Below are 72,089 nucleotides of genomic sequence, written 5' to 3'. Positions count from 1 at the left end.
AAAGAACACCCCGATCCCGATCAATATTGCGACGAATTGACGTGGGTGTTGGAATTATATAAGTGGATATTTATTGTTCCTATTACAACAAACCTGAACGATGAAAGTTGTGTTTCTAGGGGGGAAATAAAATTAAATGTTAAATTATAGATAACTTAGGTCTGAAGAAAGAGATGGTTGACAACATTTAACCATTTATGTATCTATAACGTTAGATCTGGTTGTACTAAATGATGCCCTATTCATCATGTGACACAAATAAAACATTCTATTCAGCAAAGCTTCAAATGATGTTGGGGAAAACGTAAAGAAAATGATGCTTATTACTAGATTGGCATTATAAGGCCAATTTATACACTAAATTTGAGGGGGTTTTTTTTGTAATACATATAATAAATATTCCTCTTAGAACCATTTGAACAAGACCTTGGACTTTCGGTAGGACGTGAATATGCATTTCTTGCGTCAAAACAAGCTAAAAATGACGCTGGTTTCAAGCGAAATATGCACGAATTGTGTAGTCTTAGCTCAAAAGCCAGACAAACTGATTATTGTTGATTTCGAAGAGCCATGGTTGAGTGGCGAGCAGTCAAATAGATAGGCCTACGTCACATTGCTGCTCGACACAACTACTCAAAGTCCAAGCTCCTGTTAAAATGGCTCTAAAGGAATGAACGGCGCATACATCAATTATTCGTGTTCCGCTACATAACGATAACCCGTTTGTTGAACGAGAAAGTCTGCATCATTCTTCGTTTGCTCTTAAATGATACGACATTCTAAATGCTTATCAATATTTTAAAACCTTACAAAGAGATAGATAAAGGCTAGACTTTTTACGGGTCATACAAACAATCGCCCAGGGTGTATACCTCAGTAGAATGTCTCGAAGATTGATTATATATCCTCCTAGAATTTTATTTTCCTAATGGCGTGCTTTTAAGTCTATTACGTAACTTACATTATACTTCGGTACCGTATCGAATAGTTGATGGGGACGAAGTGTGAAGAAACCCATCTATATGTCGTAGTTTGACACCCCGGTGCCAAAAACATTACAATTCTTCGTCGTTGTGTAGTTGGTAAATGACTTGTTCATTTTTTTTAAATGCGACTATTTTGAGTCTTAAAAGCATGGATTTTAGGGACAAAAGGGGCGAAAACAAATGTGCATTTCTCTTCCTAACTAGGTTTTAAGCCAAATAAAATAATGTAAGTTTATTATTCACAATTTTTACTTGCATTTTATTTGCTTCATACAATTAAAACATTGTTTGCGGCAAAAAATTGTTTATAGATTAATTTGGGTTTGTTTCAAAAATTTCCACAGAAAGAAAATGTGCTAAATAAATCTCACATTACAGAAAAAAGAAAGGGCATATTGCAGTCAATTATGAAATCATAAAAAATCATTGACCTATTTGATGAATACTCATTAATAAGAAACAGATGATTTATTGGAGTTTCTTGGTTACTGACCCAAGTTTCGATTTACGTTTTTCATTAAGATATCTTTGCTCTCGTGTTCGCGGTAAAAATCAAAACATAAGCTCCGAGGATTCCAAACTTCGCCACATGGAGCTACTGCTTTACGACCGTCATAATCCCTCGTCTTAACTTTGAAAAATTTATTTACAGTCGTCTATCGTATCAAATCAGAAGCTTCAAGAATCGCATTCCACATATATCTAGAATGAACTGTAACAGAAATAAATTGCTTCTGTAGATCATAATTATCACTCTTCTTTGAAATCAAGTGGATAAAATGAAGTTATTTACACAAGGAATTAATTCTAGGAAGAGAAATCCGCCTCCTATATGTAGAAAAATTTATGCTACAACTGGAACTCACTTACGCTTAAATTGTTGGTAACAATTATACAAATTAATATAAGGCCGGTGAAAAAATAAAACTATGACAAGTTATCGGGCAAAATATGATCAGAAAAAAACTGTTTTTGTTATGTTAACAGCAGACTTTCATTCATTCCGCGTTTCCTCGATATTTGAGAGAGCACTGATTGCTGCTTTTGATGATTTACAGATCCTGGTCAGTGTTGGCATCAAACGATCACTATCTCCTCATCTCATCCATTACGTAATGTTTCTTTTATTTTATACGACTTGATCTTCTTCAAGTATCTCTTTTTTAAAATTGTATTGTTAAAAATGTTGTTGGTTTTTTTTTTCTTTTCCATTGAAGCCTCTAAAGAAAGAGTAAGGAAAAGCTACAACTGTCAGTGAATTATGACAATAACCTTAACCGTTATGTTATCAAGAATCCATTTTATTACATCCATTAAGGCATAAACAAGGAACATAAACGCTGTTTTTACAAGGAAACATTTATTATTATTACAGATTATTTACTTCTATCTCCATCATGTATATGTTGAAGACAAATGAATACTAGTTTGTGGCTTCGAACAATCACTCAACATATCCTCTTAGAATATTGGCATTTTCTAGAGTCATGTTTCAACCTTTGAAAGTAAACACGTTTCTAAGTTACATATGATATCGGCTATTCTGCCTTGCATAATACGTAACATTGATGGACGTATAGTGCTTAACTTTATAATCAAATAGATGGTAAATCTTCTAAAAACGCATAGTTGCAAAACTATTCTGATTTCATCACCATTAAGGGACTGGGACCTATTAGTATCAACCAGATACATTTCTCGCAGAATTAGGCCAAAACTGCCTCCCACTCCAAACAGTAAAAAATAATCAGGATGAAGTGACAAAAATGTAAAGAATAAGTGGTTGAATTGGCATAGCTCAGACATACAGGCCTTTCGGTCACCTAAATCGCAGATGTTCATTCTTTCATTAGGATCGCGGGGTAAAGAGACTATCTTATTTTCTCAATACATGTATATCGTTGTTTCCAATCTTTTGCAGACAGACGGACCTTCCTACATCTTAAACACACTACACATGTTTATTGTTTCTTACTGTTGACAAAAGCGCTTTCCACCCAAAGAAGACACTAAGATGAAAACGTTTAAGACTACATAAGGTTTGCTAAAATGAAGGTTATCACTCATTACAAAATAAAAATTTAGAATATTAAGAATCAACATTTGTTCAAGCCCTGTACAAATTTTGATTATCAATAAACTAGTTTTTGTGAAGGACATGACGTCTTGGAACAAGAAACAGACATTATTAATTTATTTTGACCTCGATATGTTACACAACTTTCTATTGGAGTAGATTTGAAGACATTCGAGCACAAATAAAGGCAATCTAGAGGAAATTTACGAATTAATATTCCGAGTTATATCACTGAAACTTACAACATAATACAAATTGTTCGTAGATTTTGTTAGTTTAGTCGATGCTGGAGAAAATTACTGCTAATGGGTAAATATTTACTTTCCACCTTTAAACAGGCTGTAATTTACTAATTAACAATTTTCAATCGTTAATGAGTACATAACTAAATATTATTCGTAAATTCATTGACATTTCCAAATCATTAATTGTCGAGGGGTGAGGCAAAGCTTTGCAATCTAAAGCATATGCGTAAATTTTCCAATACTTGTACTTACTGGTATATGCATCCATTTTGGCAACGCACTTTGAAAAAATTAGGAAATTTTTCAAAGTGCGTGTAACCATCCATACTTGTATCGTATGAACCTACATGTATTATTTTAATTTCGTGTTCGTGATCCCTCCTTCATACAGTTATTTAAGGAGGCTGAGTGGTCCACAGATTAACCCTCAGATCTACCTCACACTTTGACATATTATATAAGCTTTGGCCATAAACTAACATTTTGTATTATTATACTTTCATGTTAAATACTGAAATCTGATTGGTTTTGAGGCAGTTGATAATCAGTTCTATTTGCCTCAGCGTTAGCAACACACTTAGCAACGGGTAACACAAGGAATTGTTACATGTGCGTAAATTATGCGCATACGATTCGCCGTAGAATTCACGTCATGTCTATATAAAAGCAGTAAAAAATTATCTAAAATTAAGACATTCATTCTATAATAAAATATAAAGTGCCTGTTTGGGAGGATAACAGTTGAAATTGACACCCCTCGAAAACCACTGTCAACCTCCGCTTCGCGTCGGTTGACAATGGTTTCCTCGGGGTGTCAATTTCAACTGTTACCCTTCCAAACAGGCACTATTTATATAATAACAATCCAAACAGAATGGCCACAACCATCCAGGACTCTTAAAATAAGAAATGAATTAAAATGTGTAATTAAACAAAATTCCACGTATATCAAATAAAGGGAAAACTGTCATGCTTAGGTTTTCAAATGATTAATATTCCTGCTTTCAACATTCAAAGGTAATTATACTGATTAAAAATTCTGAAATATACAGTAGATTGTGTTTTATCAAATAACACATACAAATGATACATATTTATGTTCTATGTTTATGTGTATGCTCCAAGGATATAAAAAAAACTTCCACCTTCTTAGTAATCCAGTAAGAATTGATCATCGCATGTTATATCAAAATTCCAATTCTACAATCGAATTGGAACTTTTTTTATGCTCTTCTTTTGTTTCTGACATTTTCTAGCAATCATGCCAAAATGTGTCGACAAAACTTAACGCTGTATAACAAATGCTAGAGAAAGAGAAAACCTGCTAATAGCATTTACAAATAGCAGAAAAACAGACGGACACGTTCACCATAATCTGCTTTCTGTTGCTTGCACGACATGCAGCTCTGATCCCGACGCTCATATGTCATCCATGAGAATAGATTCGTCAGTATGTCACGCCACGACTATGGTGGGTAGACCCTTTTTACTGGTATTAGCTGAATCCCTTGCCTCAGAAATATCACGTCTGTTCCCGACACTTGATCATATTTTACTGAAAAGTGTTTATTGATTCTAAAAGTATAAAACGGTATACCCTTTTTTTCTGCCCTGCAATTTTTCTCCCAGACATGCTTGTAAGGACTGCTTTGGTCGGAACCCCAAGGAGAAATTTTTGTCTGGATTTTTTGCATGTCCATGACGTGAGTAGAATACATGTAAACGCAGCCTATATCATCCATTATGATGAGAAATGGAAATTCGTCTTACCAAGGAATATGAATTCGATATATTTGAATAAGGGATGAAAATAAACATGCAACTTTTGAAAGTTATCAGAAAATAATGATGAGTAATCAAACGCATTGTACCCTCTACATTTGTACACTACCCCCCCCCCCCCACACCTCCCCCCTCCCCCACACAGAAAATAAATCAAAACAAACCATAAAACGTATGCAGTGATCAATGTGCCATCGAGTTTAGGTCATTGCTTTATTTCTTGAAGAACCGTTTTGACAATTGTAATTTACAGGTAAATATATTAATTTCTTGCTATGTGTAAAAAAAATGGACAATAAAATTATTTAATGTAATGGTTGCTTCGTCAATTTTCGTGAACGATATAAAAAATAAAAACCTTGCGAAGTCTCGCCGAACGCTGTGTAGCCCAATAACAAATGTCGGTTCACAAGTTAAATGGCATTAATGAGCGGACAACACATGTACCCCCTTATATGTGAAAATAACGCAATGAACACATACTGAAGACTTTTAGGGGTGGTTTATTTATGGGTTTTTTAATGCAAAATAAGTGATAACATATCTATATACCACACTCTTAAAAATTGATAGAAGGTGAAGTTAAAGTTTTAAATTCTTCCCCGAGCAGTGAGGCCCGCAAGGTGCGTATTTCCGTAGTGCTAACCGGATAAGGACCATAGACTCACCCTTTGAAGGGACACAAGTCTATCGCAGGTTAATTCCCCAGCGTAAATCTGTACCAAATCCAGCTTAGTTGCCTGAGACACTGCAGACGAAGTGCCTTGTCTACGGGATTCAGCGCTCAAACTAGCGACCTTTGTGTAACTAACCACTGAGTCATATGCAGGGAGACTTGTAAATTATGGAAAGTAGGTTAACAACTGTGTTGTGGCTATAGTAGATAATGTTCTGTAGCGTGGTTTCGATGAAGTGGACAGGTTCTCGTCAGTTCGAATTGATTTCTTGTCAAATATAAGAGTTGGCCAGACCTTGTATGTACGTAACTAGAACCCCGGCCACCGGCCAGCCCCGAAGCCGTGTTACAAACCCTCCAAGGACCAAGATCACGCGCCTTGTAAACCCAGACCAAGTACTATAGACCGGTCAAAAAGAAAAATCATCAAAGTTTTATAACGTTGCATGGCCTTACTCCATTCATTTAGAAGATGAGCACTATAACTGGTACTGTATGAGTAACTTGTATGTATTTGGAACACCACCTGGGATATGAAGATAAAGCTGTAACGCTAGGCGTATTAAAGTCGGGATACCAATGTTATAGTGACGGATCTCGACTTGCACGCGATGATATATGATTAGATGGGAAAAAGAGGGATGTAAAGTTATAAATAGAGTTTGAGAAAGACAAAACTACTACTTTGGGCAATCATTGATGTTTAAAAGCGTAAAACAAATCTAACCTATGTTCGAAAACATACTGTGTACCGGTATCTCATCAATGTTTAAAAACATAATACATGTATGTCAAATAGAGAATTCTATCATCATGTAACATGAGGCAGGTTATTTGTTTAAGATCCGTAAAAGTTCCAAATTTTGTAATTTCTGCGCCTCTTGGATACATGTCCATTCCAACTCTAAGCTCACTTTTTAAAGGAGGCCGGATCATTAGACACGGTTTTTATTTTTCTTCATCATACTCTAAATAAAAAGCTTGAAACATATGACAATGCAAAAAAAACAACAACAATTGACCAAGGAAAGATTTAGAATTCCAAAAGATCAATCAGCTGCAGACAATAATTGGGGACACACGGCACTGGAGTTAGTCAGGTATGAATCGCGATGAAATTCTAAAACGAGGTCAGAGTGACGTACATGTACGTTTTTTGGTGGCGACACAATAATTTTGGGCTCAAGTAGCTTAAGGTATGATAAAAATGTGTCTTTATTATGTATAGCGATAAATGTAGTATTCCTGTACTCTTGTAATAAGTTAACACATTTTAATTGCATTTTCTCTTTTTTTGCAAAATGACATTTGAAATTTGCCCGAGCGAATATGAACATACGAGTGGAAAATAACACATCTTGTTTTGAATTGTACAGCTGAAGATGGATCTGCTTACATCAACAAAAAAGGCACTGACTAAATATGAATTTTCTTAGCCTTAAGAATCAATATTTGAATAATTTTCTTTCTTTCCGGTATCAAGAAAGGGTAATTTTTCTTAAAGAAAACTCGTATGTAACCCATTTATCTTGGTCCTCCCAAGACGCCCTCTTATTCCCTAAATTGTCCTACAGACACACAATTCTGAATTAGGGAGTCGGATTGAAATGTAATTGAATTTTATTGGTCGCCATGACACTACTTAAGGTTAAGTATCGCCAAATTCCGAACCCAATTTGGTAAATCTCTTGGTCCATTATGGTCATCTTTTTACGTCTCGTGACAAACTCCTTAAAAAGGTCGATGATCCGACACTGTGTAGTCGACAAATCATATGAAATCGAGGCTAGAATTTGAGGAGCCAGAAACCAGACTAATGTCCCCCATTACTGCTCCCAAGAAGAGGTTACACAAGAAATGAATATCTCGGTGAAGCAGTTCTTTGATCTAGATCGCCGTTTTTAACAAGATTTCCAAGGCTGATTTATTTGTTGGTGATTCAACATTGAGGTCTTTGCATTGGAACTAATATTGACGTTTTTCCAAAAATATCTTCGAATATCATCAGAAATAAGAGTTATGATATTTCCATTGTACTTCGATGAAAATGAACCATCGAATTAAGCCAACCCACCCCCATCCGCAATGCCCGCAATGCACTCAACACCCGTGAAGTCTCAGAGTTTTTTAAAATAATGTTTAAATAGTTAGCGTTTAGTTTATGATGTTTATGTAATGAGAGAGGTTATCGTAAAAATCACCAAATGTAGATAAATCAAAAGGAGTTTGCACTGTTGCACTGAGAGATCAGAATTTATCAATATTTACCTATTTATTTCTATTCATGCATTGCTTGCAATGGATGTACCTATTAAACTCGGATCAAGAGCAATCTTAACCAAACTTTATTCAAGATATTCTGACCACCAATGATAATGCAACAGCTATTATGTATGGCAATAAATTAAGGACAAAAAATCTGCACGATTCCTCACAAATAATTCTTATAAACACAGAAGGCCAATATAAAAGAATCCTCATTATCAATTTACAGAATTTACACCGCTAGTTTATAATCAATCTATCGGAGCTTGATGATTGCGGAGATTAAACGGCTACTTCTCTCTGTGTGTACTATGCACCATACAGAACTCTGATAATGAATGCCGCCGATCGCTATCTCGCATTGCAAAAGGCACTTCAAAGACACACTACGATGTGATAAGTAAATCAAACGGTTAACACTATATAATTCCTCTGTACCAAGTCGTGTAGGAATTAAGACGTTTATATCTGACTAAATCCCAAATTTAATGATATACTTTTTTTATGGTAAGACATATCAAATGAACTTGCATCGGATTTGTATTTATATCAGATTGTAAAAATAAAATATACAGACAGTAATTAAAAGCTCGTCTCAGCACGCAGTCTAATTATGACATGTTAAAAATCTTCGAAATTCGGAGTGTTTCCTGTTTAATCGGACAGGGTTTTTTCCGGGGTATAATGATGCAGTTTGTGCACTTTAAAAGTTCCTCGATATTACATCAAATTCCTGGGATGGCTTACAGTGAGTGATTTAAATAAATAACAAGACTAATATTTTTCCTGTTCATCAATGACGGGGGGGGGGGGGGGGCACTCACACCGTGTATGATATACCGCAAGTTGATATAAAATGTCATTAGGGGTCAATAGAAGGATCTCACTCCAGTACAAACCCAATATCGATATCTAGCTATAGATTGCCAGTGGTCAAGAACCTCGGAGATAATGATTGGGGGTGGGAGGGAGGGGTTAAACATCCGCAGTTCTGATTATATATGTAACCATTGTAGATTCGGTAACTGAAATGCGTCCACAAATTTTCTAGTGTCGTTATATATGAAGGAATTCACCAACTGCATGCATATCTAGATCTGGATGAATTTTTTTTTATAAAAATCAAAGATTTAAGCTTGTCAAATCTTTAAGGAATCGGAGCTGTATTAATTGAGTTACTCGTGTTTCTTTAGTAATAGACGTTCATATTTTAGGATTCAATTTTCGAAGAATTGCTTAAAAAATTCAACATTAGATCAACCAAAGAATCAAAAATGCTTGCTTTATAGAGCCCCGTTAATTCAAGTATCTACCAAAATCAACACGTGGTGTCTGACTAAATGATTTTGAAGATGAAACATAAAATCCTTTACGTCATTTTGAAATAGTTGTATCGACATGATATTGATGATAACGGGTTTTTATATGCAAGTTTTAATCTGCTCTGCTGAAGATCGAATGTGGAGAGAGAAAATTTGACAAAATAATCATAACTTAAAAGCATCCCCTGTACTTTTTATCATTTCTTCGCTCTGACGTTCTGTCTACCCCTGATAAAACCTCGGATTCAATATTCCATTCTAAATGAAAATTCCTGGATCAGATTTGTTTTAATTTAGTATCAACCGAAAACAAAAACCCTTAAGGCTAGCTGCAGAAAAATAGACCAAGTTATGACTTTGTTATACACCTTGTACCAACTATTCTAACAACTGCTAGTCCCCCCCCCCCCCCCGCCGAATCAGAAACTATTTCTCAAGCGCAATTATTGGTAATAGAAACTGTCAGATGGAACAATTTTGTAGCTACATATTGTGTTTTATAGTAACAGAACATATTGAACTTGTTAAAGATGTAACTTTGTGAGGTTCCGTTTTTAACGAAATGATCTTAAAACAACTAAAAAGATAATAAATATATTCACTTTATGCAAATACATGTATTACAAAATCAATATACCGCAGAGGTCGTTAAGAAACAAAAATACTATATAGAAAAAAAACAAAGTGGGGTAATTAAAACCCAGTATATGTAAAAATGTTTATTGGTTTTCAAATTACGTTCTTCAAAAAATTGTACATTATATGTTCCTGTATTTTTATCTTATTGATAGTAAAAATGCATGTATATCAATGAACGGTGTTAAAATTTCGATACATTCTTTTCTAACATATTTGATAGATTTTTTAAAGACCAGAGATATTAACAACTCTGCGATTTGTTTGCAAAATAACTTATTTATAACATTTTGTTTAAATTTCCTAATACAACCCAATTACCTGTATTGATCTCAGAAGCCAATCTAGGCGGCCCATACAAGTGTACGGTCAGTTAAAGCAAACCTCCACATCACTTTTATAGATTATCCTATACGCCTCACCACAGAACAGAATCTGATGACCAGGTCAAATTTATTTGCATATAAAATATCAATTTTCGTTCAATTTGGCAAGTATGTTGAGGAATTTTTTAAAAAATCGGTTGTAAAATTTATTCCATTGAGATTGACAAAGGTTTATGTCATCCACTCTGTCGCAATGTTACCGATTTGCTCAATAACTTTTTCATGTATTTTATGTCCATAAAGTCGTCATGCTTAAAATGTCAGATTAAGCAATATCTTCCTTTAATTATCTGAAATAATACTATGCGGGATAGGCTTAATATACCGAGTTGACAATTGGTTAATGTACACATCTAAATGCCCAGTTCTGTTACATATACTTTCTAGATCAAAAACAGTAAAATAGACCCTTGGAGACAAGGAATATTGACTCTGACAGCAAACTAATTGCTTTTGAAATTTGTGGTCAACAAACATCAGAAAACGCGAACTGATATTAGACGCCTCGGCGCTTCACCGAAAAAAAACATTTTCTTTCTCCCCGGGAATCGGGCCCACCGGCCAATGTTTTCTGTATCCTTTTCGGCGGTCATAAAAAAGAACAATAAAGTTTTTGCCCAGTAAGGGGACGAATAACTTCCACATAAAACTTGGTATCGTGTGGGGGATACTACTTTGCCAATTAGGTTATAATTCGCTCTTATCGCCGGTTGATGAAGGTGTTTTTTTATTGGTTAATGATTTTGCCTTTCATGTAAATTCGTAAGAAAGTTACAATTTCTTTTTTGAAAGACTAAAAGAAAATGGTTTCAAAATCATTTGAATAAATGTTACAAGTCTAATCTTTCCCAAATTAATTTTACGTGGCTTAATCAAATTCATATAAAATTTCGGTCAGATTGTGCACATATAATAACGCGATTATCCCGTAATGTTCATAGTTCGGATACCAAACTTCAAGGAAGATATGCAATGAATTATGGTAAGTGAAACCGGGCAGAAAAACTCTCAATGAAATACAGATCCGTCTTTAATCGGGGGTTAAAGAGGAAATGTTCAGGCCCTTGTTACCGCAGACTGGAATGTTGTCGATTACCTGGATATGCGCGTGAGCGTCAGCCGTCGGTAGTTAACTTATATATGTCACTGGTCTACATGTATGTGTCCACCTAACATGGGGTACTTAAGTGCAGGAAACCTTTAAACACTCTAAAGAAACGTTTTTAGCTTATGATAAACGCCCCACCCGCTTCAAGTCAAGATTTACCCCCCTCCCCCTTTTCTTTACCCAACCCCAGTTGACAAAATAGAGCAGACGATATTCAGAAAAAAAAAAACATAGTTACAATGGAAGAAGTTGGCGATGAGTTACATGTGAAATTCCCCAGAAACTTCTCAAAGTTGTAGGAAACCCTTGTTCATCTTTTGTTGTAACAAGCGAGCTTGTTATGAATACTTTGTCTGAGAAGAACAAAATACGTCAAACAGATTTAAATCAAGTGGCATGGTTTTGAGATGCACTGTATTTCTTTTTATTGTGATTCACCAATGCAGAATGTAACCAACAATTTAACAAAAACCGATATGATTATATATAATTACTTAATATAAGTAATTTACGTACAGTTCACATATGAGAATCCAGATGACTTTAAATGCATCTTAATCGAGCAGTTGGCAACATTTCACCTTAATGTCCAGTTGTTGGCCTAACTATAGTGTCAAGAGGCATTACTGATTAAAAAAACCCCAACATCGATTCGTCTTTCTAGTTGTTGCAATTAGCTGCGTTTACTAGAGTTCAAATTTGCCAACACTCTTTATGTACAATGAGTGTAGATCAAACCCTCCAAAAATTCTATGGATTCATATTTTTACTGACCATTATCTTCGGAAAAACAAGAGATGGTAATTGGTTTTTGGTGCCATAACTTTTTGAAGTCGGAGATTCTGGAAACCAAGGTTCAATAAACGATGTAAGGCGAGAGCGTGGGGCTTTCCCCGGGGGGACAGGGCTCTCTGGCCTGACGGTAGGATGCGACAGGCCATTTACATATAAACTCCCCGTGGGAAGAGTTAGTGTAAAATAATACCGTGTCTGTAGCTCGACATCATTCACATCAACCAGTCACGAGTAAACACAGGGGGAGGGGGTCTCAATAATGGAGTTTTATCATGGAATCATGAAATTGTTCGTTTAGCGATTTTTATAGGTTTGATTCAAACACATTGATATTGAATCTGCGTAACTTGTTCAAATATTAGTGGTCACAGAAATATCTATTGTTAGCGTGCAGGGGTAAATATGAAAACTCCAAATAATGGACAACTACATTGAACTATTAACAGGCTGGCGTGAATAAACTTAGGCTTCAGATCTCCTTAATTGGAAATATATGAAACCTAATTATTTGTTTAAGATCTATTATTCAGATTTATTGTCATAAATCTTTTGATTAAAAGAACACCGAATTCATTTTGAAAAAGTGTATGATCACAGAATTTTTAAATACGTAATAATTCAGTTTAAGTCATTGAATCAGGTTTCAGTTATTTGCATATTTTTCATATTTTATTTTCGAAAATTATAGCCTAATAGAGCAATCAATTTCGTATCTAATTTAGGTATGATTTAAAAAAAAATTAGTTTTTTTTTTCGTATCTGATTTCAAGCAAGCAAATTGCAGGACTATCGGCTTCCCACGTGCTACCAATTAAATTGTTTGGGCCCTATTCACAACATACAGCTGTTTGGCACACAGATTAGGCAAAACCGTCTACTGCACAGAAAACGGGAAAATCGGACGACGATTTAAAAGATAAAATTGATTTAACATCTTTAAATTCATTACACTGAAATACAGGGTCATAGATAGGTATCTGTGGTCGTTAGCGATTCAATTTCCTTAAGATTAAGGAGCAAATTAGCTTTTAATTGATTGTAAGTCGCACTAAGGGTGAGAGAAACGAGTTATGAGATATTATGCGAATACCGAAGAAATCAAACTTTGACTCACAAACGAAAGCAAAATAATATGGTCTGGTCTCAATAAAGCTAAAGAGGTTAAGTCAAGGGCCCTTCTTTATTTAAAATGATTTTAGTAACTTATGATTGTTTGGTAATTTTCAATAGAATTTGCTTGCTGCTATCATCTTTTCGAATCCGCAGTCCTGTTCCAATCTGGACAGGTATCAAATCTACATGTACAAGAAATTCGCAAAGATAGAAAAAAAAACCCAACCATTGATGTTTTCTTTTACGATCGAGGTAACAAGTCTATCCGTTGTAAAAAGGTAAGGCTGAGGAGGGGGTTGTACTTGAATACTAGTATTTAAAAGGACATTCGTTTCAGAAAGCGCAATAAAATATCTACTGTTATGATATATAATCAATGCTAATTGTTCGTATTGACTTTGGTTTATATTAAATTCGCAGTGAAACGGTGACATTTGCTAAGATTGGTAAAGTTTTGTTATACGTATTCAATAAATATTTTAAAATCAACATTCAAGAATTTAAAAATTTCTTGGGAAACACAATAAAACGTCGGTGAAGTATTGACTCTGCTGTTATTAGGTTCGATTATTGAATTCATTGAAATTTAAATTTCTTTCAAATACTTCGTTTCACGAGAAGTGATAATGAAACAATTCACAAAAAATCTATTTCATAAACGAAATCTTTCCGTGAGAATTTTGGTTTTAAAAGTATTGTAAAGTAAAAATGGCTACTACACAAATTCAGAGACAATCGTTTAGCAAAAGGGGCGCATAAATTAAAATTTGGGATTAAGATTTCATACAAATAAAAGTAATATTCCCACAGACAATTTTTCATCAGCTCATATAGTTACACACACGATTTATTGTTACGAAGACGACCATATATTTAAGTGAATACACTACCACCTCATGTTATACATATGTTATACTGATAAGCTGCAAAGCTTAAAGAAATAAGGAATTTAATTGAAGTTTCATCCTCTGCAGGAAAGCTCCCCGACAACAACCGAGTACTCCGGAATATGATAACTACTATGTCCTCTTTAGTTTCTCTTCTTGGCTTAATGAAATCTTAATTATTAATCAACCAGTACGATGCTCTATGTCTTTGCACTGAATAAATTTTAAATAATCTCAGATGAAAGAGATGCTTTTCAGTCCCGAAACACCACGTATTCTTACAAGATGAAAAGAGTTTTAAATTTTTTTCCTACATAATAAACATAAGCTGAAGCCGAACCATAAGTCTTAGCTACATGTAACAAGTTCTTAAAATCATAGCGATATATAATAACCACAAGTTCGTTGGACAGTCTGTTAGTTCCATGAACAATACCATAAGAAGTCAAAGTGACATTAAAAAGGGTACTCACCAATCTTAATTTCTCTAGGTAAACAAAACACACAGTGAAGAAATAACAGTCCGGCCAGGTGAAATGAGATGAGTTTTCTGAAGCATTGACAAGTCATCCTGGGGATGTGTCTTCTTTGTGTAGGACTAGCAGAGTCCCTAATAAATCCCCAACACCACACATTAATACAATTTACAATTTATTCAAATCGTTCATTGTGTGAAACCAACGCAGTAAGTTATGAAGCACACGGTGATCACAGACTCCGAGCCTGGCAGATTCATCGTAGGTCCTGTCATATTGATGCTCCCCGCCAACCGCTAGGTGATAATTCCACAGGTATTTATCTTACGGGGAAATGCACAACTGAAGAAAAACACGGGAAAAGTGCAAGATCATCCAAGAAAGTTCATCCAGATTGCTATGTTTATACAACTTCAATTAAAATTGCTGAATTTATTTTCCCAACCTCTTTGACAACTGGATCCCGTTAATTCACTACTGCGCTCTGTGGCCGTACAGCGCATCTCTTCCACATGGTTTCTCTCTATGATAGCAATCGGCCTGCCGTGTATCGATGAAATACGCTCGTTCTCATTTCGTAAGTCTCTAGTAGCTACTATGTTTGTAATGTCAAAGCCGATTAATAACAAAACTCCAAGACACCCTCTAGTCAAAACCTGCAGAGGAACAATAGCAAAGCGATTATAATTGATTTTTCTTGTACAGATGCAGTTCCAATATAGATATTTACTCCCGGGGTACATAAAACATGTTATTCCTAGCCTGGTTCAAGTGCCCTGATAAAACCGGGAAAAAGTCCGCGGATGTTGGAGAACAGTATCTAGACCTGATCCAATATCGTGGCCCAGATGGGAGCCCTACCCTCAAATGTGCAGACCAGTGTACCGGTGTGTGGTTGTGTAATTAAGTCCTGTGCTCGTACGGTGCACTCATGGTTGAGTGGTCCGCATTGAGAAAGTCGTCTCTGATGATCGGGTGCGTCAATTTGTGATCAGATAGGGGTACAATTGCCCCCGAAAATCGCCAAGAAATCAGGCTAGAAAGATACTTCAAAGGGGCCATTAAGACCATTTATGAACGAGCTGTTAAAATGAACGATTTAAGCAAATTATCACAGTGATTGTTATGGTGTGGTGTGTTACTATATAAAACACAGAATGTGATAGCTCTTTAAAAATACTTCTTGAAATACGTTGTAATTACACAGTGCTCGCCCGAGATCTTCAAACGAGCAATTATTTGAGAATTATGCTGTTGTGGGAGCAAATGAACAATGTCTCCACGCATGAGAAAAAGACAGTATAAAGTTAAAGATGATCACAAGCTCAAACTACTGAGTAATAAACAGGATTCTTGATTGAGATCAAATTATCAGTCACAAGACCCATGCGTAAGATATATAGAAGCAAGTGGAAAAGTCGTGACAGATTTGTTCAGTATATGCAAAAACTACTCTATTCAAACATAAAGAAAATAGACATTCACTGCAAATCAAATATGCAGTAACAGCTGTACAGTATGTGTCAGGATGTGATGATTTCTAAGGTACAAAGTACAAAGAGCACCCTGTCATACAACTTTTTAGTAGTACATGTACATTCCGGCATTCTTAGTTTACTACAATGTCTATACACCTATTTTACTATTGCATTTTCATAGAAAATGGTGAAAAAATAGTTCAGCCTTTTATATTAGTGAAACATCATATGAGCCGTTGTTGTCTTTAGTGCAAGCTAACTACCCTCAACCTTAAATGTTACATCATTTAAAACATTGCAGATTCATGCATTTATGATATCGCTTATAGTCTATCTATCAATATCAATCAATGCACCCTACCTTCTAGACTATTCTAGGATCAGTTGTAGTAGCGGTTTTTCTTTACCTTAACTCATTTATATTTTTTTGACCACCCTACAATTTATACCTCCAGTATATTATTCTTTTATTAATTATCAATTTTTCAACTATTTCAAGTCTATCATACATGAGACATTTTAACAAAACTTTGGACTTTCGGTATGATATAACTATCTATTTCTTGCATCTGAACAAGTTGAAAATACACTAGTTAAAAGCGAGTTGTACATAGATTACGTATAGACAAACAACTATTCCAACTAATCATGTCGATTTCAAAGAGCCTTACCAAATGACTAACAATGAAATATACGGACTTCCGTCCCTTTGCAATTTACAACTACCCAAGGTCCAAGGTGTTTAAATGGTTCTATCAAGGATCATTTTTGGTCCGTTCTTTGAATTCTGCTATAGTCGACAATGCCGGTATTATCCTACAGACTCTGTAGCGTTGTTGTAGCCTATCCTTCTGTTGCTGCATGATCAGGTCCTAGTTTCCTGCATGTTGCCAATTACAAAGCGTTCTGTTGCTTACCAATGCTCAAGGTACAGATGAAGCAGGTTCAAAACAACAAACAATTCGTGTCGAACAAGTCCTGTCGCCGGGGGTTGATATTTGATTTTGAGTGAATCTGCCTGCTCCATGTTTTTTAACATATGACGACATATATGTTTGGTTTTTTTTAATAATCTTTTATTTTATTTGTGTTATTTTTACCATTCATATTTTTCTTTGATGAAGCAGACGTTATAGGCGGCAAGCCCAGCGCTTTGAGATATATGTGTTCCCGTTATAGGAAGTTATTCAGTACAAGCTGCCATAGTTCACCCTATACTGATATTATTACGTTTGGACACCCACCAAGTTGGACACTGTAAATAGTTAATAATTCATACTAAGATATTTATATTGTAACACAGCTTCGCCACGGATAGACACCGAGTTATGACAACTCACTTTTGATAGAAAAGAAACAAAGGTTGTTCTAAGGAAGCCTCACACACACCGATCATTTCGATGTCTTTACCACAAAGACATACTCATTTAACAGACGAACCTAGAGGAACTGCGACTCATGTTTCTCCCTGTTTAAGATTGTTTACGATTCGCTACGACCGGTTTCCTCATTTGCTGGTGCTTTGACAAGATGTTCGCTATTGAGAATAGAAGATAGAATGTTGACCTTGAAGAGTATTGTGTCACAACATATGCATTCTTGAACCAGAAAAGACATTTCTTAACGCTTGTAGTTTTACTGATCATTAAAATTTAAAGGTGGCTGACTCTTTGTCAGCAATTTGCGACTTAAACTGGTGGCGCGTTTTCAATATTAAACATAATGGGACACCTGAAAGATGAAATGTTTTTGTAGAAACTAATTCGAAATCATAAAAACGTGAACTGCATAACTTCTTGAAATGAACTAAAGTTTGAGTTTACGTCTACTGTTACGTCTACGAATTTGAGTTAATATGTGCACTGTGGTTTGTTGTTCATCTTATTGTATCGTCTTTACACTTCATTATATTGAATCGTTAAAAATAATAAATGGTTTTGAAAATTTAGAAAGGTAATTTTGTGATTTTTAAAGGTTTTAAATGTGCATCATTGTATTTTAAAAAAAAAGGTAATTTCCCTGTTTTAACAAGACTTGAATTGTTGAATTGGATTTTTTAAAACTTTTGATAAATGATCTTGACCTGAAAACATACAATAAGTGTTTGTTGCCTAAATGTGAATAGATTTATTTGGAAGAGAACCTATTCTACATTGGTAAAAATTTATATTCGATTAAATGAAAACAGTTTTGAAAACGAAGCAAGTTCCATTCACAGACTCCAGCACAGTTTGCTACATGGTTTTTTCCCCGTGCGACAATATGTTAGGCTAGCTAGTTTATTATTGATCGTCCAATAGGATTTCTTTCCAGGCGATGTTAAAACAAAATATACAAAATATGAAAGATTAATAATGCTGAAAGTGAAGTCGGTGTTGCAGTCATCCCAGCAGAGTGGTGACATAACACAATTTACAACAAGTTCACTCCACCAATTCCCGTCCTTGGTTTGTTTCACTCCATTCATCATTTTCTGTCTGGATACCTTTCATGAATAAAGCAATTTTTTTTTATCCCTTGCTCAAAACCCATTTCAAAACCAGGCCAATACATAATTCAAAATTAAAAAGGCAAAACACATTCAAAGGCTAAACACGAAACAAAACTAATAAAGCGTTGTTATCCAAAATCAATACACGTCAAAAAAACTAAGTAACCGCTTTCTTTATATAGTTATTTTCAATAAATTGGTGTTTTCCGTCTAGCTCATTGCAAGTTTTCTTAAATGCCAGCGTCCAATGAGATTCTTTAATCTACTTTGAGGACTGTAACGTGCCAGAAGTTCTCATGTTGACCCCCAGGGAAATACTGCCTGTCCAAGTATAACAGGCCGATCAGGCGGTCCACTCATGGCGCCTCACCGATCATACTTATATCAACTGACTCTGTTCATGGATATATCGAGTTTATGACGTCATGTAGTACTTTTTTAAAAACTTTTCTGCACTGAAATGACATACAATGTAGTTATGTTGTAATTTATCAAATTGAAGTTTTGTAAAATTAAAAACAGTGATAATTTACAGAAACGGAATCAATTTTATTATTTTTTAAATATTTTGCACCTTGTTCTGTTCAGTTGATATTTTGCACCATGTGTACGACCTTTAAGGCTCATACAGGTTTCCGGTTTACAGTGTACGGTTACTTTTAGTTTAATGGCTCTTGAACGTCACTTACACATCCACCATCGACTAAATTCATTCACTCTCTGGCCACCACTGCAATGTTTTGCAATTGGCTACGATCAGTACTAACATTGGTTGCCTGCATGTATTGTATACCGTGTATTTTAATTATGCATCCTAGTCTTATCATAATTTTTTGGCAAAATACCCCTTGGGTTATTCATCCAAAATATCTCTCTATAACCTAAGCTAATGATGTGTCAAATATATCCCTTATTGCTTATTCTCTTCCACTCATTCGTAAACGCAAAGCATATATATAGTAAATACCATATCATTTATATAATTTCATGAAATGCAACATGTTCTATGTAACGAGTTTTATCATATCAAATGTTTTCATTTGATATATTTTTTTGTCATTTTACTATATAAGAGAGATTTGTTCTCCTTTGTGTTTGGTAGGAAATAATTTCATTTCTTCTTCATTATATCTCAAGGGATATAATTAATCGACAATTTTACAGACATTTAATTTTTAAGAAAAAGTGAACATGAACACTACACACATGTATTACACAAAAATTGACATTTTATTGATTTCTTACAACAACCATTAGATTTGTGTCTGTGTTTGTATGATTTATTTACACACATGTTTTTCTCAACATATTTATAAAAAGTAAAAGTTTGGATTGTTGGCAATGTATATTTTGTAGTAAGGCTTATTTTTTAAAAGATTTTGGACAATGAAATATCGAAGGTCATTTCCAAAGCAACAAAGATGTTCCAAATCATACTGTCATGATATATTAATTTATAATTAACCTATTAAACAATAAGATATTTTTCTACTTAATCCAATTGAAAAATATAATAGAAAACAAGTAAGCTTTTTTTGTTTCACACTAATGTACACTGTATTTCAGAGAGAGCAAATGTGATCACTAAAGCAAGTAAATAATTTTTGTACACAATAAATTTAGCAAGTTTAACGAAAAGCACAAAAAAAAAAAAAAAATGAACGAATGGCACAAGTTGTATTATGTAATATCTAATTATAGAAATCCGGTCGGTGTGCATCCGGAATCTCAAAATTCATAGAACGTGTCATTCTAGATTACATTATTACATTGTGGTGAAATGATAAGGCAATAAACATCGCATTAAAAAGGGAGGTAATAAAGTTTCAAACCAAATTACGAGATGAATTCGTGAGAAGAATGAATAAATTGAAGGAAGTAAGCGATGCAATGTTTCAATTCATTGCATGGAATGGAATTAAGATATCTTTATTGAAATATTTCTTGAACAAGAAGAGTTATAATTTTTTGATGAGGAAAGAAAGTAGAAGGAGGCCATAAACTACACGATTATTTAATTCGATCTGACTTCTAAGCTCATCAAATGTTATAACACACATGATTGTTAAAAAATCCTGGGCAAGAATGACGGAGCAGAACATGAATTATCGCACGCCTTGCCGCAAGCCTATAGGAAGCTACCTCCCATGAAAGTTGTTTATTTCTCCAACTTTTTTTTTTTTTTTACCAAGGACAACACGACATATCTGAAGGACTAAACGCTGTCGTAACAAAGCCCCGTATCAGTCTCTCCGCAAGGTCAAATGCATCAGGATCATCGGTTTTGCCATATCGTAAAGAGATAGTTATAATTATGGGTCGTGATAGGGCAATAAAATTAAACCAAAATTGTCATATTGGTTTAAGCAGAGACGGGATGATGTGGGCTTCTAAACATAACAGTATATACATGTACATGTATGGAATATCCGATATACCAAGGGAAAGATACATTTTGAGTGCATTCTCATTTAACGATTGCTTGAGCTTGTATTTATTATAATATTTATATTTTTTCACCGAAATTTTATCTACATTTGATTAAAACTAAATGATGAACATGGGCACAACTTCTCTGTTAACCTGATTGATGTTTCCTAGGAGTCATGGGATGTATAGTTTGGATTTATTTGATCGTTTCATTTAATAATTGACAAACGCAACTTATTGTGAGAATGCGAGGGGGGGGGGGAGAATTCTCCTTCGTCATCTTTTCCCTACATACGTATGTAGCATATGAAAAGTCAAACAATTTTTTTTTCTTCGAAATTTAACGTTTATTGATTTTGTTAAATAAAACAGACTTAAATTAAAGAGCATCAATATTTTGGCGTTGTATCTATTAATATCGCAATTTTTAAGTGTATACTATCTCTTTTTTATAAATAGTCGATGCTTATAAACCATCACCACTTCACTTTCAATTATTCAAAAGCTTGAAGTTATTAATTTTAAACCAATTCACTGCAAAAACTGATAAGTGAAAGTATGATATTCAAAATGTTGGTTTATATTAGAAGCACATATAATTAGCTATTATAATTAGCTATTATGTTTTTGAATTAGTAACGGCAATTGATTTTGGTAGATTATTTAAATAATGGAGAGGTTTTTTTGTTGTTGTTGAAATATTGATTGAAGTAAGAACACGCCTAAGAATCCATACAAACAGGACTGTTTATTGTAAATCTCGCAATCTCTCGCGAACTCTCGCTGTGTTTTGACGTCAAGCGATCAATTTTTCAAATTTTATTTCAAAAAATCTTCGAAAGGATCTTATCTCTGTCTGAACGGTAAACTGAAATAAAGTTTGCGGAAATTATAATTAAGATTTAACCTAATATCTCGATGAATCTTGCAAAATAATTAAGGAGTTAAAGTACACAAACAAGTTATGTATGGAGTCATATACTAAACGTTACTTGATTTAATTTATCAAGAAAATAAAACTGGATAGGATGAAATTACTTTTATATTTGATACTACAATTTACAATTGTAATCAAATAATAACAATATTATATATGCCATAAAAAAGAAGAATTACGTTGCGTAATACCTTTCCGTAATTTACCGTTATATGCTTTTAAGGAACATAGACACGATTTGAGCTCACATTTTCCCATGCATTTATAATGTCTAGAATTGTCAATATGGATGTAATTAATGCTTTGTCAAAATTTAGAATATTTCAATGCTTTGACAAAATTTTAATGATAGTCAAACATAGAGTAACAAGCAAATTGCAAAAATTCGATTTTTTTTGTTTTGTAAACAAAGCTCGAGCCTTGTTATTGTTTACGTATGTGCTGTATTGGTATAACTTTCAATCTAATGTTGCTTTTTAGTTGTTGATAAAACTAGTGATACCCTGCTCTGTCAATATACAAAATAAGCAAAGTCGACACTTAACATGACGTTGTCATCAAATTTTAAAAAATAAATCCACCCATATGCCATGCCTAAACAAAGATTGCACTGCCATTAATAATTGCTAAGAAATCATATAATATTTCCTGAGAAATCTTTGACGTTTGTTCGAAAGTCTCTGCTAAAAATAAACGATGTCGTCATTGAACAGAAAGTTGACGTCTGATTGGTTCAATAATAAATCCCACAATATGGCATACCTAAACAAAGACTGTGTCAAAATTTTAAGCATCTGCAGTTGTTAGTCGTTGAGAAAAATGCGACAAAAATGTTATGGACAGACGGGCAGACAAACAAGGGTAACATTGATACCATCCCCCTCTCTTTCGGAGCGGGGGTATAATTAATTATGAACATATTGAATCAGTTTTCCTTGTTTGCCACAAGTTATTTTGTCAAAGAAATGGTAATTTCCTTATTACCTGACATTATTTGTAAAAAATATACGTGTAAGATTCTAGGTGTGTTGGTTTGTTTACATATCAGTGATTTCTTTCCTCTTTATCTCGTTTGTAACTTGACTTCTAACATTCAAATTTTGATGAATCATTAAAAATGGACAAGTAAACAAATTTATATTTAAATATAAAAAATAAAATTTTGATCTCAAATCGTTTTATTAGTCCTTTTAATTTGATATATACATGAAGGTAAGTTAGAATGAGTTTAAATCATCTTTCCAAATATTGCCTACATGCATAACATCAATAAAACTTTGGAATTAATAAGCTTTGTTTATGCTTCCCTCCGATCCTCAAGTTCAATAAGCCGGATGAGTAACAGAAATGATTCTTGAATTATTACATCACACAAACCAGAATACAACACTCAATAATATTTAAAAGTGTGATAACCTTAAGCATTGTTTCTCATGCAATATGTGCTCTTGACATTAACTCTTATGAAATCTAGCATAAAACACTAGGTCAAGGCTAAAATATCAATATAAGTCTTTGAACTGAAGATTTAAACAGACGAAAATTTATTTGATGTAGTAATTACAAATTTTTTTTACAAAACGTGTCCAGATTTTGCGAGAAACAAATTCATGGCACCCCCCACAGCACGGAGGATTTTTATATAATGCATTACCGTCGTGTTAGTGCTAGCGGCATTATTTCATCGAGACAATCTGAATTCCCAGTGCTTCCCAAATTGCTTTGATATCGTCATGATTTCAGTCGGGAATAGTCATTGCAATGAGCAATACATCCGGAATAAGGCGGGTCAAATAATTTACAACACGCCGAACCCGATGGAAAGGATAAGTTTAACCCCCTCAACAAAGCCCATCATCATAAAAATTTCAAATCATTTATGATCATTCAAGCTTATAAATTTCAGCGAGTTCCGATTTCAGTTTTGGTTGGGATGTAGGATGTACAAAAGAGGGCGATTGCGATTATGAGATAGAGGCCTGGGTTATACGTGGGCTCAATGTTACCTCGGGGGTTGCTGAAGCCTCTACTACACATTAAATATCCCAGTCGTGATTGATCTTTTCCTGGCAAATGATAATGGTCTGTGATAGTTTGGAAGGTAAATTAGGAGTTCTGCTGAAAAATGCATGATAAGTCGGATCATTTTCATCTAATTTTGAACATTGTCCATATGATGTGGTATTTCGTAAAGTAAATGTGCTTGCAGACTGCAGTTAGCTTGTCTATGTCCAGAATTTGTTTTCGTTATAGACAATCAATGCAATAAGACAAGTTACTTTTCTCCCGAATTTGGTGCCAATTCAACATATAACAGCATTAAGTGTTATATATCTAGCTAATATATTCCAATTTTACTGGAGTTTATTTTTTCATTAAACGGAGTCATGTTGTACTTCACACGGGATTTTTAGTAAAACTGTTCTGAAATAGAGGTTTAAGGGGGCACTAAATTAAGTAATCCTGATGAAATTATTATTTTCGATAGTACCAGACATAGTTCTTTTTTATGAATATTTTGTTTTGGTTCTTGTACCGTTTATGTGTCAAAGTGTTATTTTTTAAAGTTACCAGGTGCATGAAAATAAATATATAAATCATACAACTTGGCAAAAGTGTCATGTTGTAAATTTTATCTGTATTTCTTTTTCATATGAATTTCAAATGTTACGTACAACATGTCATATGTAATTGACGCGATTAAAAGAGCTCTGTTCAAAACACCTGTTTCTTTAGCATTAGCAACAGAGGTTCTGTGATGGCCTGACCAATGATGTATCAGTTGACCAGCCGGAATATGCCGGGAGACACTTTTAGATATGTTATTGAATCTATGACGGAATATTTCTGCCTTTACATATCAGAAGAAAAAAAATGTCAACGTGCAAAAAAGGATTTTCAACATAAAAGACAATTGTGTCTTGTTAGCTGCAAGAGAACCCCTATTATGCGCTGTTACAACGCACTTTGAAAAATTACGCACTTTGAAATTTTTTTTTTCAAAGTGCATTAATTTTGGGACCAAGTCAACGCACTTTAAAAAAAATTTTTTTTTTTCAAAGTGCGTTGATATCGTCGAATTTAAAAGCAACTTGAAATAGAAATTGTTCGGGGTTTAGTCAAAATGATTAATACTTTTATATACAATAAATGATTGTTTTAACCTTGTGTAGCTTAATTTGAAAAAGAACCCGTTGCATTCTCAGCTAACTTGATAAACAGTTTGTAGATGAGAATTTTTTTCCTCATAAGACAATATCGACAATTTACACACAAAGAACAATTCGGGAGATTTGAATTATCCAAATATGACATAAATTTATTCGCTTAGCAACTGCATTTTTCTATTTTGAGTATGCAGCAAATTTACATCTTATCTGGTATATTGAGCTATGCAAGAACGAATTTGATTTATACATATTGATATATATTGATAATGGAGATCAATGTATAACATATTTCAATTGGCTTATTGCATGTGCTAGTAAACAAACATAATATGATAAAAGGATACATTAGTTATGTTTATCAAAAACAATATGATCTTTTAGAAGATCAGTGCGAGAAAAAAAAACCCACATTCTAATGATCATTTTAAGTTTATAATAATTTAATGTTTGTTATTGTAATTTCTTTTTATTTTCAAGTGATTTATTTGATAAGAAAACAAAAACATAATGTTGAAACTCGTATAGATTCTTTAACATACCAATGGAGAAATTATTGTTTGGCCAGCTCGTTTTTTCAATATCACTCCATGTACTTAATTTACAACAGAACATATTTCTTTTTCCGCTTTAAAGCGTTTTAGTTGCTGAATATCATGTTTTGGAAGGAAAAATGATGGGTAGGGGTCCTTCTTCCTGTAATCAAGTAAATGCATGATGCACTGGTGATTGACCGGTATCTTTGGATAACCCCCCCCCCCCCACCCCCCACCCCAACCCCATCCCCGTTCTCAAATACGGTATATTAAAAATTCACCAGTGTTAACAAATCATCATACTATCAACAAATTAGAAATTCAACTCCAGAATTTGTGATTTATACATTTTTTTCAAAGTGCGTTAAGAGTATCGATACTAAAAACTTTTGATGTACCATCTTAACGCACTTTGAAAAAAAATTTCAAAGTGGATTAACTTGGTCCAAAGTTAAATGCACTTTGAAAAAAATTTTGAAAGTGCGTTGATTTGGTCCCAAATTTGACGCACTTTGAAATTTTTTTTCAAAGTGCATAATTTTTTCAAAGTGCGTTGCCACAATGCGCCTTACCAATCTTTTAGGAGAATCTTTTTCTAAATTAAAAACGCCAGTACCGTATCTCTAACATAATTGTTGACATGCGGTTTATTCATGTCAAATGCTTTATAAATATGATGACATGAGACTTATTTATGCCATCATGAATGAATTTAAATAATCTAAAAATCGGTAAATTAAAAAAAATTAAAATATAAAATGTTTATTCGATGAAATCAAGACGCTAGAAAATTTAAAGATCATATAAGTTTTTCTTTCCTACAATTGGACATCTTGACATAGACACTGTAATTAAATACAGTTACAATCTACGCGGGGACTTTATATTTTGGTGAACATTTGCGACAGAAAATTGCATAGATTTATTTTTCTTCAAAATAACTGTAGATTTATTATTTTGATAAACATTTAATTACTTAATGTGGGCTACATGCAATGTTCATGTTTGTTTGATTGTTTATTTCAATTAAGTAGAATAATCTGATATACATAAATGTATACATATACATGTGGAATAATCTTTTCACTTTAGGAATTAATATTTTAAAATATATGCAAGAGTCACATGAGTAACTATATCTATATTTATTATCTTCTATGTTTAGGGTAAAGATATATAAATTACTTTGACCAGACCTTGCTAAAAATAAATGGTCACATTTGATTAAACTAATGCCATCGTTTGGTAGTATTGTCTGTTTGACTGTGCGAAGATCTGATGCATTTCTGAATGGACTCTTTCCATTAAAAGAGGCTGTTACCAAACAGATCGTAATTATTCTTCCTGTGAAAGGGGGGGGGGCGGCGGAAATATGCCACTATAAAAGTGTCATCTTATTACTGGAATAATGGGCAATGAGTTCTTGGCATGCGAGTTTTAGGATACTCAGTATCATGGATAATATCAATTAATCACAATATAGCATCAATTAATCACAATATAGCGTTTTCAAATGGAAAATATTAAAACAATTTAGATAAGTCATACTTGTTGGCTGAACATAAATACAATGTATTGGATATTGGTTAAATATTCCTACAGCAGTTTATGAGACACATATCGAACATCAAATAAATTGCCTTAGAATATCATTGATTGCATTTTTGATTTACCCGAGTCCAGTTTTGAAGGACATCACGCTACGGGGCCATAAAACTTAGACTCGGCCTTTGTTTTCTTTTTTGTGATCGGCTTTGGCTTCGGCCGATCACAGCTGTGGTCATATATGAGGCATCCGGCAAACTTTGTCATGTAAACAAGGCTCGTGCCCTGTTTTTGTTTACATAGGTTCAATATACCAGTAAAAATTCTTTTTCCAGTTTATTCGTATATCTTTTTATTTATTTAAAGCATAGATAAACAGTTCTTAAATTTTAAAACATTCGTTTAAAACGGAAATTATTACTTCAACGTTCAAAATGTAAACAAACGTTTTGTTTACATAGCGAAGAATTTCAAGCTCTGTAACTCGCTTATAATTCAACAAATGACAATCAAATTTCGGTTGCCTATTAAAAATGTCTTTCTGAAGCATTGTAAATATTAAAATCGGAAAAATAATTTTTGACCAAAATCGTGACTATGCCCCTCTAACGAATATTGATGAAACCATAGTAGGTAAAATCATACAGACCAAATGCTCCTTTCGGACTATAAATACACGTAGATGTAATTATTTTGCATGTTGACATACTTTTATTGCATGTCTTGCGTGTAAGGGGCAGAAATATGTCACCATAAATATAGCAAATGGTGGGTTGCAGAATTATCTCTTCACTCATTCTGACTATATAGAGTATACACACAGACGCCTTCCATGATAGTTCATCACGCACACAAATCTATGCACTGCTTTCTCCAGACATTTCCACCAAAATTGACTCAAATGTATAAAAAAGGCCTGCAAAACATGCAGTTTTTTGTGCATATATACGAAGAAAATTCGTTGATTTAGTATCTTATCGCAAGGCGGGCGGACATCTTATTGAATAAAAGCTGTAGTTGTACTTCAAGCAATGAATCTCTTTGTCAGAGATTTGATGGGAATTTAAGAAAAGCTATTTGATGACAAAACTCAAAAGACTTGCTTCTGCGTATCCTGGATTAGACCAGCAGAGCATTACTGCAGTTCATGACGTCATTTCCACTGGAATAAAAATTTTTCTTCAAATAAATGAGTTAATGGATAAAAGTTTTGTTTACAAATTATGACACTCTCATGATGGTCTTAATAAAAGATCTCTCCGAATTTTGAAAATATAATGCAGTCATTATGTAATGTCCATTGCATTTAAACCTCGAAATGATACAAAATCGGAAGAGCCGCAATTCTCCAGCTTATTGCTAACACGTATACCACTTTGAAAAGGAATTCTTTTAGATCTCCCAAGTAACTTTGAGTAGCAATGAAATAACAGAATAAAAACTGTAAATACGGCTTTTATGTTTTCTTTTTTCGCGTTTGGAATTTGTCTTGCATAAGATAAAATGTCCCGGCATTCCCTTGAAACTAGTGTGTGAAATGAATGGTAGAATAGTTTTAATGGGCTTTTGAGACTCAGACAATGAAAGAAGTTACTGTATGAAATATTTACCGGTTTTATTTTTCAATATATTTAGCCGGGCTCTGCTGAAAGCAGAGTCCTGGCTATAGGCAGGCCAATCGCCAATGTTACTATAAATAGCACAAATAAACAAAAAACCAAACAGCGTCAAGGTAAAGCTTCCGCTATACCAAATAGTTACACAAAGAGCCACGTTTTGTCAAAAGTGTTGGCATTTTGTTTCTTTTTTTAAATTTCGAATGAATTGTCTATCTTTTTTAGTTTTCTTACTAATAACGTGTTTTTAAAACATTACTATGCATTTTGGACACATACAATGCGCATGAATTTCCATGAACTACTTTGCTGCACGATGAAGAAACGGGGATTGAATATATAATGCTTGTTGCAAAATTCAAGGCAGCAACTGTTGAACTTTTTAACTTCTACTAGACAGACTTATTTTTTGTTTATAGCCGCTTACAAAATTTGTTCGCTCTCTGATGCTTTGCCGACATTAAAAGCATGAGAGAGAGAGAGAGGGAGAGAGAGAGAGAGAGAGAGAGAGAGAGATTTTCAGTCTTTACTACACAATATGCATAAAGGCACACAAAAAGAGCCCGGCTTTCAGTACTTCAGTACTTTGATTGTTTTTGTGATATATCGCAAGTCTACCACGAGTATACATTGATTGTGAGATGGTTTAAAACAAATTTGAAGTACAAAGGTTCAAACTGTTGCGTGTGGTATAGTAACTTTATGGTATTCTTTACTTTGAAGACAAACTTTCTATAGTTTTTATACAGAGTGATCTTCATTTCATATTTGTTTTTTTTCTATAATAATCTACCTTGCATCAGACATTAATATTGTTCTTATTTATATTATTTTTTTTATAACACTGCCTTTATGACAGAAGAAGACGATAAAAAATATATATATATAATAATACCAACGAAACACTATTGAATTGATATAGAAAAACAAAACAAATGAACAATAAAAATTACTCAAACAAAAGGCCCTAGAACGATTTTAGTTCCATGTGAAAAGGTGTTAGGACATGATTGATATACAATGAAACTTGAGATTTTCATTATAGACGAGTAGTGGCTCATTATTAAATTCAGTATAAACATTTTGAAAATGTTTGGCCATAAAATGTATTTCAAAATTTTCTATGGATACAGGTAAAAGAGAAATAATTTCCCACACGTCGCAAGCTCACAATGTAAAGATAACAAGCTTCAACCAACTGAGGTACGCTGCTAGGTGTCGTCAGACCATGACATCATAGGGTTGATTCTAATGTTTATTTCGGAAGAATTAAGGTTTCCATTTCCTCTTAATATGTATGTACCCAAGTTCAACATGAAAGAGATGGAAACTAGTCATAAACCAATATCAATTAATGAATATGATTAGAATCTCTCTCCTCCTCCTCTTCCCCTCTCTCTCTCTCTCTCTCTCTCTCTCTCTCTCTCTCTCTCTCTGAGAGACAACACATGATATATTTTGTATATAGATATGATGTTATTATCATTTACCTTAAAAAAAACTGGTTTACCTCGATATGGATCATTTTCTCAGTAAAACAATAACATTGAGTTAAATGTTCAGACATTTCCCTCCGGTCACCTCTCTGGCGAGCTCAAAGATAATGTGAAAAGATTAAGAAAATAAACTTGAATTACATCTCTCGTATCAGTCATCTATACTCTTGCTCTGGCGATGGTGCCATCTCAATTTACAAATTGACTTATATGCCGAGGACAATGGCATTGCAATAACTCCTTATATTTTGAGAGAAAGAGAGCAAAACATCTCAACCCTCGCAGTCATTCCTGGTCGAGTTAAGTGGGGCCTCGAAATGATCAATAAATACCCCGACATTTTTCTTCTTTTTTAGTTGCGGGATATAATAATTTTTCATGTAATATAAACTGTTTAAGAACTTTGGATACCAATTATAGACGAACGTTTAACGGAGTCCATTACTAAGTACAAGTATTAGATAACATACTGTCTTACCTGATTTAAAATATAAAATGCTTTCTTTCGCGATTCTTGCAGGATATGAAGGTGGCGATATTGCAGAAAAAAACATAACCCACGTAAGCGGATTATGTAATTTTTTTTTCTCCAATGATAGCTACCTTCGTAATCCGAGTGAATCATCAAAAAAGCATGTTATTGTTTACATATACAATATAATTTTTTTAAACAAATTAGTAAATTGATAGGAAAAGTAAGTAAAATTCACTAAATTACAGTTAATGTATATCAGTACTGAAAGATACAGCCAAATCGTCTCCTGTGAGACTTTGAGTCTAACTTCATCATAGTTATTTCGTGCAGTCCGAGATTTTTTCTCAGGTCGCGTTAGCGGGTTATGAAATTTTTTTCTGCAATGATCGCTACCTTCATAACCCGCATGAATCATCAAAGATGGCATTTTATTGTTTAAAAAATTTATTTACATCTTTCTTTCAACATATTAATAAATTAGTTGTAAAAATAAAATAAAGTCAAATTCACTAAATTACTGTTAATTTACATTAGTACGTGAGTTAAAAGAAACAGCCAAATCGTCTCTTATGGAAATCTGAGTCTGACATCAGCATGGCTATTTTGTGCAGTCCAAGATTTTTCGATAAACGGGGCGTGTTCATTTAAGTCTGGCACTTTTTATATATGCATTAAAATGACAATTAGGAACAAACTGTCAACCATCACAAAAATCCATAAAGCGAAATACAAATTAAAAGCAGAGCAACACGGACCTCTAAAAAGATAGAGGTGGGATCAAGTGCATAGGAGTAGTAAGCCTCCCCTTTTGACCGGTCGCATCCGCCGTGTGCTCCTTGGCACAATTAGGCCATTGCAATTGCATTTACTTGGATATATCGGTTTGAAAAGCAACTTTTATTTTGCAATACTAAGTTCATCTGAATTATATATAACAATTCTTGTATGGTTCACAAATCGAACACGTTTTGCATTTTATTACCTATTCATGTACTTTAACCAATACCGATATTTGTTCACAACAAAAGTTGACGAAACGAGACAAGATCAGTAACGCACGAAAAACTTGTTTAATAATTATTTAACCTTATTTGCTCCACGTGTTTCTTTTTGTTGAAAAGAATTTGGGCAGTGAACTTTCTGTCTCTTCATAAATACTTATTCTTCGGCAAAGTACAACGGAAATCTCAATTAAACAACAGCGCTGCTTTATTAGGTTAAATAATGTCATTTTATGATCTTACTGCATGCGAACCTAAAATTTGAAATCCTCATTTCTCCTGCTTCATTAGGTCTATTAGTCCTCCGAGGTCCGTGCAGTTTATACCATTATTAATTGGCGAGTCGGATTGAACCGACATAGGAAATCTTCCGGGGATGTCCTAGCATGCCTTTATCACGTAATAAAACGATTGTAATTTGAAGCCCAAAAGAAGCGCTTAGTACAACCAGATCACTAAATTTGGCGTTAGAACAATTAGATAAGGACAATTCTATCACATATAGACGTTCAAACCGTGACTTTCCCGAATTACTTTCTATCATAGGGATAGTAACCAGCAATAATTGATGAAATAGCGCTATCGTATGCTTTTTGATTGCTTGCTGGCAGGTTTACGGTCTGTATCATACACAAAAAGGCTCATTGGGTACTAGAAGGACATGAAATACTTTATAACAGCTAAAAATATTTTTATTGAAAAAGTTTCCTCTAAATCTATCCACGTTTTGCGTTCCTCGTATTTATACCCTTTTACAAGCTTACGACCAATGCTCTCGAACTACCATTCTTCGCTAATTCCACAAAATTTAGTGTGTGAAATTGTGACGTTTCCTAGCAATGGCGAAAAACGATATATGGTCGGCGAGAATTGTTCATTGATCAGTATGTCAGTGAAATTCAATGTAAAACATTTAAAGTCGATCTGCTCAATATTCATAATAAGGAGATGCCGACAATGACGCACTTGGGGTGATTGAACCAGGATCCTCCAGCCTTCCATTCCGATGAGGGTAAACTAACCTACTGACCAAGCCCCGCCGTCACCAACATTTTCAAATCACTCAACTCGGGCCTCAGCTAAAATCCTTGAAAAAAAGTGCAATAATTTGAGGCAAAAACTGACGGAACCAGATACCTTTTCATTTGGCCACATCACCACCACGTTCTTTTTACTTTCTAATTAAGTTTTAATTTCCTAACGTTGGCAACGCTGTTTAATACTCATGTTCTAATCTTGCTTTTGTCTAGTCGAATTTAATTTTTATCTAACCATTTACTTGTCTTGTACATCAACTACAATTCAAAGGGCTGTTTTCTTTATTTTTTCCATTTCCAATGGTAGACCTTTCAGAAAGAATAGCTATGTTTTCACTCACAAGTTTGAAGCTGAAACATTTAGATTAGTTTTTTAGTTATGATAGTTTAGGAGATGGTTTTAATCGAGTATATTTATTGACCATCCAGTCTCCTTCATGCAAAATGTATTTTGGATAATCAAAAAATAAGGATACCATAATGCCAACTTTTGTGATGAAGATATTTTGAGGACAACCGTCTGATGGAAACCGTAATTACATGCGCAATTATCATTAAATCTCAGAAATTCAAGGAATTGCAATATTTGCTACTTAAGAACAATATAACTTGGTACTCCTCCATTAACCGGTCTAATATATCTTGTTTTTTATATGTCAACTCGAAATCATTTGATTCGATTCAGAAACCTGATCGAATAGTACTAATCGTATTGACACGAGTTGTGTCTCAGACTAGAATCGAACCTTTCTTCGGCATTTATAAACGAAGCGATTCCATTCTGCGTCATTTTGCCATTAATTCTGTTGAACAGGTCGGAGTAAAGGTAGTTTTTATGCGTATGGCTATCTGCTGAAAATTAAAAATCCTTGATGTAGCCATGAGAACTCCCACTGGTACCCAAAATTCTCAAAAAACGATTCTTACAACATCCCATTGATGAAACAAACGATCAAAATGAAAATGCAATAAGGACGTAATTTCCCAACAAATGAAACCGATTCCTGGTCTCCGTCACTGTGTTAATCTCTTATTAAAGCGCTGTAATTGGGGAAACTGTATTAAATGGCTTATTTTTTGCACAAGATCAAGTTGATAGCAGCGTCAATGTATTGCACACTCATTGATTTAGTGCAGTATCGAATAATTATACTACAGAAGAGAGACATTCTGAGTTTTAGAGATTGCACCAGGATCTTTCATCATCATACTATAGAAGGATTTTAGGGAGTGCATCAGGATTTCTAGTCACTGAACTCAAACCCATGCAGTTAATTTCGCCATCTACCGTATAAGTACATCCTCGCATATTTACTGAAATAGAAATGTCCATCCCTTCCAATGAATATTTAGAAGTAAGTCATTGAACTTAATTTAGAAAAAACAATGAGATTTCAGGAAGAGCTGCATATTTTATCACCTTTTGGCCATATATTTTCCCAGCATTCAATTACGGAATTCTCGAATACCCACCTGAATTCAAGTTCGTCGTAGAAAAACTGTTACAGAGGTCAATAAATTCCAAATTAACACACAGCAGACGACGTCCTGTTTAGTGGTCAATCCCAGGGCACTAAAGTCATCATGAAAAACCATTGGAGTGGCGCTAATGCTTATCGGAAAACAAGCTTCCTTTAAATGAAGAAAATGCCTTAAAAATTTGTTTTTAAAAGATAATTGAGTTTTGCTGACAAAAGACAATCCCACTGGAAAAAAAGCCATAAAAGTAAAAACCCATCTTTTTAAAAATTTTATTTTATAAGGCTATGAAATATTGTTTACATTGCACATGGTCATACAGCTTTTATTGTCTTTCCAAGCAGACAATCAACTCTTCGCTTGTTAACAAGATTAAAAAATTAAAAATGGCGTTTTAAACTGTAACAGCTACAAAAATAGTTTTCCCCTCAAAACTTACAACCTTTGAATGTACCTTGAAAAACAATAAATTTATTCCATTTTAACAGTAACACTGGCCACACATTTGCCCTTATTTGTGCATAGATTTATACAATATAAAGGTACAATAATATTTCAGTAAGCTAGAAAAAAGCAAGATTGTCTTCAAAGACTTGTAGTTTTCTAAAACACTAAGAACAAGCTTAAGTAATAAAATTTTTCAAAGAGCTTTAAAAACCAACATTTCTCACTTCACAATATTTAATACATTTGTTTATCAAATAAACATAAGGCTAAACTATTGTAGTTTTCTTAAATATTATAAAAGCTGTAACATTTCCCATTCACAGTTTTCGAGTAACGTAGTCGTTGGCAACATATATGACGTCATCAAACATGACGTGAGATCAAAGAACACCTTTTTTCAAATTACAGTTGTGTCAGCGTCTAGAAAAAAAAACATCTATGAATTAACCAGTATAAATAAGACTCATATCGCACGGAGGAAAACAAACAGGCAATAGAGTATGAAAAAGGGCTATGGTTTTTTTGTGCTTGTTCTTTTACTCGGCATGGTTTTTTTTTCCAAATTAATTATAATCGATGTAAACTTGAATTCTGACCTTTTCTGTTGCTCGTGTCTAATTTGATCCACCTGTTGGTTCAGATTTTTGTGAAGCAAGGTGAGACTCTCCTAAAAAATGAAATATTAAGCATAGGTCATTAAATTATCTTCTTCATGACATAATTTCCTTATGTGAATTGTTAAAAACTCAAAATTCAAAATGTGGATCTTATTTCTAATTTCATTCACAAACTTCTGTAGCTCAAGGTAAATGTTCCCTATTCTTTAAAGAAAATATAAAATCCTGTATGCTGGATGCCTCAAAAATGCTGATCATTGATACTAGACGTTTTTTCAGTTTTTAAATAAGGGACAAAAACAATATTAGATGGAAATTCGCTTCTGTCCAATAATTGTACATTATAAGTCGAGAATATCAAAATATCGAACGCTTATTAATACGAGAAATTACACAGAGTCGTTCAATTCTGGCATCAAACGGTTGATGATAGTAAAAGATATGACAAAGAAAATCCAGGAGGATTTAGATGACTAGATATATGTGAGAAAGGGGCAGGGTTAGACGAGTACAAACTCTTCTGGCAGGAAAACAGGGGGCTCTCCAGGATGGAAAAGTGCAGCGTTTTCTTAATAGGGACAGACGATCCTTGCATGGGATTTCAGAAACGAATAACCCCCGTGCACTAGTTTATATAATTTTTCCTGAAGCGTTATAAAAGCCGATATTTTGACATCCGCATTTTTTTTTAGTTTACGATAACCACACATTTTAGAGCTAAATTGTTTTTGTAACGGTTTTACATTTGTTGCAATCACATTATCAACCCATATACGTCACAGAAGATGCCGTTTTATTACAGAACAAGGAACATTAAAATCATAAAGTGTATTGATCAAGTTTCAATTGTCCATACTTTTTATCATATTTGATATTTATCTTTTTTTAATGTCTTTCTCACAATAAAACAAAATCTCGTGACAAATTATCTGTAGGATATTTTTTCTCATACATTTTTGGTAATTCGAAGTTATTTTATTTTTAAATGATTACAGTCAACCCTGTTATAGTGAAGACCTGTACTATGTAGACCTGTTGATATATTTATCTATTTACGTAATTTGTTTTTCCATTTGCGCAGCTCATTATATCCATTTTACAAACCCTTAATAAAAAGTATAGCAAATTCATATTATAGGCTACGTTTTCCTCACTATGCATTTTTAATTCAAAATAAAACCTACAATGACATTGCAAAACTTAAATCATTGAATTATAAATTTGATTTTTTAATATACATCGAAATAGATACTAATTCTGGAAGTATTATCTATCCTTTACGTTTTATTCTGTCTATTCGTTGCATTCGTAAAATAATTTAAGGATTGTAAGTTGCGTTATATCTGCAAAAATGACAATATACAGGGTGTTTTAAATTTTGCCTTGATCGGCATAAAACTTTGCTATGTCCACGATATTGCTATATCTGCGTTCATACTACATATTTTTAGTACACCTTTAACATAAATATTGCGAAATCAACGAAGACTTCAAACCCAAAATATTTCTCTAAACGCATAGTCTCATTAAATATACATGTACATGTATTATAAACGGTATCAATACGTACGTTTTCCTCCCTCAGTTGTTTGAACTCCTCCGCCAAACGGGTACTACACATTTGATTGTGTTCATCTTGTTCAAACTCTTTTATCAAGTCATTCCTACAAAAAACAAAATCATACATATCGGTAAGTAAACATACTTATGAAAGCAACAAAAACAAAATTAACAAAATATGATTCTAAAAGTTTTAAAAGAATTTACATTATAATTTTTTTTTGTCTTAAAAAATAAACCTGGTAAGAAAAATCATTTCGTTGTGGAACATACTAGTAGATTCGAATTAAGTTCGTTTTTATTTATTCATCTTAGTATGGTTAGAATAATAAAGTTGATTGCAGTTTTAGTTTAACATCACGACCCCCCCCCCCCCCCCCCCCCCATACACACCAGAATACATTAAAGAGGTGTGCAGTGTACGGTATGGAGGTATGGATATGATTCTTAAACTGTGTTTGTTTCAATTCTGAAAGTGGCTATTCTATTTGTTCTCTTTACTTGGGTTATTATCAATTTAGCGTTCCCAAAGAAAGGGGTCAGCCACCTTTCCCTTGTAAATCTGATCTTTTTATTGGATAGAAATTATTTATTTCGATATAAAATCATAATCTTTACGCTTCTTATTTATGACGAATGGTAATGAAATGTCAGAGCAGCACACAAAATGAATAAAGAAAGAACTCAATCAGTGGGGTTAATATATTGAAGCTCAACTTCATTCCTCAAAGATGGCCGGCAGTCATAGTTATGGTCCAATAAATCACGTGTCTCCTCAACTATTGGATTGTACTCACACAAAAAGACATTTATTTCCTCTCTCCGTGAGAAATATGCCTAAAGAAGCTAACGTTACACGGGGCACTTGCTTCAAAGCCAATTTAGGATAATTTGAAAAGACGCTCAAATTGCTCTCGGAGAATTCAACTCACAGTCATCATCTTGTACACTAATCATTACCAAACTAGTTATGAAAATATGGCCTTTGCTTCACCAAATTCTGGAATGTTAATAGGTGGTCGGTAGACGACAATTTTAGACGCTATTTTAGGAACACCGAGTTTGATACACGAGATAAAAATACAGATATGGCGACCATTTATTTGACTGGCACCAACTATTGAACTCGGATTTCCTGCTGTTTGGTCTTTAACATGCAACACGCAAAAACACTTCCACCACGTCATGAATGATCTGCTGCATTCGAGAATTTTCAATATTTCGACTGTAAAAATTACACCTTAAAAGGAAAATATAGTCATGTAGCAAAACGTCATCAATAACTTGGCAGATCATTATTTGTGAATGGCCAAAAAGTTAACCTTTTTGTTTGCAATGAACTGAACGGCAGCCAAAAAAGGGCCCCAATACGTGAAACACAAACTCGGTTATACTTGTTCAGTATTTTACTTTCTCAGCAGTAAAACAGCTTAATAAGTATCCACGTCCCCGCTATATACTCCTGGGAACCCCCCAGCCAAATTACTCTGGATCAGAATTAGGCAATCAATCGTTCGTTTACTTCACGTTTTGCTGTATCTCCGTGGAGCTCCTCAGACGTCGACGTATAAACTGTGTATATATCGGCGGTCGTATGTTTCTTACCGCTAGATGGAAGTCGACCCAGTGTCAATCTTTTACTGGAAATCACCGCATCAGATCTCGACAATTGTACGTTTTTGTTGGTTAATCGAATTCAAAGTACAAATCAAATAAGTTTAGAGGGTCTCTTATTGACTGTGTCGGTTATTCCCAATGATTTGTGACAGAGTACTACAATAAAACATGGGGGCTGTAGTAGAATAATTCAATTACAAATTCTAATTGAAATTAAAAAAAAGTAAAACAGTATGATATATAACTATCTACTTATATGACGTGGAATGGCGTGATTTCACAGAAACTTTAATTTTTTGTTTTTGTTTTATCAATAAGTTACAGAACAGCAAACATCATCAGATATCCTGTAAATGTAACAGGCATTTCAAACTCTTCTTTATCCTTTATCCAGATCTCCTATTCTTTAAATCAAAATGTTCTAAAAATATCAAGGAGCGCTTGTTGGAAAAATAACTCTTAAATGCAAATCGACTGTTAATTTAACCCAGGTTTAATTTTTTCCTGAAGAATGCTACGTAGTGGAGGGGGCGTCATCATTAATGAATCTGCAGAGCCTGACAAGGCAGTTGGTATCTCTGTAATCAGAGATATGATTCATGTCCAATCAACAGAAAGAAGAATTACAATTGTCGACAATTAAAAAAAAAAATATCCCTTTCCTCTTTGTAAAACCGTGAAATTTAATAGCGGGTCTGTCATGACGATAACAGGCTATTCAAATCGCAATGTCTAAACTCACGCCAGTTCTAGTTCTAAAGGAAATCATGCATGTTTTGTTATTGTGGCAATATATGAACTGATTTATAAGACAGTCAACTATCGAACATGAAGGGAATATATGAACATTTTTTTGGGGGGGGGGGGGGGGGGGGGAGGTGGGGGGGGGGGGGCTACCTTGGAATTAATTGTGTCTACGAAGTAAGCCTCGACTCAAATAACTTTAAAATTTTAAATTCATCAAAAACTGCAGGTTACACGTCAAAAATTAAAATAATATTTCATTCCAGATATTGCATGATTGTATTTCATGGAAATAATACTAAATTAATGAACGTATATTTGGTATTCTAGTATATTTTGATACGTACTTTCTCTGCACTAGTAGTGAAAGCTCGGTCTGAACTTTAAGGTATTCTTCCGCCAACTGCAATAGAAGATAAAAGCTGCATGTAAATCGGAAAATACAAATATAAAATAATATTTAATGCAGGAATCGCCTTTGTGAGAATTGCCGTGACTTTATTCAATATTTTGATACATACTGCAAACAGAGTCAAATGGACCAATCATTTCTAACAAAACATGTAATCACTTGGGTATCAAAGAGGGAAAGCATTGCCCATAACGGAGAAGAAGTTCATTTCCATTCTATTACTTCCCAAATCTGTTCGCGACATGACTATTTGTGTTCCGTAAAGAGTGTTAATCTAAGAGGCATCGATTGGGCCATTTCACGGTTTGACCAGAATCCCGAATCTTGTCCAATCAATTATGAGGATTCCCTGAAGCTCGATGCTACAATTATATCCTAATGCCACTTCACCATCCTATTCTCCTGCTCAAGTATGTACAATTATTATAAATATTTGTCAGATTGGTGTGGTGTCTTGCTTCATTATAAGACGATCCAGGCCGCTTTTGGTGACTAAAACATTCTTTGCCGCCGCTTAACGGCTAACGGCCAAAACGCCGCTCTAATTGCTACTTTTGGAAGAACACTTAGCCAGCCCTCACTACAGATGCGAGCACAGATCAATCTAGTGAGGTTCTGGGGTTGAGAAATGGAAGATAATTTGAGCATTATTCTTCTGGCATTTTTGAAATTGATGCACATATTTGGTTTTCCCGAGACGAGTCTTTTTACAATTTGTAATTCTTAAGACCTATCTGTCTTCTGTTTTATATCTTTGTCCCGACAAATAAAGGTCGTAATCATTTGTATTTCCCAAAGGTATGACGAGACCTGTCTAGCCGGACACCTGTTTAACCCGAAACTTTGAGTTACTTGATTCATCACTGACACAAATCCAAAGTAGAATTTTAAAAGCAAGTTGGATTAACATGGTAACAAAATATCACTTTTACTGTTACACAATTTAATTTCATTAGATTTGCAATAATTATATAAACATATCTAAATTACCAATAATAGTCTGGTTGAAAGCAACAACTTAGGCTAACATTGTCAAATTATTAAATGCTCTCCTAAGATAAGTTCTGCGGTTCTCAATACTACCATGCAGTTTTTCCTTTTGCTTGTTTCTTCTTTGTTGTTTTTTTAGGGGACGTTGTTTTTTGGTTTTTTTGTTTTTTGTTTTTTTTTTGGGGGGGGGGGGGAGGTTTGTCTGGTTTTTCTTTTGGTTCGTCAAATCAGTAAATAGAAAAAGCAAACTTCACGTAAGACAAACTAAGAAGTTTAAACGGAGTAATTTCCCCGGTAAGCAAAAGGTCGATGGTTCGATTGCTGACCACTACAACAGTAAATAACTTTGGTGTCTGCATCAGCGGAAAAGGTTGCACTTTTTTATTTTAGAGGAAAGGGTGAGAACATGAAAACCGAGGTCTCGAATTCCAGTTTGATTTGGCTCGATAAATATCCCTCGTTGATCAAAAGGTATCGTCGGCAACCCGTCGCCAATCTCAAATTTGCTTACTGACCGTAGGCCAACCCATGGAATCTTTCTCGTTTTTTGAGAATACTCATTATTCCCAGTCCACCAATGAGAAACCTATAATCTTTATTTTTAAGAGATACAAAAACAAAAGATCCGGTTATAAAAACATGCTGATAGATGCTTACGTAAGCATTACCGCAATTGATTAGTTTTCCTTCACAAAAGTGTAAAGGAACCAATCGGAATACATCATGAATTATTCATAAAAACAAGAACAGTTTAATGAGTAGGTTTACGGTCAGTAAGCTTATGCTCATGGTCGTGGGTTTCCGACGATGATCAAAGGGCGGCCATCCTTGCTAGCAAAAGTTTGTGATCCGCGCCTCTCCTTCGTTTCATATGCGGCGCGGATCACAAGACCTTGCCAGGAAACGATGCAATGCAGTTAGAGCCGATCCCATCATGCCATCAAAGAGTTTCAGATTTACATTAGGGGCCTTAAACAATAAACATGATATAAAGTATAAATCAATAATCACTAAATATGACCACTGTGTTTTAGGAAATCGTCTTTATTCAATGGTACAGGATATAATAAACTATAAAGCAATGGTCATATTAAACATCAATCATCATTTCGCTCATTTATAACCAAAAACCCCACAACGACATCAACATCAATATTACATACAAAACTTTAAGATAATTCTAGCAATTTGCAGTCTCTCTTACTAAGTATACGTCCTTTTTCATTTTTCTTCAGTTTCATGAAGGTTTTTTTTTCAAAGCAGGGTCACGAAATTTTTTACGACTTTTAAATTTGCCGTTAATGGTATTGTAATTCACTATTGATCGTTTGCTGTTACGACTTCTCTTTTTTTTCCATCAATGAAGTAAGATATTTGAAACCGAATCATTACTCCATAATCCTATCAACGCTATTGATTTCAAGTTTAAGACTAAAATCATCTATTTGCCGACATTTAAAGACAACAGATCCTTAATGGATACCGCGAGCATCACTACTCGGAAGCCCTCGGGGGAAATCCTTTGTTGTACAAAATTAAATTTGATAACTTCCTCGTTTGACACGTCTGAGAGTTTCTGACAGGATTGAAAATGCAAGAAAGATCTAAAACCAGTGTAAACCCACGGCATTAAATTCGAGGATAGCATTCTCTCCGAGGAATTCCATTCCAATACACTCTCTTATTGTTGCAATTAGCAGGATTTCTCCGCGACCCATCGGGAACACTTGTCGCCATAGTAAAGCTTTCCTCTGTCTTAAAAAATCCTTTGTCCTTTTAAAACTCTATTCGTGGGTAGAAATGGAGATATGGTTTCTGCATTCAAAAACATACACGATAAGGTTGCATACATCTTGCATGTGCAACTCCAATATACTTGAATTTGGGACCACTTTCAATTTCTCAATAAACAGAACCTGATTTGTTTGAATCATGTGTAATTACTGCCTATTTCCATGTATATTTGTTTGTGTAACTATTTATAATTTGTCACATATTTGGCATTTATATGAAAGAAGAAAGGGCGAGCTTTTTTCAGCGCTTTAATAGTAACATTTTCACGATAGCGTCTGCAACAATTTATAGACCAGTTTTCTGAATCTCGGTTATTTAATGATTAACGAAGGATACATACTAGTATTTGGCTAATCACAAAAATCTGCATTGGTTCCTGTTTAAAAATGCGCCATTTATATCATCTTTTTGTCATCATATAATCTGTGTAATTTCTATATAATTTCAGAGCTAGTTTCAATCATTATATAACTTGTTTTACACCGAAAAGGTGAGCTATAAGTAGAGACATTCTATATACGTGTACCTCGCGTGGACCATATACACATACCGGTATACTGGTATATATGGCTTGACACTCGTGTTGGCGAACAGCTTGCTAGACTGTCTGGCCGTAAACACATACCCAGTAAGTCTTATGTTACGAATCAGTCGATTGGAAGTCGCTCTAAATCTATTTTCTCCACACCATTACTGGTTTTTATCGCTGACCCATCCCAAGAAATGATCGACTGTTCCAATATTTGGGAAGTGCCTGTGTCTACCAAATTCTTGAAACCAGTTCGGCGGTGACGTGTTTGTCCATAAAGCGTTGTTAGTTCAAATCAATGTAGCATTAAATCTTTTTCTAAACTATATTGTTTGTATTTTATATCTTTTTCTTTAAATTGTTATTTCTCTTTCATTCATTATATTCTTCCCATACGTAAAATTGCAATCAACATTGTGTATGTGTTGATACCCGGTATAGAGATGGGTATGACGGGGGTTCCAATGGTAGGAGTAGACCAGCCCATGAGGATCCTCCAAACTCATATTCAAAATCTTATTCTTCCTATTGACACAAATCGATTAATCTTAATTTCACTAATCACTGTTTTAACTGTAATTACTTTACCCTAAAGAAGGGTATTAAACAAGACTGAAAATTGATAGCAGAAAATGGTTGTTTGGAATACCTCATGTTGCAACTACAACGGATGTATGAAATTTTTTGACATCATGAAATTTATTTAAAGTGGAAAGGACTATGTGCGGTATGGTCAAATATCTGCCCCAAAATTCAGTCAATTTTTAAATAGTATCGTATAAAAATCATATCTTCATAAATCATTGTACAGAGGATGCCTATCACTTTAATCTTGATTTTAGTAATCATTTCTTTATCACTGTTTATCTATGACATCACCTAAATGACCCAATTCCCACAATTTTGCAAATAAATGAAAATCTTCTCATTTTTTCTTTATATTTTGCATTCTGACGTATAGAGCGCAGGACTGCTCAAGTACGATTTTAACATATATTTTTCTTCATATAATTTTCCACATTATAATAAAATATGGTACTTGAGCAAGCCTGCGCTCGATGTTTCCCAGTCGAAAAACCATCGGAAAACACCCATATTTTGCTACAAAACACCAATTTATCAAAATAAGACAAACTTCATGACGTCATTTGTACACTATGACGTCACTGGTGAAAACCTTTTACATTTTTTTTCAATATGATTTCAACTATCTTCCACCTTATTTTTAAAGCTTTTTATAAAACTTTTATTTTTGGGGCAAAAAATGCATAATACCGCACAAAGTCCTTTGTTTGACATCGTGAAATTTATTTAATGGATATAATTATATCTAACTAATAACTAAGATGGCTTACTTGATACTTTTGTTTTTAAAAAAGAGGTAAAACAGACAAAAAAGGCTGAAATAAGGAGCTAATGGTACTCTTAGTGTCTACTTCACACTGGATGAAGAAGTTGCACTTCCCTATACTTGATGAATACAGCTGCTAATACAATTGACATATTTACAGTTGACCTTGAATAAATGTTGAAGAATCTAACCTAAAGTGGACTGATTTCCCTTGTCTGTGAGCACAAGTGGCTCAGACATGGAATATAACTTCTCTCTCTGATATTTCAATTCGAGATGGCGATACACAAGCGATACACAAGCCATAAACTCTCATTTGGAGACGAGTCGGTCTCTGATGTAAGGTAAAGTACAGGCTTGATGGGACCAGATAGAACAACACAACAAATTCATCTCTGTCTTCAGAGTTTGAAAAGAGATGTTCCTCTCTAGGGGTGCTGTAATGACTATTGATTGGCCATGTGTCGACATAAAATAGATAATCCCCATTATACAATCAAAGTTCACTCCTTCTAGGGCTTGTGAATGGAAATTCATCCTCTCCATTACACTGCGTAATCAGAATCTATCAGAAACTAAAAAGCATCAAAGTCAATTCAAGACGGACTTCTGTCTTCTTGATATATTGAATACAGAACAGCTTTAATCTTCATGTTTGTATGTGTATTTTTCCTACAAGTTGCCTTTGTTGCACAATGCAGCTAGTACCACTACACTACTGTCTCATAGTCAATTTTTTCTCTATATAGAAGGTACTTTGTACATGTATTTCTGTTACTAAGAACATTACCACTTGTATGTACTATCACCCACCCATATCAGGTTACTTCTCTTCAAGTAGAACAAGAGTAGATAAAGGTCCTGTCCGTCTAGTCTTCTAAAGGCAAAAAAAGGGCATATACTGTGAAATCATTAAAATTCGTGGAGGCCAAATTTCCTGAATGGCTTAAAGTTTACAGGGTTTGTGTATTCTCTGATACCTGAAGAAAGAAATATAACTTAATTACCCTAATTTACTTTATTCGTTAAGGATGTTAATTTGTTGATGAGAGGTACCCACGAATTCCAAGAAAATTAAGCCATCATGAAATCTAATGATTCCACAGTATGTAAAGCCATTGCCCGTGAACTCAATTCACTTAAATACCCACCTTGAATTTTCATTCAATAAATGAATCCTCACTTATCTCCCCTAGTTTGTAATCCTTGACCATTATTAGTATTTATTACCATTATTTTAAAGGTATTTCCATGCATTACCAGGCATAAACTGTGTACCTGTCTAGTTACTTACCTTGCAGTGTTGTTGGAAAATCTCCATAGATTCCACACTGGTGGGACAGGGAGCTAGTGGCTACAACAAAATACACACAAATATTTAACTCTACCCAAATCAAACATGTTAACATTTTAGGGACTGAGTTGACAAAATACAGTGATTGTCTTATCTTTTTAAAGTCTTCATTTTTTACAAAATTAACATAATACATAAGTTTGAAATATTTGAAAAGAGAAAGTCATTTGTGTTTAATTGTCCATCCATTTTCTTCTCTGCTAGTCAGGAAAACAGAGCTAATTTTCTAAAAGAATTGATAGCTTGCAGGGGCCGCTTAAAAAGCAATGATTTCTTGTTTGAACATGATTAATACAGATAACGGGAATCCTGACATCTGTTTAGACATCAGTCTTCCACTAAACTTGTTCTAGAGAGAGTTGCTAACATCCTATAGAGTTTGCATTACTCAACCCCTTCCTTCGAGGAAAAAAAATGTGTTATTATTCAACATTTGAAAAAAAAAAAAACATAGTTTGACTAAGATCAGCTTGTTACCGAAAAAAAATCTACATAAGGGAATTCAGCAGTGAAGGATGAGGTCTTGTCTCTGCTGATTATCAAGTCTGAAGCCCCGGGCACCATGCACTGTGGGGGCGTGTTATCTCACAACCCGCAACAGAAAATTTGATTGGTGTGTTCCATGAGGCAAGAAATTAACAACTTCAACAATTAGAGGAAAGGATCGGCAAATTAAAGATAAATATCTGAAGATCACTAACATAAGGATAAATATTTGGTAGTGCTTGGTATTCCAGAAACATTGCAATAAAATTATTCATATCTGTTTGATTGGTTTAATTGCTTTGTAAACATGACACTATCCAAGGCCTTCAAAACAAACAACTTTTAGTGTCTTACTTATCAATGCAAGCATCTTTGTTGGGATGCATTTGTACTTTCACCACTATATATGGAATACATGTATTTCATTAGGGTTTCTTTGGCCAGGGTTATCAATCAACAATAAAGCTCAGTTTTGTTTTTCACAACTAAGCATTGGATAACAGAGCAATGGACAGAGAGGCATGACTAATTACCTGAAGCTGGTGATCCAGAGACTGTAGAACCAGACTCATTGCAAAGGCATCTGTATTAGACAGACCAGTTCCTGCAAGCATAATAAGAGAAAGATCAGTTTGTTTGCTCTCTCTCTCTCTCTCTCTTTTTCTCTCTCATACACATATACATCTAGTATGCACAAATTAAGACTATTTATAGTTCAAGAACACTAAGTTACATGTACCGTACTAAATTGTCTCCTTCCCATGAAGAGACATTTACACTGACATGACAGCAACAGTGCTATTATTGTACATATTGTCAGATGGTCTACAGAATTACACTAACAAAGTCATTCCAAACCTAGGTCTGCATGCTTTATCAAACATACAACATTAAGAAAAAAAAATAAAGGGCATCACAAACTCACAGTAGGCAATTACTACATGAATGCAAACTGTCTGAAAGCTTTGCTCTGAAGTTTTTTTCAAAGATGAGTTTCTCTGCTTTCACAGCATTTCATAATGGTCAAGAGGGCCATAGTCAAACTTTATATTCTTGTATCTAACACACACAAACCTGTACTATGCTGAAAGTCGTTTGCTGTAGAATTGGATGGCTGCTGGCCATTGGTGGGCAACAGGGGAAGGATCCCCATCTCAGCCGTCCATGACTGATGTCTCGGCCCGATGTTCGTGACTCGCTCGGCCTCTGGCGGAGTGTGCGAGATAGACCGCTGAGGGATTGTGTTTTCGTGGCTGGGGGAGTGAAGCGTTCCGGGGAAAGTGTTGACGTGCGGAATGTTGCTAGGGGAGGTGACAAAGGGCTGATGGGAAGGGTTTACATTGACAAAGACGGGGGAGCTGGACAGCCCGAGCCGGATCTGGGTCACTTCGTCCGAGCCTCCACGGCGGTGAGATCGCCCTGTGAATGGGAGCGAGTCATTGGGTGGGGGAATGTTATGAGATGCTTGAGATATTTAACCCCTCTATATCCAATGGACATAATTTTTCTTTTTTAACAGGGTTTTTTTGTTCCTGTTCATTTATTGTTATTTTTTTTCTAATTATAAAACATTAAAACTATCAAACATTTCTATGTTATAAGTTGCAAACTACTAATGAAGTGAACGTCTAACTGTTTATCAAGAACTGATGCTGCTGATAAGAACATTGTTAATTTCAAAAGGACTAAATATCTCAATAAAAACATTGTCAAAGTAAGAGCAATTCAATGCTTAGAAAAAACATTCAACAAAAGAAAAGTAACTCCAATAAAGAGCAACATGCAGCATGCTAACAAACTCTAAACTGACTTTACAGTTCTCAGACTGAAAGAGAATTTAAATATGTTGTGTAATTGTATAATGGCAGAGATAACAAAAGAAAATCTCATATTGAGTCATCCAATATATATGGTAAAACATCTACCTACTATTAACCTGAAATTATGAAATTTGACAAAAATTTTAAAAACCCATCAACTTAAAACCAAGGTACTACATGTAAAAACAAAGTTTGTTTCTACATTTACTTGAAATCATGCAGTGAAGATATTAAGTGCAGTATGTTATACATATTTTAAATTATAAACATTTTAAGGGAATATGGGTAAATGTTGATATTTTCCCGTCACCTTTAACATGCAAGTGAAATATGAGTTGTGTATTTCTGACTTTTTTTTTTCATTATGAAATAAAAGCTGGTCATAAGTTCATTTCTTTAACAATGAAAGCAGATTTTGAAAAAAAATATCAAGGTGTGATTGGAAAATTTGGTATATATTTCTTGACGTATTACATTTGGTTGTCCTGGGTCCCTGATCTACATAAACAAGCCGAAGGAAATGGACAAAATACTCTCACCTGTGATGGTGGCGTTATGGAGGGGAGTCCCGCCAGAAAACAATATGTAAGTGCCATGTGATCCTGTTCTACGATGTCCTAACAAACAACAACAAGGTCAACTCAGGGGACTCAACTCTTACAGCCTAACTACACGTAACTCATTTCTTTTGTCCAAAAATGAGTCTGAAAATCACTTCAATTTCATTACCAGTAAGATATAAAACAGAAGAAATAATATTTTTGCAATTAATTTTGTCTTATTCATTAATGACTACCTTTTTATAATACTTTATTTCATTCTAAAATTTAATAACATATGTTATTTAACTTATATACAGTATTGTCAGCTACTTTTGTCTTTCATTATTTTACAAAATATAATTTTCATTCAAATGAAATATGTTATTTAACTACATTTTGTGCATATTTTATTTCCACTTCCATTTTTTATCTTAATTTCATTCGTCAATGTATACATAAGTTAAACTTCTGTTTCTGTGTATATATTTAATTGTCTTGTTTTATTATCTAGCTGGTTAAAGAATTCTGTCTGAATAATCTTCATTAATGCATTTCATCATGAAGATTAATTCTGAATTACACTACTGTGCATGCAATAGAGATAAAGGTAGGGCACTCACTATTTTTCTTTTCAAAAGTAACTTAGTTTCAGAACAAAAACTCAAAGTGAACAGAATATATATCTCAAAATGTTAATACTTTAACAAAATGCAACAATGGAGCACACACACAAAATCTTGCATTCAACAATAAATAAAACAAAGCCTATTAAAATATCATTTTATCTTTTTCAATTTTACTAAAATATTTTTCTTTGTTCGCTCTATTCATCAACAGTTCATACTTGAAGCATACTAACATCAATCCATTAACCTACCATAATTACAAACCTTTCATTTAATTCACTAGTATTATCATTTTTTTTTACCTGATCAGTATTACAATGTAGATGTATTTTCACCATGTACATGTACTTCAAAACCTAACAATTATTGACTGCATATTCTATCAAACAGGGGTTTTGATTACTGTATAGTAATACCTCACCTATTCAATAACATGTATGACACATTGTACATGTTTACTTATGAGTTGTCTTTCATACTGTATCAGTAATAATTACCAAGATCATTTTTTTTCATTATCTCAACACAATATGAGTATTAGAGATGATCTTTGTCTGAATATACTGTGGTAAATTTCTTGATTAATATTCATACATATCTATATACTTGAATACAAATACCGTACAAATGATTGCAGAGATACTTAGAAGCTGTTATGGTGTGTGTACAGATGCTGAAAACTGTCTTCAGACTATTACATGAAGCATTGTATACATGAATATATATAAATATATATACTTTATACGTAGGTAATCTGAGTACAACCTGGACGGAGATTACACATTTTGACGATGTACTTCCGCGGGGCTTACCTTTGTGAGAGCCCGAGCTGCTGCCACTCCCATTGCTGCCCTGGGTCAGGATGTCTCCCTCGCTGAGTCGAGTGAGATCGGCCGAGTATCGCTTGTACTGCTCCACGGGCGTGCCCGCCCGACCCTCGGCCAGACTCTCGCGACTGGCCGCTAAGGACGCTGGGGCACTCATCTGACCCCTACCTACCTCGTTCAGGTACTATCAAAATACAAAATCAAAGATTGATCTTCTTCATCAAGAAATATATGCAGCTCTTTAGGAAAACTAAGTTCATGCAAATATTATTATTTTCCTTTTTCTAACAAGTACAAATAATTCTACTAAAAGTATCATGATATTTTTTCTTCTCTTATATTTACATCGAGAATACTGAAGTATTACAATTATAAAACTTGTACTTAAATATAATCAATAAAAATCGAACCTCTACCACTGGGGGAGGGTTGCCTCTGGGTGGGATAGGGGGAGGGTCCCCCTGCATGTATGACTCCGGATTGATGAGGGTGTCGGATCTGGACTCGGAGGCAGGAGCTGAAGTGTTGTACGTGGAGGAAGGGGAACTAAAGGCCATACTGTTGGGGCGTGAACTGAAAGCTGGAACAAAAGAGAGAGAATATGTAAGTCTAACATGTATACAATCATAAGTATAAGTATAGTTTTATATTGCCCCAATTACAAAAAACAATGATGATGAAAGGAACTTGTCTAGCGATCGACCATTTTATAAAACTCATAAAAAAATAGTTTTTGAACTTCATATCTATGAACAAGAAATTTTCCAATCATGAAATTGTAAACAAAGGTCCCATAATATGACATTTAATATGCTTGGTTAAACTTAGATCTATTCACTTACTCCAGTCTGGCGAATCTGAGGACTCGCTGCAAGGTGGATACTCTAGAGGTTTGTCTGCCCCACTGAAAAACTATAGAGCACAGACAACAGTCAGATATATTTTAACCAATCACTGAATAAACACATCATTACACATACTGCAGTGTACTGTAAACGTATTTAGCGTGTATAATATTTGGGGGAATATGTTTTTACAACAAGTTTGTGTGGATTTGATTTAGTGCACTTCTGAAATTACCTATTTATCTACTTTCCACCAAAAATGCTAAATTGAAAACACAGACAAATGTAGTACATTTACAGTAATTTAGGTGACTAGTACAACCAGAATTCATTAAGGTTCAAAAGATTAAGTTCAAGTATTTGTAAATTAAAATCAGAATGAGGAAGCAATGTTCAGAAATAAAGACAGCTCTATTTTTGGAGCACATACGTACAGATGGCACTACCTTGTACAAACTGTATTAATTACCTGGAACATGTAAGTCATGATTCTGCAGACCTCGGCCATAGAAGGTCTCTCTGCCGGATTACCATGCCAACATCTGGTCATCAGGATCTCCAGGGGTTTGGGGAGGTTCCTTATGAGAGGTGGTCTGGTCCCTTATGAAAATAACAATGGCAAAGTTCAGTATTCTGTTTTGGTTTTTCCAAAAGAAATTTCACATTCAAGATTTATACTCAAAAAGCAACTCATAACTTGTAAAATAAGAACATGGAAACTTTGTGTCAAACAGAATAAGTATGTTTGTTGTGCCACATGAAGAAGTTACTGGTGCTAAGTCTCATGTGATAACGGTCTACTGAGGAGCATACCATTGTGAACAGCCCACATGATTCTGAAGGCAGGGCCCCCAATCTCGTCAAACGGCTTCCTCCTGGTAATGACCTCCCAGAAAATGATACCCCAGCTGAACACGTCACATTTCTCACTGTAGTTGCTGCCTACAAACAAAAATAATCAAGTTTTTAGCAGACAATATCTTGTGCAAGAATTAAACCTCCTGACAGTGATGCTTTAATCATCACACTCTGGCATATTTCACTAAATATCGTGATTCATTGCCTCATATTTCTCATATTTAAATGATACATTTCGCAATTATAAAATATACAGTATCTCACTTCTTTTTTCAATTGCTTGATAAACTGTTTTTACAATCATTTTCATATCGCAAAAATTTTGTGGGCTATCAAAGTCTTAAAATTGCCATATGCAAATATAGAAAACAGTACAGATTTCTTTCAATTTTGCATATTGCAACCCCCCCCCCACCCCTAAAAGACTTATGGTGTTTTTCGCATGCACACCTTCAAAGACCTCAGGAGCCATCCATGCTGCACTCCCCTTGTTGTTTGTCATGTGCGTCTGGATATCACAGGCCGTGCCAAAGTCACAGATCTTTAGGACAGTCCCTCCCATAATCAACAGCAGACTGGAATAAGAAGATCATCAGATGTAATAGTGGGATTCAATTATCTATTAAATCTCCTTCTACATGTAACAATGTATTCTCTTTGCTCTGTCATTTTCTAGCGTCAAAATCATATCTATCTACTTTTCACTGCACAATTCAAGTTAATATTCATGTACATGTATTCAGATTTTTTATTGCAATTTTATATCTATGTATGAAAATAATAATAAGTAAAAGGAAATAATGTGATTTTTCATGATAAATCCATTAGCTAGTGAGTACTATTTCCACTAACTTACTTGGGAGGTTTTAGATCTCTGTGTATAAGAGCTTTAGGTTTCATTCCATGCAGGTATTCCACTCCTTTAGAACACTGCAGGGCCCAGCTCATTGCGTGGGCAGCTGTGTAGGTAGGCTGAGGACCGGCTCCATGCAGAACTACAGTCAAACACACAATTAGGAAAGTCTTATAAAACACACTAACACAAGTTTATGCAAGCTTCAATTAATGCTTTCATACCATCTATCAGTATAATTAATTATCACTTATTCATTCTTGTGTATATTGTTAAAATCAAAACCCTGCTGAAATCATTGTTAATTGAAACTTTGCAGTAAAATAACCAAGGTACAGTAAACTAAGCTTCATTAGTTTAATAATACTGTAAACCAACTTCAAGAAATTTTCGCCAGGTTCGCAGGAGCCTCAGTGTCACGAATATTTCTTGCCTTGAACCAGTATTTGCCATATAGTTCTAATAAAAAACAGTTAGCTTGGTAACGAAAATTTGTCGCCTTGAACCAGTTCAACTCAGGTAAATCACTAAATAATGGTGTCGAAAATAATAGTTGGTTTACAGTAAAATTAGAGTTCATATATCTGGTACTTACCATTGTACAAGGATCCACCCTCCGCATACTCCATGACTAGACAAACCTATTAAAGACATATCAATTGAAATGAAAGAGAAAGTAAAAAGTGTATGCCTCGAAAATTTTACTTGGTACACAGGTACTTTATCATGAATTACAATTTGAAGAAAATTCAAGCTGTCACACTACAGTCCCAATCAAACCTAACCAAACACCAGAGTAAAGCCAACTAAACCCTGGGTTTACTTTTGGGGTTTATTTGGGATTTACTCTGAGTTTACTTTTTGAAAATTTGGGTCCAATCAGGGTTTACATTGGGTTTACTTGGAAATTGCTTTTGTGGTAAACTGTATGCACTAAAGTGTGAAGCAGACCCGTCTTTTATCTTACCATCCTACTGCCTATAATTCCTGTCCCTTGTGTATTCCGAATACACAGTAAGCGTCTGTTTTCAGGGGTGTACTTTTGATCGGAGTTTACTCCATTGTCCACTCTGGGTTTACTTTGGGTTTACGCTGGGTCCACTTTTCTAAACCCGAAGTAAACTCAGGGTAAATCCAGAAAGTAAACCCAGGGTTTAGTTGGGGTTTACTTTCTGTTAGGTGGGGTCTGATCACAAATAATTCAAAATGCTGTGCAAATTTCAATTTTTTGTAAAATTATGTGTTCCGCCTTGATCCAATGATTTTTATAAAAATGGTACATTGTTTGAAGTTAAGAAGGTGTTTAAAGAGGTGTTGGCGCATTTGATAGTGTTGACCGATTTGAACGCGGTAGCCCCAGGTCGAGTCTGGTCCATCGCTAACGCAGTAACATTGTAGCCTTGGGCAATTTATTTTACTCTACTATACTCTGTCCCAAGATATTTTGGATTCACGTTTGGACGATTTTTAATAAAAATACACTTACCTGTGAAAGAAGTGCAATTGAAATAGTTGAAAGGGATATTTTCCAAGATAATTTCATTGACACATTTATCATCTTTCACTCGGAAAAAATCACAGGAACGAAAACAGATTCCTTACGGAGATTTATAATGGGGAATGTTTACATCTTTTCTCCATTCGGAATACATCGCGCAATATTTCAACGTTATCATCCGGGCTTGCTGCAATGCAAAATCTCCGTAGACATCACATTTTTTAGCATTGTATTGAAACCTGAAAAGCTAACAGGGGCGTTTTGACTGAGAAATCTTGGAAATTTTTCATACTTTTGAATGAACATCGTTTGGATCCTGAGGTATTTATAAATATCAACCAATTAAGCCAAACGTGAAACCAAAATATCTTGGGACAGAGTATAGTGCACTCTCTCTATCCAGGGGTTAAAATGGGTACCTGGCACATGAGACGAGCTGGATATGTGAATGTAAAGCATTAGCGCCATAATTTGGCAGATCTGCTTGTATGCTCCCCAGGAAGTTGAGAATGCTATGGACTGTAATGGTCTCGCAAGGGGGTAATATGTAGAAGTCATGCGAGGCAATTTACTTTGCGAGCAAGACTATAAATCCCAACGTTTACTTTTTAAGAAGGCATGCTTCATGACATATTTGGTTATGTGACAGCACTGTGGCAAATTGTGTAAATGTGTTTGCATAAATGAATTTCTCAATATTGTCTTTAAGTATTAAAGTAAAATGAGTGAAGTTAGATTAACCAGACATATATTGTATCACCCCTTCCACTGGGTAAAGTTGCGTTAGTACAACTGCACCTTCAGTTGTCAAAAAACAACACACAACGGCATGTTGCTTAAGATGTGCAAGTATGTTGGCGTGTAGGTCTAACGCCGCACTTCTTAATCAGTTAATGAGTCTCTTACCGTTGGAGGTTCCTTGCAAGCACCATACAATTTCACAATATTTGGGTGACTAACTCGTGATAGCTGTTTCAGCTCTGTAGTAAAAGCCTTCCTCTCAGATTCTGTTTCAATTAATTTCACAGCAACCTCTTTTCCTCGCCACTTTGCTCTACTCACAACCCCAAAAGCACCCTTTCCAACTACCTGAAATTTTCAGAGAGTAAAAATCATCAACTTTTTTATCAACTTTTCCATGTTTCAAAATCGGAGAAAATTCAGACTGTTTGTTTTCTTTAATCTGTGCTGCATACCTCATGACACTGAAGCTCGTGGAACTTTATTTCTTCCACGAACCCATGGGGTTGTGGGGTGTCCATTGTTTGAGTCCTTTATCCCCTTTCGCTCATTTTAACGTACACAACTGACAACAATATAAAACATGGGAGGTGCCCCACATAACCCCAACTTTCATAATGTTGTTGTTTACTCTCCTTTATTTTAGTTTACCTTTCCTTTATGATTTTTTATTCAAAATTTAAGAAACATTTATCAAAAATTAGATTTTAGAAAAATAAATCAGTCGAAAACATGAAGAAAGTTTAACTACTCAGACAAATTTTAACATTTGGTATAAAACGGAATTAATTTTTTCAACTTAAAATACATATTTTCTCGAGTAATGATAGCTTTAAAATTTTAATTTAAAATTGGATAAATTAAATCATTAGAACAAAAAATTCTAACAAAAAAAATGTTTTCTTTTTACATAGACTATTGAAAATTTTCCAATTATATCCGAAATCTCATTTCGTACTCCTTTCCTGATTACATCGGGATCATAGGAGAAAAACATGTCGACCTCTTTCAAGAAACCTCGACGTAATTTTCGCCAGAAAATTACGATCGACAGTGAATCTGATGACGAAACGAAGGAAGATTTTGAGAACGTAAACAATGAAAATGAAAACAGTCCACAAATGGTCAGTAGTGAGCAAACAAAGAAGTCCAAGAAAAAGAAGAAAGAAAAGGATGCTCTTGGAATGCATCGTAGCAGCAGCGTTCTTAGCTTCAATGAAGATGAAGAAGGTATTCTTTTTTTTCCTCTTTTTATTTGCAATTTTCAATTTTTCACATAGACATTCATACGCACATGCGCACATTCATGCATTCACAACATGATACACTAACACATCTGTAACGGAGTGGGAGAAATAATGACGGATCAGACCTGGATTCGAATCCGGGCCCCTGGATCTATCACTCAATTCTGAGTACTCTGAGTAGTCACTTATCTATCTGGCGCTGGTATTCGAACTGGATGGGTGGTCATATTCCTTCCCCTTAAAATGATCTTCACCCTCAAAGATCAGCCCAGGCTCTTTCCTCTGGCAGAAGTTAACCTGTCAGTTCCTGGGGTTAGGCACGTTACTAAATATAACGGATAGGGGTGCAACGATACACTTGCCTCACAATACCATACGTATCACGATACAGACAATACGATACGATATGTATCGTGATACTTTTAAGATGCTTTTAAAAATAACAAATAAACAATTAATAAACGCATATTTTGAAAATGTTTAATCTCCAACTTTTAGTTACATAATTTTTTCCACATATTTTTCTTAATCAGCTGTATAAATATCAGAATGTCAACACGATCTGCATATAAGGTAAAAATCTAATGTTGGCATCAATATCGTTTTTTTAACACTGACAACAATTAAATTATTTATGCTCTTATTATAGATGTAATGAATTTTCTGAAGGCAAAATATTTAATGACTAGGGCGACCTTCATTTTTAATTACATTTTTGCACATCTAGGAAAGTGGCATTTATTTCTTGCGACAACAGACAAATGCATGGGTAATACGAGGTGCAATATGCATGTCGTTTGCTTGTAGGAAAATGTCTGCAATATAGTACTTGTAGGAAAATGTCTGCAATATAGTACTTGCATGTAGAAACACTCAATTTGGGAACTTTGTTAACCAATTTTGTTTATCCTACAAAACGGAATATGTTACCATATCGAAGATTTATGGGATGCACTGTAGCAAGGGGCAAAATTAAATAATGCCAAGCACGTTTTTAACACCGAAAGCCATTTTAAAAATATAATTTGCAAATCGAATCAGACGGATAAATATTTTCCGGATCAAAATACTGAACCGCGGTATAGCCTTCTGTATCGTGACATTGAACCGTAGCATATTTTTACTGTGATATACCGTCTCACGGTTTATCGTTGCACCCTTAATAACGGAATGAGAAAATAGTGAAGGACCAGACCGGGCTTGAAACCCAGGCCCCCTGATTGTCCCAATCCTCCCCCTTAAATGATCTTTGCCCTTGAAGATCACCCCAGGCTCTTCACTTTGCAGGAATTAACCTGTCATTTCTAGGGGTTGGTCACCACACCAATGTATTATGTAATCAGTGGGAGAAATAGTGACCAGACTGGGATTTGAACCTGGACAAGAAAGCACTGTTGGCAGAGTACCTAATTAGAGAATTCAGGAGACCAGTGCAGATCTTATTTTTAATAATGAAAAAGTTATTTTGTTTTCAAAGTTGATTTTAAACTGTTGAATCTTGAACAAGCTTTTATGTTCTTTCTGAATAGGTGAAGCTTTGAAAATCAAGAAGTCAAGCCATAGTAAGCGAATAGCCAAACAACTGAAAATGGCCTCAAAGTTAGCTAAAGAGGAGGAAGAAAGAGTACAGAAAAGCTACCAGTCCCCACCTCGTAAAGCATCCCCAGTCCACAGAGAGGAATCATTGGAGGACAGGGATGAAGAAATAAGGGTACATATCTACTAATACTATATCGCAGTTAAATTGGCATGTTCACGATTTTAGTAAAAAAAAAAATTTATTTTTATTGTATATAATGCTTTAAAAATGCACTTCTATGAACCAACCAAGATTTGAGTGTCAGTCATAAAGTAATAAGCAAGATCCAGGGCTTACAATTCCTTGTCATGTAAACAAACCTGTTTTTTTCTACATTGGTTCAAATACGGGTTAAAGTTCTTTTTCAAGCTGTTTTCTCTCTGTACTACCATAAATCTTTTTAGGCATAAATAAAAAGTTGCTAACATTCATTTTTGGTCTAAAAATGGAATTTTCACCTCAACATTAAAAATGTAAACAAAAGCTTTGTTTACATGACAAATAATCGTGAGCTCTTTATGTTGCTTATCATATGATGACCTACATTCAAATTTTGGTTAACTATAAGAAACACATTTATACTGAAGCATTGTAAACATTAAACATGGAAAAAATAATTTTTGACGAAGATTGTGACCATGCCTCTAAAGTTTAAAGTAACAAATATACATTTGTTTTATACCTATATTGTTGGTGGAATGTGACGTTCTAATTATCGAAATAAACCATAAAATCAAGCGTAATTTATAGATAGTTTCTTTCCCAATATTGTCACCTAACAGCATAGTGCAATTGGTTAGAGGATTAACTACAAATCTGTAAACCATGAGTTTGAATCCTGTTGTGTATTTAAAAATTCTACCTTTCAAAAAAGAATTATTTTTTGGTTAAAAATTGTAAAATTTGAAAATTTTAATCCGTTAAATTATTTCTGACCTCAAGGTCTAAAGAATTCTGAATTTTTAATAAAATGTGAGAAGTGCTAAATTTTTAATTTAGAGATAATATTTGGGAAAGAAATATTGAATAGAGAATGTGTTCCAGGAACCTTCTTACCAGACTCAAAAGTAAGTCAGGAAAACCCCTTACATACTCTCATATATTCCAAGCATTGTCTTGTTGTCATTGACAGAGGCTTCGTGAAGAGTTCCAGACAATGAATGGAGATGACTTGGAGGAGAATGAGAGTGAGGAAGAGACTGAAGGTGGCAATCAGCTCAAGAAGATGATCAAAAGTAAAATAACTCATTCGCTAAAAAACCCAGTTTGAATTATTTATTTTCATTGAAAGAGATTTATCAATTTGTGAAGTTTTGGTGTACAACTGATTTGAACAGAAATCTCATTTGTCCTTTACTTATGAAATTCTGTCTTAAACCAGGGTTTGAAATAATAGCCCGCCCGACCGCCCGAGACGGTCTGTTTCTAAAGCGGGCGGGGGCAAAACTTTAAAAGACAGCCCGGCGGTCGGGCTAATTTTAATAGCCAGTTACTATTTTTATCGGACAATTTCTATTTTTAAGTCAACTACCTCATTCACAAAAAGACGCCGTAATGTTGTTAGGTATCGTTGAGAATTGGGTAAGATCTAGCAATTGTAATCTATTCGCTCATTGGTCTGAATAATTGTTATAGCCAACCAGCGTTCGCAATACAATTTTGTTTGGCAATATGGTGCGCAAGTATTATAGGCTGTCAACTCTTAAAAAGCGTTACTTGATTGATGCAGGGATGTATATATACGTCCCTTATTGACGCTATGAGAAAAAAAAAACAGTCTACGACCAAAACAAAACGCGTCGACCGATAGTTCAGGGATGGAAAGTAGAATCTGAATGGCTGACAAGTGGCTAAACACATTGGAAGCTGTATTGTAAACCATATTGGGGGTGGCCACTATTAATTTTTACTATTTATTCCTACCAAAACTACGCAAATTTAGATGTGGGTAATTAATTTAAACAAACTTCTTTGGAAATTCCTCTTTACAACTTTTAAAACAAAAATTCTAAAACAATTTAGTAACAAATAAACACACAGCCATCCACAAACTGACAAAGGCACGAAAGTTAGTTTACAACAAAGCTACATATACACATGTTTTAGATTCAAGTACAAGCATTTCCACCTCTGTTGAAACAAGGGGCATTAAAAAAATCAAGTGACCTCGTATTTTTACAAAAGTGAGAAACTCGGGCATTTCACATTTTTTTTATCACATAAAAAATACAGCCCCTGTCATTGGCGAAAAATCCCTAAAACAAAGAAGAATTCAGGATTTTTTTTGCCTCAGCATATTTTGATCCTTCAATAAAATAGTGTTGTTAGACGTATAAACAATTAGCAGTTAAATCGAGTTTATCTGACCAATAAATAAATAAATTTTAATCACATTTTACCAGTTGTTTTTTTTAATACCTTTCACTGTTTTGGATCTTATTATTGTCACTTTTCAATCTTTCAAAATTGTTGTGAAAGTTCGCGATTATGACATTGTTAGCTGCCTACCAAAAGGATGGTTTATAATTATAACATGTAGATGAATAGTTTAATTTTTTACACATGTAAACCTTAATAATAAGCATTCTTTGAGTTATGCTTAGATGTAGTTTCAAATACTGTGTAAAAGGTGAAGATTTACAAATGTAGGCTTTGTGTATAGTTCCATAAAAGTGAACATTTTTATTAGGACTGGCAGATTTTATACAGGGCTGGTAACTTTCAAAAGTAGCCAGCCCTGTGGCTGGCTGCTATTTTTGGTGAATTTCCAACCCTGCTTAAACTTGAGCTAACTTTTCTTTCATGTTTAATAGAGGGAGAGATCCCAGATGCAACGATGATCCACATGATTAGAAAGAAAAGACAACAAGCGAGAGATTACGGAGATTTCATTCCACTAGATGACACGGAGAGGGTGGAGAATAGTAAATCACGCCTTGTCAGGTCTGTTATTCTGTGGCAATGAAAGCAGAGCTTTACATTGCATTTGCATCCAACTATATAAGTTCATTCCAACTCTTCTGCTGCAATTTTCAATAAAATACAAATGTGCTAGTGTTAAAGAAATTTTCTAGCACATCTTTCTCACAGATTGTAGTGTTTGTAACAATATTGTGTGCAAATTCATGAATTGAAAATTACAATGATGGAGGAGTTTTTCTATTAACAGGGATGATGACAATGATAAATCAGATGACGATGAGAATGAGAGGATAGACTTTTCTGTAAACACTCAGGCCAGAGACAGAATAAAAATTCAGAATGAATTCTTGGCTGCTGAGCATGGTAATTAAGTTTCTAAAAGCTACCCTGGACTCTAATAAGTTTTTTCAATAGTTGAAATATTTCTGAATTCAAGTTTTCTTTTCTAATTTTAAAGAGATGTATCTCCTACTAAATCTGTGCATTTTATTTCAATAGGGTCAGAAAATGAGGACAGTGATCAGGAGAGAGAGTGGGAGGAGCAACAGATTAAGAAAGGGGTCAGCCTAGGATCAGAGGTAAGGGTCAAATGGAATACAATGAGACTCAGTTGTACGTGTGTTAATGTTTCGACAACACAAATATATTCCCAGTGGATGGATCTGTGAAATTTGTTTATTTATTGTTTAAGAAAGCAAACCTACCACAAGAAAGAAAGAAAGAATGGTGTTAAGTTTCATAATCCTGTCCTCTCATTATATTTTAGCTACAGAGTTCGGATGTTTTTCTGTATTAGTTTTGAATTAATAATGAATGCTATGGAGTATACATGTTCATCGTATCTTACCATTTCTGTGTTTGATTGACAGCAGCCAGACGGAGGGTCATCAGCAGCAGCACCCACCTCCATTGACCAGTACAACGGATTCCAGGACACCACCGTCCTAGAGAAGAAGACGTTCACCGCCTTCCCCAGTCTCACCCAGACTGGAGGCTCCACCGTTATAAATATGGAGCTCATTCGAAAACGACTCCAAGACAGGTATGTTCCAACTGGCTCATGGGCTGTTCAGATTTGTACCGTCTGGCTTGTGAGACGTACAAATTAGACAAGCTCATTATTTGATCCCAGCCCCATTTTTATGCCCCTCTTCGAAGATGCGAGGGAATATTGCTTTGCTGCTGTCCATCTATCTGTCTGTCAGTCAGTCGGTCTACCAACAGTTTCTGTTCATTTTCTTCCCAGAGGTTGTATACTGAAATGAAATTTGGTATACAGATTTATCATAAAAAAATCTAGGTCAAGTTCTCTTTTGGATATGATCGAGCAATTTTTGACAGAGTTATTTCCTTTGGGCTTAGAAAAATTGCCAATATTTGCAGTTTCCATTCTATTTCTTTGCAGAGGTTGCACATACTGAAATGATATCTGGTATACAGATTTATCATAATAATTTCTAGGTCAAGTTCAATATTGGATATGATGGAGAGCAATTTTTGACAGAGTTATGCCCTTTCGACTTAGAAAAATTCCAATTTTTTGCAGTTTCCATTTATTTTTTTTGCACTTTGCAGAGGTTGCACATATAGAAATGAAATTTATCATACAGATTAACCATAATAATATATATTTCAAGTTCGGTTTTGGGTATGATCGAGCAATTTTTTGCAGAGTTATGCCGCTTTGAATAAGAAAAACTCCAATATTTTCAGTCTCCTTTCATTTTCTTCGCAGAGTTCTTCAAGGGAGGGGGGCATAAGTGTTTCACAAACATCTCTGGTTACAAAATGAAGTGAGATTGAGATCATGTTTGAGCTTGTCTAAGTCATATGGCCCCTTGGTATGGTCTGTCCCAGGTTAAGGAATTTAATAAATTCACTAATCAGACATCTTATTTGAAATTTCAAGCTTTGAAAGCCTTTAATGATTAACATTTTACATGGAAAATGAAGCAAGAACAGTGGTAATATTAACTTTTGAATAAGATTTTTTTTTCCTGATAAGGATAATTAAGCAATGTGGATGAGAAAAAATAAAAAAAAATTTAAATATGTTTTATTTGTAATGCAGATTGAATTCTATGGATGAAGTTCATCGTAGCCACACTCGAGACCGAGACTCTTTAGTCAGTGATATCGATGACACTGAGAAAAGCATTGAAACCTGTCAAGAGAAAGTGGCAGGCTTGGAAGCGCGTTACCGCTTCTTCCAAGAAATGAGGGGGTATGTGAGAGACTTGGTTGATTGTCTCAGCGAGAAGGTGGGTGCTTACATTGTTTGGGTGGAAATTGTAGGCTATGCTCAGGGGATGGGAATATCTGTCATGATTTTAGTAATTACATGCAAAACATTATAAGTTCAGGCTATAACTGATCATTTAAAAGAAAAAAATATTAGTAAGGGTGCATTTCATACCAGTACTTGCAAACTGTACTAGTACATATTATCCTTTTAAATTACAAAAAGAACATGGAAAATATAAATTACCATTTTTCAAGTTGAGAGATTACTAAAGCATAGATTTTGAGAGATAGGTATTTAAGATCTTTGGTTGAGTTTTGTATTGATCCATCATCTAAGAGCTGATGTAGGGGCCATGCTGGGTTGGGAACTATTTGTGTGTCACCTTTAGCTCTGATTGAATGAAATTTGAATTTAAAGAAAAGTCTATTTGTAATTTTAAAACTTATATATTTCAACAGATCAAATGAATATTTACAATCACTTAGTTTTCTTTATTCTGTTTAAATCTTGAAAATGTCTAACAGTACAGCGAAACATGTATTGGTTTTGTACAGTTTTAATTTATCCGTGCTCTGCATGTGAATTTGTGCATCTACTTTGAAACTACTGCTTACAATCTAGAATTGAAAAGAGCAATAAACAGCATATATGTATATCTGTACAAAATAAGTAGCAATTATTACTGGAAGCTATTTTTACAGAGAGAATGTGAATATGAGTTTTATGGTAAAAGGATCATATTTTTGCACCATACTTATTTGTTGCATCATGCAAAACAAACACTGAATTTTCTTGTAAATATCGCATAAAACAGCATGCCATATATTATTAAAATTACCGTTAATCTGTATATTCGTTTGATACTAATGCTCTATCTGTCCTTCTGTCTTCAGGTTCCTGATATCAACAGCTTGGAGCAGAGAATGACCAACCTCTGGAAGACTCAGGCACGTAAATTTCTGTCTCGTCGACAGCAGGACGTCCGAGACCAATGTCAGGAGTACATGACAAGTACGTGGTCAATATGACACCTTACTATACATAAGGTTGGCTTGTGTAGGTTTTAAGATTAATTACCGGGTATGTAGATATTTCTTAAGAAGTGGAACAAATTGTTTCACAGGTATGGAATGTTCAGTGAAAAGTCCTTGTTATTATATATGTAATGTGGGTGACTGTTAATCATCAGAAATAAAGTTGATTCACTTGAAACAGTAATTAGTTGTTGCATACCTACATTTATGGGTTATATTACAGAAACTTTTAATTATGAAATTTGACAGTGATCACCTGTACATGTATGTTTGTCTGGGCCTGATGAAAAACGATGTTATCTTTAAATTTGGGGATTAACAATTTAACATTGCACAGTTGTAAAAAACATGATTGGCCTGATTGATATTGGAATGAAATGTTAATGGTCAAATTTTCAGGTACTGCAAATGTAGACCTGACTTCACCCGAAGCTGTCGAGAAACAGAGACGGACAGCTGAGAGGGAAGCTCGCAGGTAAAAATAATGAAGACATAAAGCTGGAAAATTGGTCTGAATTTGACTCATATTTTGTCAAACACCCCAACAAAGATGTAAATTAAAGGGAATTTAACTTTTCAGATCTCGCAGAAGACGAGCACGAGAAATGAAAGACATTGTGGGACACCATGATGGCTTGTCATCAGACGACGAAGAAAATCAATCAGAAATAGCAAAATATAACGTGGAAAAAGGTGGCACTTTTACCCACAATCCCCTGTGCTGGCAGATGACATTTAAATGTTCAATAATTAGATATGATACTGCCCAATAACTGACTTGAATGTTTGAAAGATGAACACAAGAGGGAAATATTCCCCTATTGATTTGGGAAAATCATATGTATGATAAACCCATTGTACATGTATATGTACATGTACATATCTATGTTGTGTATGTTGTGACAACTGAACATTGCTCTGGTGTCTGGAAGTGCCCCGCCCACCTCTGATACATAGTGCTCTGGTCACTAAAATGCTTCAGATTATGAGCTTCCATGTGACATGATAAAGAGTATGACTTACTGTCTATCATACTTGATATGACATACTGTGTGAATCAGCTTCCTATAAAGTTGAAAATATTTGTATAAAAAACTCAATACTGTCTGAATTTTTCTTACATTTAAGTGTTCCTTCCTGTTGTAGAATTGTTTTAATGGGTTGTTGATTTGTTGTTTAGAGTCGATACTGTCGGGCCAGGAGCGGGTGTTTGAGGATGTGGTGGAGGATTTTAGTGAGGTGGACAGTGTACGTGAACGCTTCGAGGACTGGAAACAGACCTACAAGGACACGTACCAGGACGCATACATCGGGCTCTGTCTGCCCAAACTCCTCAATCCCTACATACGACTCAGTCTCATCAACTGGAATCCACTGGAGGTATGTTCATACAGCAGCCCATTATCATATAATCATATAGCTATAGTCATGTATCATAGAAAGATGAAATTATAAACTGGATGATCAATTCATCTAGCAGCTAAATCATAGTCGTTTATACAGCTTAATACTTGGTAATACAGTTAATCTATTTGACAATTTTTTTAGCATGCTTGACATTCGTTTTTGTATTGCAGGCTGATTGTATGGATTTTGAAGACACAAAATGGTTTGATACTCTCGTATTTTATGGCTTCAAACTGCAAGAGACGATAGCCAAAGATGACGACGACATTCGACTACTCCCATCTATTGTAGAAAAAGTTGTATTACCAAAGTTATCTGGTATGGTAATTGTACATGCATAAAAATGAGTTTATTGTATCATAGGTTTCTGTACAAAATGAGATATGGGAGGTGGTGGGAAATTATATGACTGTCAAAATACTTTGTCATGTACATGTATATGTATGTAGAAAAATCCTATAAGTAAATATAACTGTTTTACTTTGAAATGATGTTTACTAAAACAAAATGTGTTTCATGCTTTATACACAAGATAATGGCACAAAGAAGACATATTTGTTCTACTCTGCCTTAGATGTCAGTTTACTGCAGAAAACATACTTGCTAGCCAAGGGTTTACAATCCACTCTTGGGTGGTTTGTTAACACTTGGATTGTAAAGTTGTGTAGAAAATGGAAATCTTTTACGGAATAATTTTACTTTATGAACAATGAACAATTTCAGTTATAGCTGAGTCGGTGTGGGACCCTTTATCTACCACCCAGACCTCCAGACTAGTTAATGTCATCTCCAAACTGGGCCGAGACTACCCCTGTATCCAGGCCAACAATAAGGCCACACAGGTAGGGGCACCCGTTACCTGGTTATTTCAGTCAAATACTTCTTATCTGAGGCAGTACTTCAGTGTATAAATAATGAAATTTAACAGCAAACATAGTGTACTTTAAAGGGGAGATACATATTGATAGTATCTGCTAAAAAAGTCAGTGATTAAAGTGATTTTGCATCTTGTTTTTCTTTGTAGCATTTGCTTAATGTTATTGTGAGAAGAATAAGGACAACACTTGAAGATGATGTCTTTATGCCTCTTTATCCCAAGTCGTAAGTTATATCCCTTCTTATATCTCTACATGTACCGGTATGTTTTTTTTCAAAAAGGTATAATTTTTTTATGTCAGGTCATTGACTGTAATTTTTTACATGATTTAATGAGTGTTTGCTATATCGTTATAAATTGCCATTTTGATTTAATGAATTGCACTGAAAATATGTGATTGTAGGGTATTGGAGAACAGATCCTCTAATGCTTCAGTGTTTTTCCATAGACAGCTCTGGGTCTGCATAAAGGTATTACAAACAACATGGTAGCTACTTTTCTCTCTCTCTCTCTCTCTCTCTCTCTCTCTCTCTCTCTCTCTCTCTCTCTCTCTCTCTCTCATGTTGTACTATTAACTAGTCTATTCCTAATATGTATTCCTCTGTATTTGATTGACAGTTACTAGGGAACATCCTGAGTTGGCATGGTATTTTGTCCAATCAAATGCTGCGTAGTTTGTCACTAGATGGATTACTCAACAGATATATCATCCTAGGTCTTTGTAATTCTGGTGTAAACAAAGAAACCATACAGAAATGTCAATCAGTAAGTGGAAGTTCTTCTGTCTTGTATTTGTTGCCATATTTGTCAGATGATGTCTACACATTGCAAAATTTATCTTTAATGTTATCAATAACACAAAGTCACAATTCAGCTCTGACTAAACAATAATTTGACCTAATCATTCATTGTAAATCATGTGAAAAATCAAATAATATAGTTTTTATTGCATCGTTTTCACTGTGAGGACTCTGAGTGGAGCTCTATGTAACTGTACTGTTCTGACTTTTTTCTGTTGCGTGACTTCCAGATCATCTCCACATTCCCCAAGGAGTGGTTTGAGGATCTTGAGGAGGACAAGACGATGCCCCAGCTAGAGAATCTGGGTCGGTTCCTGGTGTCAGTGGCCCGTACACTGTACAGTGAGGGTCAGCAGAACAAAAGGGACTTCGACAAGAAGGACTCCAGGTAAAAGAGTTTATCAAATCTCTGTACTGATAAAATCATTTTGTAAATGATGTTCGTAGTGTTCCTCCAACATAAGTATCATATGTAAGAAAAAGTTTACTGTTTTAAAATACTTTCATTATTAATTTTCATTCATGCATTTTAATGAAAAAATATTTTTCATAACTTTTCATGTCAATTTTGTCCAAAAAGGTTTGCTAAATGTTTGGCTATCCCTAACAATCTAAATGTTAATGTTAAATACTTAAGTAGACTAAACTTTCTGTAATTGTATTTGATCTCCATTGTCTGTTGTTGTAGGGATTTCATCAAACAGATCAGTAAGATGCTGGTCAACATTCACGCAATGGAGTACGCCGTCAATTTACCGATGTGAGCTGTAAATCAGACTGAAGTGAGGATAAATCTACAGATCAAACAAACTCAACAAACTCAACAGGCACACTGAGTGAGGTCTCTGTGTCTTGAGTCTCCTCTATCCCTCCAAGGCTACATACAGATTTCTCAAGTTCTTGTTGACTTGTTAAAACATCTGCAGAACACACTGTTATCAGGCTTAGCATCAGCTTAAGGAGAACCAGAGCTTTTATTGTCAGCTTGAAAGATTTGATCCAAGAACTACAAAGTCATTACACAAGGCCTCGTTATAAGTGACTGATTCGATGTGTATGATTTGTGCTTTTACTGGATGTATTAGCGATGTTTTCAAGTTAAACAAAAATATGTTTTGTTTTATGACCAAGTCATTGTTTTGCATCATTTCAACATTAAAAAAGATGATTGTTTGAGTAGTTGGTTGTTTATGACTGGCGAACAACAGAGCTACATGTACTGGGAAATAGAGACTGTGTCTATGATCATTGCATATATACTACGATTTATTTTGGTTTATACCTTTTGTGTAAGCAAGCAGTGTGGTTCTTTGCCAGAGCACCAGTACATGTGCATCAGAAGCTCTCCATCCCTGCAGAATCTTTGACATGCTTTCGGGGGCTGGATTTAGCTTCGTCCTTTGGCTTTTATGTGCATTTGAAATGAATTTCATCATCTTACTCGCTCAATCACTCACTCAATCCTCTCTGTGCCGTCTGGTGCTTGAGGCGTCTACAAGGGATTATGTTGTATCATCTTATATCATGACTATATTGGCGCAACAATGATTGACGTATTTAGTTATATGCGGTGGGGATCAAACTCCCAACACTGTTTTTGAAAACCCACTGAAAATTTACTGGATTAGGTATAGTGGATGAGTTCTTCGTAACAATAACCTTGAAATTCAAAAGTGTGAAGGAATCATATTTGTTCACAGCAATACATTTGATGTGAAAAGAGCTTTAAGTTTAAATTTTTGAGAAAATCTTCGCTGAAAGACATACAAATTATGCATAATTAAATCATATCAAAGGGGCCAAGCCCGTTTTGACATTAATTCCAACGTAGCTATAAAGTCTATTTATGTGGTTACATTGAAATTAAGGTCCCTGTGCATCATATGGAGTAAATGAAAACAAAATGCTGCAATAATTAAAGCAAGTGCTCTTTGCAAGTAAAATTAATGCCAGTATTGTTTAAAATGTATGGTCTTTTATCACGGTGTCTTGAAAAAATGAATAATTGATAAAGATCAGAGTGCAACACGCCACAAGTGTTGTCAAATTGCCTGTAATACAATGTCACATCTTGTCAAGCCACAAATCTAGTGTGATGTCTCATTGATTTGTTTATATAGAAGCTCCAACTGACACTTTCATCCTGGAATGTCTAAGTACAGTGTGCTTTGAATCGCGGCCTTTGCAAACACAGACACTGCAAAATTTATAATGAATGGCCCATACTTGGATGTTCAAGCTACGGAGGCTGGGTGCATGGTCAAAAAATTACCCAACAGACCTACCTCAACACTTTACATGTGAATTTATTTGACAATAAACGATTACCGGATTTAGTGAAGAAAATATATTTTAACTGTAATTTTTAAATAATTTCTTATATCTTTCTTTCATTCTTTTTCTCAAGGAGATCAGTTGTATATATCATATCATGTGTGGGTCTAGAAAAGAGTAGTTCTGTAGACCCCCTCTGGAAAATTAAATTTATTTAATCCACACTGTAAAATTATCAAAAATATGCCACCCCCACCCCCTTTCCAATCTCTTTCGGACTTACCCCCCCCCCCCCCCAATCGGAAAAAAAATTCTGGATTGTACCTTATTAAAATAAATTGATCTCGATCTCGCCTCAAACCTTATATACTTCTTTAATATCACCAGTATATGCCTCCATTCCTGAGAAGTTGTAAATTTAAGACATTACAACATTATGCGCCGAATAGCACAGCTTGCATCGTAAAACATCTTTGATTGTTCTAGAACTGATGGAGCAGACAATCTGCATCATCTATAGTGTTTGTGATGCAGCAAAGATCAGAATGTGTAAATATAAAGATGCACAGTTGGTGCATTTCTGAATGCACAGTTAATGGGATTTTTTTTAGTATGCGAGATCTCAATGTCCTCACAGTGTTTTTATGCCTGCCATATGTGCTTTCAATTATACCAACCCATGATTTACACATGTTAAATCGTTATTATCTGACAAAATATCAATAGACGAATAAAAGAACCATTTATATTTATTAAAACATTATTACGATTTATTCAATTTCACAGTATATTAATTTATATATCTGTTTGAGATTTTTAATATAGAACACAATGGACCATGCATACATGCACGAACACACATATTTCTCGCTTATTATATTCATTAATTGTGGTTTTATACATGATTTTTTTTTCAATTTTTTTTTTTGGGGGGGGGGGGAGGGACTGAGTGTGGGTTGTTGGTATTTTTTCAACCGCTCTAGTATATATACATGTATTTGCAAGTGCTTCCATTAAGAGAAGACTACAATGCATGCGTACAATTTCCGTTTATGCACTGATGCACTGAGATTTAAAGGTGGTTAGCTTTAATATTGTTTTGGGAAATCATTCATTTAAATTTGAAAAATCAAGTAATCTAAAACTTTAGTATCTGTTTATTGTAATTAACTAGTATTTTGAATTCGGTGAGATTTAACATATAACAGAGTCTAATCCCTGTGAATAATCTTTAAATTTTTCTTTATTATTAATTTTTTTTCACCATTAGATAACATCAATTGTATTATCGCAAAATAGGACCGCATAAGAACCCAAAAGAAGCTTCCCTCCAGTCTCATAAATGTCCCTCGTTTCATTTTATAAGCAGGACAAGAAGCAGCAATATGGGGGAGGGGACTGCCTCTCCCAAAGTGAACTTTTTAGCTCATCTGAGCCAGAGGGGGCTTTTATTTTCAAAATGTATCTGATGTCTGTCATTAGTGAAGAAGTTGTTGTCGTCGTCGTAAACGTTTCGCATTTTCATCTTCTTCTTCAGTTTTAAACTTGTGTTAGGAAGCTTCCATAGGTAGTGTAGATTGTTCAAATCGTGATCCCAGGGGGTAGGATGGGCCACTACGGGTGTCAAAGTCGAAACTATGTGAAATCATCCTCAGGTAGTGTAGATTCAAGTTTGTTCAAATCATCATCCCCGGGGGTAGGGTGGGGCCACAATGCTACAGTTTTTAAATAGGTATAGATTAAAAAAATGATTAAATCTCCGATCATTCTTTATTAGGAACACAATGTTAAAATATGTGCTTAATCTCCAAAATTGTTCAGATAATTTCGTATTTAATGTATTAAAGCTGTTTGGATCAGAGTTATGTCAGTTTGATATTGTTGCTCATATGAGCGATGTGGCCCCTGGACCTCTTGTAAATAAATAAACGTACATTGTATAACTCCAGTTGGTCCCTTTAGGTTTTGTCTGTTCCCTCTAATTCTAAAAACGATGCCACCTTTTTAAATTTTCAACACGAGGTTATAGTTTGCATGTACATAAGTACATGTACATATAAATGTATCCCGGTTGTTTCCGACATGTTTTATTCTACCGCTTCCGGTCAGTCGTTATCTCTGACTGTCGTCTGTGTTTCCGTTTGGTTGCACGCGCACACATGTACATATGTATTTACAAGGTCAGAAAGTAATTGTTATTATTGATATTGGTTTGTCTTCATCCACCTTAATGTATACTCACATAAATCGTGATTAATGTGCAAGCTGTTGTCCCGTTTTTAAAAATTGACAGAAAATCGTTTACAATAAAAAAGAGCTGAAGGCGTCAACAGCTCCTTATATTGTCCCTAAGACGTCTGCTCAGTCGGTAAGTTGTAAGTGAGATTCTTTATTTTTCTGTGTATTTGTAAAAAGATTATCTTCATTTACATATATATGTATACCAAAGTAAAATCATAAACAAAATGAATACGTTAAAGAATTTGAATTAAAGCAAGCGGGTCCCTTAGCCTGACTGTATTTTTTCCCGTAACATTTGAAATTAGCAAGTTAAGCTTTAAAACTGTCGTGCAGAAGTGCATGGTAATATTTTTCTAAATTGTCCTTATTGTACAGTTTTTGGTCAAGCACTTAATTTCGTTTAGCTAGTTTAAAGATGTAAAGTCTTTTTAATATGTACAGCAAAAGAATCTACGTTTCAAGAATAACAAAACCTAGTTTCTAGATCGCATTTTAGAAACTCTCAACCAC

General features: G+C 34.6%; 4 protein-coding genes across 9 annotated transcripts in view; 2 read left to right on the top strand and 2 right to left on the bottom strand.

The window, feature by feature from the left end:
* LOC128186382 (glutamate receptor ionotropic, kainate 2-like) overlaps positions 1–15,653 on the bottom strand; it is a 30,008-nt gene extending 14,355 nt beyond the window's left edge. The window contains exon 1 of one of the 3 annotated variants that reach the window (XM_052856189.1): positions 14,752–15,653. In XM_052856189.1, coding sequence (XP_052712149.1) covers positions 14,752–14,848 — 97 coding nt within the window. In that variant the 5' untranslated portion in view covers positions 14,849–15,653. Of the gene's footprint in view, positions 1–872; positions 974–14,751 lie in introns of those variants that run through there. The other 2 variants (XM_052856190.1, XM_052856191.1) reach the window with 2 other exon arrangements.
* A 19,047-nt stretch (positions 15,654–34,700) lies between these two features.
* LOC128184110 (mitogen-activated protein kinase kinase kinase 7-like) lies at positions 34,701–55,588 on the bottom strand. Of its 3 annotated transcripts, XM_052853452.1 has the most exons (18): positions 55,409–55,587; positions 55,119–55,301; positions 53,310–53,355; positions 52,718–52,856; positions 52,312–52,436; positions 51,817–51,945; positions 51,473–51,603; positions 51,001–51,070; positions 50,569–50,738; positions 50,144–50,342; positions 48,703–48,780; positions 47,418–47,762; positions 46,877–46,947; positions 45,798–45,857; positions 39,775–39,830; positions 37,077–37,170; positions 35,486–35,556; positions 34,701–35,309 (listed from the first exon to the last, which is right to left on the bottom strand). In XM_052853452.1, the coding sequence occupies exons 1-18, from the start codon at positions 55,472–55,474 to the stop codon at positions 35,303–35,305; spliced, it is 2,040 nt and encodes a 679-aa protein (XP_052709412.1). In that variant the 5' UTR covers positions 55,475–55,587; the 3' UTR covers positions 34,701–35,302. The 3 variants fall into 3 exon arrangements, with proteins under 3 accessions (XP_052709412.1, XP_052709413.1, XP_052709414.1); XM_052853453.1 differs by lacking the exon at positions 48,703–48,780; XM_052853454.1 differs by lacking the exons at positions 47,418–47,762; positions 48,703–48,780 and having other exon boundaries at positions 55,409–55,588.
* A 325-nt stretch (positions 55,589–55,913) lies between these two features.
* On the top strand, positions 55,914–68,240 carry LOC128185607 (PAX3- and PAX7-binding protein 1-like). Its single transcript, XM_052855202.1, has 19 exons — positions 55,914–56,183; positions 57,730–57,911; positions 58,912–59,014; positions 60,593–60,722; positions 60,949–61,064; positions 61,200–61,279; positions 61,571–61,743; positions 62,773–62,962; positions 63,840–63,957; positions 64,380–64,455; positions 64,561–64,673; positions 65,161–65,360; positions 65,558–65,705; positions 66,111–66,229; positions 66,412–66,488; positions 66,668–66,734; positions 66,883–67,029; positions 67,295–67,452; positions 67,753–68,240. Exons 1-19 carry the CDS (start codon positions 55,949–55,951, stop codon positions 67,826–67,828), a joined length of 2,508 nt encoding a protein of 835 aa, XP_052711162.1. The 5' UTR covers positions 55,914–55,948; the 3' UTR covers positions 67,829–68,240.
* Positions 68,241–71,488: 3,248 nt separating this feature from the next.
* Positions 71,489–72,089, top strand: part of LOC128185622 (uncharacterized) — a 1,888-nt gene continuing 1,287 nt past the window's right edge. The window contains exon 1 of one of the 2 annotated variants that reach the window (XM_052855222.1): positions 71,489–71,706. The gene's annotated coding sequence lies outside the window, so the exon portion shown is untranslated. Of the gene's footprint in view, positions 71,714–72,089 lie in introns of both variants that reach the window. The other variant, XM_052855223.1, reaches the window with a different exon arrangement.

Source organism: Crassostrea angulata, chromosome 5, assembly GCF_025612915.1.
Source record: "Crassostrea angulata isolate pt1a10 chromosome 5, ASM2561291v2, whole genome shotgun sequence".
NCBI lineage: Eukaryota > Metazoa > Mollusca > Bivalvia > Ostreida > Ostreidae > Magallana > Magallana angulata.
The sequence above is the reverse complement of the archived record's forward strand: the minus strand, read 5'-3'. Positions and strand labels throughout refer to the sequence as shown.

What these genes read in the sequence shown, in the direction of transcription:
- LOC128184110 (XM_052853452.1), bottom strand. Translation starts at nt 55,474, where the DNA reads ATGGACACCCCACAACCCCATGGGTTCGTGGAAGAAATAAAGTTCCAC. An exon ending in CCATAACGCCACCATCACAG is followed by an intron (nt 47,763 to 48,702) that starts GTGAGAGTATTT and finishes TCCCATTCACAG; the next exon opens with GGCGATCTCACCGCCGTGGA. An exon ending in TTTTCCAACAACACTGCAAG is followed by an intron (nt 39,831 to 45,797) that starts GTAAGTAACTAG and finishes CTTCTATTGCAG; the next exon opens with TTGGCGGAAGAATACCTTAA.
- LOC128185607 (XM_052855202.1), top strand. Translation starts at nt 55,949, where the DNA reads ATGTCGACCTCTTTCAAGAAACCTCGACGTAATTTTCGCCAGAAAATT. An exon ending in ATTCTTGGCTGCTGAGCATG is followed by an intron (nt 61,065 to 61,199) that starts GTAATTAAGTTT and finishes TTATTTCAATAG; the next exon opens with GGTCAGAAAATGAGGACAGT. An exon ending in CCATACAGAAATGTCAATCA is followed by an intron (nt 67,030 to 67,294) that starts GTAAGTGGAAGT and finishes CGTGACTTCCAG; the next exon opens with ATCATCTCCACATTCCCCAA.